The sequence below is a fragment of the Pongo abelii genome, chromosome 5 (genome assembly GCF_028885655.2).
Source record: "Pongo abelii isolate AG06213 chromosome 5, NHGRI_mPonAbe1-v2.0_pri, whole genome shotgun sequence".
In the NCBI taxonomy this organism is placed as follows: Eukaryota; Metazoa; Chordata; class Mammalia; order Primates; family Hominidae; genus Pongo; species Pongo abelii.
This window is the reverse complement of record NC_071990.2, coordinates 28426857-28498945: the sequence shown is the minus strand read 5'-3', so window position 1 is coordinate 28498945 and position 72089 is coordinate 28426857. Positions and strand designations below refer to the sequence as shown.

The following is a 72089-nucleotide window of genomic DNA, read 5'->3' as shown; positions in this document are numbered from 1 at the left end:
AAGGAAACAGAGAATGGAGAAGGGAACCAGGCAGCAATTCAACAAATATTCCTTGGGCATCTCTGCGCTACCAGAGGTATGGAGGAGCCCAGTGACTGCTTGAAGGGAATGTTCTGGTTACTCCACTCCAGTTATTCGCTAAGGCGCTGATCAGCCGTCCAGATTTTGTTAGATTTCTGGGACCAGTTTCCCACAGTTGTTTAGTCACGGCTCTCTGCTCCGTGACTAAACAACTGAGGCTCATTCTCGGTGGTCTTGATTTTCTAATCCGTAAAATGGAAACAATGGACTAACTCTTACATTTCTTTTTAAGCCTGATTTAGGGTGAAAGGGAAAGGTGAAAGTGGCCCGAAATTAACGAGGAAAGGTGGGGGAGGAGCCTACAGATTCGCTGACGTTGTAGTCCTTAGGGATGCTCCTCTCTGTTTTGTTTCAGATCGCTGCGGTGAGCACCACGGGTCTGAGTGCCAGCGGTGGTTTATCATGGTGACAGGAAAACACAGACTAGCAGCCTCTACTCCAGCACTACTCACACTGTGAAACTCTTTTCACCGGGATGCCAGATAACTAGGTAATTCCGGAGTTAATTCTCCGTAGTTTCCAGAGTACTTGCCTCCCCAGAATTACTGGTACCGTAGGTGTTTGCACAACCAGTGAGAAGACTGCACCACCTGGAATCCTAGAGCGGACCGGAAGTGAGCGTGGCTCACCGGGCCCGGCCGGAACCTACGGGCACAGCTGCGGGTGTGTCTGCGGAACCTTCACCTGAGCTGTAGAGTGTTTCCCTCGACCCACTAGTCTGGGTTCGACAGGGTCTGAGCTCCTCAGAGGTGGGAGCTGCAGCCGAGGGAAGGGTGCATGTGCGCGGCGACAATCGGGCCTCTTCCCCAGGCAGCTTGTGAGCCCCTCTCACTCTCCGCCCTCGCCCAGGCTGCTCCGATCTTCGTTTCCTTGCCTGGGCTCATACACCCAGGCTTTATTTAGGGCCAAAGTATCCTTCATAACCTCAGTTTTCTGTCTCGCAAGTATCTTGCCGCTCAATTTGTGACCCTGAAGCTTTAGTGAGTCGCTCTGTGCTCACTATTTCTGGTCTTTTCAGAGGATGACTTCACTTTCAATGGAATTGCCCGAGTAACTGCCCTGTGTTGTCACGTAAACAAGTCCTTTTAAACTGAGTCTGTAGTTGTCCTGTGTTGAGTGTTTTCTTACATCAAAAACTGTCCTAACCAAGAACAAAAAAGGAGTTCAAGTAAAATCACCCATTTGCCTAGAGCCCAACTGGAGAGAGCCTTTCCCTGAGCTGTCTAAGCTCGGGATGGAAGCAGTCTCTAGGGTCTTCCCAGCCTTGGCTGGCCAGGCTCCAGAAGAACAAGGGGAGATTATCAAAGTAAAGGTTAAAGAAGAAGACCATACTTGGGATCAGGAATCAGCCCTACCTAGGAATTTGTCTTATACCAGGGAACTCTCTCGTCAGCACTTCAGGCAGTTCTGCTATCAGGAGACACCTGGACCCAGGGAGGCTCTAAGTCAACTGCGGGAACTTTGCCGTCAGTGGCTGAACCCAGAGATACATACCAAGGAGCAGATCCTGGAATTGTTGGTGCTGGAGCAGTTCCTGACCATCCTGCCTGAGGAGCTCCAGTCTTGGGTGCGGGAGCATAATCCTGAGAGTGGAGAAGAGGTGGTGACTTTGCTGGAAGATTTGGAGAGGGAGCTTGATGAACCTAGACAGCAGGTGAGAAATTGGAGGTGCCATCTTCTGTGGAGAATTTGGGTGCATGGATCCAGAATGGAGTAATGGGAGTAATTTCGCGCTGGTGGTTGCAAACCCTGGTTTGGGGCATTATTTATTATTTGATCACTGGTGTAGATGAATAGATGCGTGCATATGAGATAACAGTTTTTGTGTATGATACAAATAATTAAATGATTTAACCAAATGGAAAAGCGTGATCTATTTTTTACCAGTAGAAAATATATTTTATGTAGTGACTATGAGATTAAAGAAATATACAATAGTAAATTTTTTTTAAAAAATTACTGTCTTTTGAAGCTATCTAGGCTCTGTCACTAATTAGCTGTGTAACCTTGGGCATATCACACCTTCTCTGGGACATTAATGTCTTCATCTGTACAATGAAAATACTAATTGCATGATTTCCTTGGTTCTTTTCAGTATCTAGAGTTGGTATGTAAAATGTTTTGAGCTCAAAATTATTTTTAGAAGAATTTTAAAAGCTTTTTGCCATTACAGTGGAGTTGTTTCTAAAGGGGTTTATTTGCCTTCTTTGACAGTAATTTTAGAACATTATGGATATTGCCAGACATTCTTATATTTTTTAGTGATACTATTCATACATTTATCTGAACTCTTTCAGAATATGAACCCTTTATGTATACAGTCTGATCTGTTAAAAACGCATGTTTCTGGAATGCAAAATCTTTTAAAATGAGGTCAGTATGCTGGAAGTGAGTCAGTATAATGCTGAAATTGTGTAGGCTCATGTATGAGTTTTTCCAGCAAGTTGATGTTTGGGGCCACCAGGTGGGAGTAGCTGAATTCAGAGTATCTGATTTAGCTGAGCACAGCAAGTCCTGAATACATACAATACTGTACATAATTCCCATTTGCCCCCACATCCTTCCTCTGGCTGTCTTGGAAGCGCTTATTTACATTGTTCCTCCCATCTTTGTGTATTTTTTGCTAAACTTTTTTGTATTCCAGAAAAGGAGCAAGCAGAGGGTTTTGCAAGTGCCATAGAAGTGTGCTTGTGGTAAAATTTCTGCTAGTGAGTATAAAAGAAAAAAAGCTTTAACAATTGAAGACAAGTTTGAAACTATACAGTGTTTTGAAAGAAAAGAAACTGTGAGATTGGTCATGCAACTGGCATAAAGGAGTAAATGTATGTACAATTAGAGACAATGATGGGAAAAATAAAAGAAAATTATCTAGCTGGAACAACTGCCAGTGTTATGAAATCTATTGGAACAAGGAATAAGGAAATGCAGGAAATGGAGCATTTGTTAAGTGTGTGGATTTAATACCAAACAAGGAAGCAATCCAATGCAGTCTTTCTCAGTTAAAGAAAATACCTTCACAATGTATGGAGACATTAAGAAAAAAAAGATGAAAGTCCCGCAGAAGTGCCTTCATTTAGTGGAAGTAGTGGCTGGTTTAGTGGCTTCAAGAACTACTGTACTTTCCACAGTGTTAAACTGTCTGTGCAGACGAGGCTGTAAGTGCAGATGAAGAAGCTGCAAAGACATTTTCCCCTCATTAAGAAATTAGATTGGTAAGGAAGGCCATCCTCTAGCTCAGATTTTTAGTTTTTATGAAACCAGTCTCTATTGGAAGCAGATGCCCTCAAGGGGATATGTGAAGAATTTGGGTGCATGGATCCCGAATGGAGTAAGCAGGACTGGAAGTACTCTAGAAACACACTGTGGGGTTTAAGGCTACAAAGGATCAACTGATGGTGATGCTGGGTGCAAATGCCAGTGGAATTTTAAAGCTAAAGCCTGTGATTATCATTCTGCTAATCTATAAGCTTTAAAATGAATTGTAAAGACTAGCCTTGGTGCCTACTATAGGTCTAGCAAGAGAGACTGGATGACAGGGCAGACATTTTCTGATCTTTTGGGTGATTTTTTTTTTGTAGATTAAAAAAAAAAAAGCATTGCAAGATAAAAAAAATTGTCTTTTAAAATTCTTGTAATTCTCAGCGATACACCAAGCCACCCTCCAGTAGTCACTGAGCTTTCCTCAAATATCACAGCTCTCATTTTACCTCCCAATACAACTTCTTTACTGCAGCCCCTTGATCATGGTGTGATTGCAATCTTTAAAGCTTATTATTTAAAGCAAACATTCAAGATATTGATTGCCTATACAGGGGGTGACAGTGCCCTAACATTTTTTGAATTCTGTAAATGATTCAACATTAAACTTATTATTGATATTATTGTAGAGGCCTGGAATGATTTCACAAAAGCCTGTTTGCATGGGGTGTGATATACAATTCTCCCTGATTTAATTTATGATTCCAAAGCCTTTGAGCCTTCAGAAGAGCTCCGCAAAACCAACCCAAGTTGTATTGCTCTTGCAAAGGGGTTGGATTTGAAGAAGTTGCTAGTGAGGATAATGCGGAGCTGCTGCAATCTGACACACAGGATCTTTCTACAGAAGAGCTGCAAGTTAGTTGCTAAGGCACAAATGGAAGGTGTGGAGGAAGAAGAACATGCAGTTCCGCAAGCTACAAGCTGCCTCCCAAGAGCTTTTCACTTCTCAGTTATCTTCTGCTTCAAGTATGATAGAGAAGCAGTTGGCGTAGATAAAAGATAATGACTACAATGCAGAACGCAGCATGATTTCACTTCATGACATAAAGTCCCAATTGGACTCATATAAACAGCTTCTTTATGAAAGAAGGAAAGTGTTAAAACAGCAAACACTGGGTATCTTTTTATAAGCCAGTGTCAAATAAATAAAAACAAAATGACGAACCGGAACCCACATCATGTTTCTTGTAGTATCACTGTATCCAAGGGTGGAAGGATATAACATCAAATGTTCAAGCCTCTTCACTTGGACTTTTGATGATTATGTCTTTCCACCTTTGAATTTTTGTTGTTGTTTGTTTGTTTGTTTTGAGACAGAGTCTCGCTCTGTCCCCTGGGCTGCAGTGCAGTGGCACGATCTCGGCTCACTGCAAGCTCTGCCTCCGGGGTTCAGCCATTCTCCTGCCTCAGCCTCCCGAGTAGCTGGGACTACAGGCGCCCGCCACCACGCCCGGCTAATTTTTAGTAGAGACGAGGTTTCACCGTTAGCCAGGATGGTCTCAATCTCCTGACCTCGTGATCCGCCCACCTCAGCCTCCCAAAGTGTTGGGATTACAGGCGTGAGCCACCGTGCCCGGCCCACCTTTGAATTTTTGATGATTATATCCTTCCACCCTTGCCTCGCCCTTTCCTCACACTTGTTTCTAACAAGATAACATCACCTTTCTAAGGTAAAATCCTATACTTAAAGTAAGATTTATTAATGTCTTATATTTTTACTAGAGTTGTTATAGTGTTTATTTTATTTTATTTTTATTTTTATTTTTTGAGATGGAGTCTCACTCTGTCCCCAGGCAGGAGTGCAGTGGCGGGATCTTGGCTCACTGCAACCTCTGCCTCCCTGGTTCAAGCGATTCTCCTGCCTCAGCCTCCTAAGTAGCTGGGATTTACAGGCACGCGCCACCACGCCCAGCTAATTTTTGTATTTTTAGTAGAGACGTGGCTTCACCATGTTGGCCAGGATGGTCTCGATCTCTTGACCTCATGATCCGCCTGCCTCAGCCTCCCAAAGTGCTGGGAGTACAGGCGTGAGCCACCGCTCTGGCTGGGAGTTGTTATAGTTTTAATAGTGCTCTGGTGACAAAGTTGTGTAGGTGTTAAAATAGTCCACCCTTTAACAGTATTTTCCCCATAAATCCTGTCACTTTTCTGCAGTTTTGCAGAAAGCATGTTTTTTTAATACATTCATATGTTATGTTGCAGCACAAATGCCTATATAAGCAGTTTCTCATGTCTAGTCAGCACACCCTTTTCCCTTTGCTTTAAATAACAAATACTGTGGGGGTTTTTCCCCCCCTTAAGATATGCCTGTTACTTTAGAATAGGGGTATCCAATCTTTTGGCTTCCCTGGGCCACATTGGAAGAATAATTGTCTTGGGCCACACTAAAATACACTAACACTAACGATTGCTGATGAGCTTAAAAAAAAATCACAAAACAATCTTACAATGCTTTAAGAAAGTTTACAAGATTGTGTTGGGCCACATTCAGAACTGTCCTGGGCTGCATGTGGCCTGCAGGCTGCAGGGTGGACAAGCTTGCTTTAAAATTTCCCCTTCTAGCTTTGTTGAAAAATGTAGCTTCTGGTAGGACTTGGTGTTTGGTCAGCTCCTTGAGTATTGTTCAGGTTATACGCTGATCATGTTTGATAGTTTTTTTAATGTGGTCAGAGTTATAAATATCTCTTAATCTTGTTGAATATCAAGTTTGTATAAATGTTTCTCATTTTTCTTGTTTTTGTGTGATTTCCCCCACAGGGGAAATACCACTGGCAGACACTTTTAGCTGCCAACCCAGTGTCTATTCTACCCTTCTTTCTTCCCGACAAAGTGTTGGTTTTGTTCATACTGGCAGTATATCTAGTTAAATTCTTTCCCAGGCTTCCTTGTTCTAGAGTTAACTATGCAACAGAATTCTGGCCAGGGAGAAATAAGCATATTTCGGGAAGGAGGTTCCTGGGGAAGCTTTTATTTTCCTGATGGGATAGGGGAGATTAGTTTAGTTTCACCTTTTCTCACTTCCAGTCTTGAACACTAATATGATATCTGGCTATCTTGTGACCATTAAGTGATGGTAAGCATGAGGCCAAATGCTAGTGTTAAAAGTGATAGAGCAGAAATATGAAGACAGCTAGGGTCCCTGACAAAACTGTTAGATAAATGAGTTGGTGCCAGCAACTACCTTCTTCTAGACTTCTTGTTATGTAACAAAAATAAACCCCTATTTGTTTGTGCCACTCTAAGTTAGGTGTTCTAATTTATTGGAAATATGTGCATTTCTAATGAACACAGCAATATTTACTCTACCATATTACAACCAAAAGTTTCTTTCCAGCATTTTCATTTATTTATTTATTTGAGATGGAATCTCACTCTGTCACCCAGGCTGGAGTGCAGTGGCACGATCTTGGCTCACTGCAACCTCCACCTCCCAGGCTCAAGCAATCCTCCCTCCTCAGCCTCTTGAGTAGCTGGGACCACAGATATGTGCTACCATCCCTGGCTAATTTTTTGTATTTTGTGCAGTGATGAGGTTTCACTATGTTGCCCAGGCTGGTCTCGAACTCCTGAGCTCAAGCAATCCTCCCACCTCAGCCTCCCAAAGTGCTGAGATTACAGATGTCAGCTACTGCACTCAACCTCTTTCCAGCATTAAAAAAAAATCAAACCCAGGAATTGAATACTGAAAGACTAATGATTGTCATGACCAGTTTGAAGTAACTTCAGTTTTGTAATTTATTACCACCCCCCAAGGTACTCTTCAAACTTCTGTGGTAGAGGCAGAAGTGGAGTTCCTCCCAGTTCTAAGACCAGGCCCACCCATTTTGGTCTAGTCCGGCTGGTGGAAAAGTAGAGGAATCAAGAGGCTAGATTTGTGTTTGTACTTAGGGGGTGTGGGGGGGTGGGGGAGAGTCAGTGAATAATTCAGCACAATGAACCATATCCATATTTTGTTTCTTAGTTGCTCCAAAAGCTGGGATTGTGTATACTAACATTACAGAATTGATACATTGTTTAATTATAAACAGCAGGTGGCTCTCTTTCACAGATTCTGTTTCTGGCAGTTATGCAAAGATTTAGACAAATTGAAATGCATGCTATTATATTATACAAAGCAATTTACATAAGATACCTTATTAAGCTCAGAGAAGGGAAAAACATACCAAAGGGAACTGGCTTAACCATTTTGTGAATTTTGAGAAAATGATTTTTTGAAATGTGCTTTGCACAGTTTAAGAATTTTTTTTTTTTTTTTGAGACAGAGTCTCATTCTGTCATGCAGTGGCACAATCTCGACTCACTGCAACCTCTGCCTCCTGAGTTCAAGTGATCCTCCTGCCTCAGCCTCCTGAGTAGCTGGGACTACAGGCGTGCACCACCACACCCGGCTAATTTTTGTGTTTTTAGTAGAGATGGGGTTTCACCATGTTGGCTAAGCTGGTCCCAAACTCCTGACCTCAGGTGATCCATCCACCTCGGCCTCCTTTTATTAGTCCCAAAATGCTGGGATTGCAGGCATGAGCCACCATGACCAGCAAGAATAAATTTATAATGTGGTATCCAAGTTGGAGGAAAGGAGCATGACACAGAATCTTAAATCCCAACGTGATATTCTAATAATATGTAGGCTTTCATCTCCTCCTATGTCGTTGGATATTCCCTTTTAGAATATTCTGGTTTATGTGCAATTTTGGGATTCACTATCCATGGACATTTTCCAACTTGATGTAGCAGCGTAAGTGTAACCATTAATAACTCTGTAATCCTTTAACAATTTGAACATTTTCTTAGGCCTGGTGAATCTGCATTATTAATAGTAGAGACAGGGTTTTGCCATGTTGGCCAGGCTGGTCTCAAATTCCTGACCTCAGGTGATCCACCTGCCTCGGCCTCCCAAAGTGCTGGGATTACAGGCATGAGCCACTGTGCCCGGCCCAATATTTACTTTTAATTAACTACACTGAAACTCATTTACAATTTTTTTCAGTCATCACAGTTTAGGAGATATTTCTTTAACGTGCTTTCATTGTTATTCCCAGAAACAGAAACCAAAGGGATGCATTTTAACTCCTGTCCTATAGAGACATCAGTTTCTGTTGTATGGCTCTGGCTTTATTAGTCCCAGCATTTTTCATTTCTCTTCATGTTTTATCTTGTACTTAAGAATTCAGTAAAGACTGATTTTTTTCTTCTCACATTCTATTTTAGTGGAAGAATACAAGTTTAGCTATGACAAACTACAATTATTTATATTGTTTACCAAATGCACCTATTTGTCCACAGGCCTCACAGGGCACATATGGGCAGGAAGTTTCTATGGAAGAAAGGACCCCTCTGGATTCCGCAAAGGAGTCTTTAGGCACCCAGCTTCAGTCTATGGAAGATAGAATGGAATGTGAATCTCCAGAGCCACACCCACTTCAAGATAATGGTGAGAATAATTTAGTTCTAAGAAAGAAGGTGAGAATAATTTAGTTCTAAGAAAGAAGGTGAGACTTGGGAGAGTGAAGGGTCTAGTATTGAAAGTTATCAAACCTCATTCCATTTCAGCTTCTACTGAATGTATTAATAGTTGAAGGAAAAGTCAATCAGTATAGTGTAATGTTATTAAGGGAGTTGAATTAAAACAGTCAGGTAATAATGTCAAAAATACTTGAACACAAGATTTTTCACGGATACTTTGTAATGAAGTTAGTAAGTACCTGTGGATAAATCAGATACCTCTGTATGTAAATACTGAGCACTTGTCAGTGTAGTCATGGGTCCCATTGCTGTAGCCTCTGACCACAATTTTTGTCACATAATGACTGTGTATACATTGGAAATACTATTTGGAAATTCTACCTTAGAATATGGAATTTCTGGAGTCTATGTTTATTAGTGTTCTAAGGTCTGTTATTGGTATAATGTGTAGTAGAGGCAGAGTCTGGCCTGGTTCTGGAACAGCTATCTTTTCCATTTAAAAAGGATTAGGTAAAATGGATACAATGTTTTTCTCCTCTTATAGCCCTAACAATTTTCTTAGACATTAATATTGATTCTATAAACTTCTGGGGCTCATATTTTCCTGGTTCTCTTGACATTGCCCTGTATTTCTTCTTTTAATTCATTCTTGTTTATTTTCCTTCTCTGCTTCTAGTTCTATAGCATGGCACAAAATGAATCAGCATGGAAAGAAATGCTATCCATACGATGGTCTTTTTCAGTCACATTTTGAGATAGCACTTACCATTATTGTTATTTTATTATAAAGTTAATTAACAATTTTCTATTGAACACTATATGTAGTAACATGTTAGATAATGTGAAAGATACTAGAGAAATAAGTGATCTCTGTTTCTTTAGAAACTTACAGTCTTGTTGCATCTACCTATAAAACAGTTAAAGAAAAAGGTGCTATAGTGCTAACTTGTGTTATAAATAGATTATGATTTTCAGGAAAGGAAAACTCACTGTGAGTTTAAATTTCATGATCAAAGAAGCCTTACTGGAACAATTGAGAGTTAAATGAGGCCACACCATACAGTAACATATTATTAATTTTAACCTAGTTTTAGAAAATATAAACATTTTAGATGATTTAAATTTAGTAGTTCATTACTGCTACAGAACCAAACTGGGGTTTACTTGCCTGGCACAGGAAAGCCAAACATCCACATCAGCAGGAGAAAGGAGGGCATTTATTTGCAGAGTGTCAAGCAAGGAGAATTGGGCCCCTCAAAATTAAGACCCAGTTTCCCCGATGGTTTGCAAGTAAAGTTTTTTTAAAAGAAGGGAGTCAGAGGTTACAAGCAAAGTCATAAATCAATACGTGGACACTGTACATTAGTTTGACCTAAAAAGGTAGGATGGACATCTCAAAGAAGGGGCTTACAGGTCATAGGTAGATTGAAAGATTTCTGATTTGCAATTGGTTAAGGAGGCAAAGCTTTGTCTAAAAATTTGGGATCAGCAGAAAAGAAGGTTAGCTCTGGCTTGTGGGTGTGACTTCTTCCAGGCCCCACAGGAAGAACTTTAGAACAAAGCAGCGGTTGGAGTTCAGTCCTCAGTTCCCCATTATCTGAGGTCTTCAGACCAGTGGATCCATTTGGTGTAGGTATGGGTTTCTGAAAAACAACTTAGGGAGATATGTTAAGATGCTATCTTTAGTTAATACAGGGAACATCTCATGACTAACTTTTTTGGATGTTGTTTTAAGGTATTACCTTCTTGTTTATCAAGTTGCTCATTTACTTCTTAGAGGTAGTTAGATGCCTGGAATTTCCCTTGAAGGAACTCAAGATTTTCTGTTATTACCATGCTTGGGGTTAGGGGTGTCTGACAGGCCCCTAAGAGGGGTCCCTGCTCTGTCTCACTGTTTGGTATGCAAATTGATAGTATAAATGATGTTGACTTGAGTGAAAATATTTTTCCAAGCAACTATAAAACTATCTAGAGATGTTATGCTAATTCCAGGTTATTCTTTTTTATTCTTTCCAAAATAGTTTTTTTTCCTTAACACTTAGCCAAATTTGAAGTATTCTTAGTGTTTCTGTTATTATGAGTATTCTAGAAATTTCTTTTAATAAACTTTATTAAATCAGAAATTTTTCACAGATTTTGACTCATCCACTACTCTTATTAAAATTAGTAATGAAGCTATTTGTATTGAGTTTGTAGTTAATAGCCCTGAAAGGGAGCTGATATGACTATATTAGGTTGGAACTTACTCCTCAAATGTTGATGTAATAGCTAACCTGACTGAATAAAAGAGAAAATGTGTAGTGTGGAGATTTTTTTAAAAAATCTATTATTGTCTTGCTGAGGTTCCTCCAAAAAAAAAAAGTCTGGGACTGGGTGCAGTGGCTCACGCCTGCAATCCCAGCACTTTAGGAGGCCAAGGCGGGTAGATCACGAGGTCAGGAGATCGAGACCATCCTGGCTAACACAGTGAAACCCCGTCTCTACTAAAAATACAAAAAAAAAAAAAAAAAGTCTTTGCATAGTAAACAAACAAGTAAATGTTAATTTGCATCCTATTTTACATAAAACAGTGCTTCAATCCTGAAAACTGCTCTGGAAAGTCATGTCCTGGCTTTCTGCTCTTTATTGTGTGAAACTTTTTGTTACTGGCTGGAGTTTCATTTACGCTCTTCATTCCACCAAGGTTGGATTCCTTAATCAAAATGGTATCCCCCTGGCCTGGTGCAGTAACTCACGCCTGTAATCCTAGCACTTTGGGAGGCTGAGGCTGGCAGGCAGATTGCTTGAGACCAGGAGTTCAAGACCAGTCTGGCCAACATGGTGAAACCCCATCTCTACTAAAAATAAAAACATTAGTCAAGTGTCATGGTGCGCACCTGTAGTCCCAGCTACTCGGGAGGCTGAGGTAGGAGAATTGTTTGAATCTAGGAGGCAGAAGTTGCAGTGAGTGGAGATTGTGCCACTGCACTCTAGCCTGGGCAACAGAGTGAGACTCTGTCTCAAAAAAGAAAGAAAATGGAATCCCCTTTTGTGTGTCCATATTCCCTACTTCTACCTCAAGCACTACTGGCTCCTTTGGCAATATATGTATTTTAAATTATATTCTTGAATATTCTAATTGATTTTTTTCCTTTGTTTTTAGGGTCATTTTTGTGGTTTTCCATGATGTCTCAAAGCATGGGTGATGATAACCTCAGTAGCTTAGATACTAATGAAGCAGAAATTGAACCAGAAAACATGAGAGAAAAGTTCTTCAGAAGCTTAGCAATGTTACTGGAAAACAAAAGTAATAATACTAAGATATTTTCTAAAGCAAAGTACTGTCAGTTGATAAAGGAAGTGAAAGAAGCTAAAGCTAAGGCGAAAAAGGAATCAGTTGACTACCGTCGCTTGGCTAGATTTGATGTTATCCTTGTACAAGGAAATGAGAAGCTAATTGAGGCTGTAAATGGGGAAACAGATAAAATACGGTATTACTTACACAGTGAGGACTTATTTGACATTCTGCATAATACACATCTCAGCATTGGACATGGTGGACGTACTCGCATGGAGAAAGAGTTACAAGCGAAATACAAGAACATCACAAAAGAAGTTATAATGCTGTATCTGACCCTCTGTAAACCATGCCAACAGAAAAATTCAAAACTCAAGAAGGTTCTAACATCAAAACCAATTAAGGAAGTTAGTTCAAGATGCCAAGTAGATCTTATAGACATGCAGTTGAATCCTGATGGGGAGTACAAATTTATTTTGCATTATCAAGATCTCCGTACAAAGTTAAGTTTTTTGCGGTCATTAAAGTCTAAAAGGCCTACAGAAGTTGCACATGCTCTTTTAGATATATTTACAGTTATTGGAGCACCCAGTGTCCTACAATCTGACAATGGGAGGGAATTTTCAAGCCAGGTTGTCAGTGAACTCAGTAATATTTGGCCAGAATTGAAAATTGTCCATGGGAAGTCTCAGACCTGCCAAAGCCAGAGTTCTGCAGAACAAACTGAGGATATCCGAAAGAGGATTTTCTCCTGGATGCAAACTAACAACTCATCACACTGGGCTGAATTTTTGTGGTTCATTCAGATGTCCCAAAATCAGCCCTATCACAGAAGCATGCAACAGACTCCATGTGAAAGTGCATTTAGCTCTGAAGCTAAACTGGGCTTGTCCCATTCTCAGCTAACTGAAGAACTTGTTGCCAGCTTGCATACAGAAAATGAATTAGATCAGGCTGACAAAGAGTTAGAAAATACTTTAAGAGCCCAGTATGAAGAAAACATTGAGACTGGAACAGACAGTAGTGATATTGAAGAAAATCTTTCTGTCACTCCTAAGGTGGCTGAAAAAAGCCCTCCTGAAAGCCGGCTAAGATTTTTATCCTGTGTAGTTTGTGAAAAAGAATGCACAGGTGTTAATAGTTGTATATCATGTGATGGAAATATCCATGCAATTTGTGGAGTGCCCTCTCAACATGGAACTGAGGGCTGTGGTCGGCAAATAACTTGTAGCCTTTGCTATGAAACCAGCACAAAGAAAAGGAAACATGATGAGATTCAAAGAAGTTTGCCTGTTAAACCTTCCAAAATGCTAAAGCCATCAGGGACACCATTTTCACCAGACAAAGTAGGAGATTGGGTAAGATTGAATATCTGCCATAGATGAAAGCAGGGGAAGAATCTCATTACAGTTTACTGTGAATAAGTGTTGTGTGACAAGGTATATGAAAGCACATTTTTATTACCTTGGATATATTTCCCCCAAAGAAGGCCTAATTACTTTTAATGCTTCTTCTCTTTTTTTCCAAGTTGGAAGTTGTAAAGTTGTAACCTTGAATGCTGCCTTTTTTATTATTCTGGGGGTGATGAACAGTATCTCTTTTACTCCTTTTTGATGTCACACATTTATTGGGGGAATGAGAAAGCTAAGATGGAGGGAATAAGTAGTGTGTATGCTGGTATGTTTCTACAGAGAATGAGTTTGGTAACAGATGAATTTAGTGTTTCTCTGTTTCAATCATGTGAGTTTGGGTTCGGCGTAAGCTAAGAAAGGACACTTCAAATCAAGTGAAGAAGTATTTGTAGGGGTAGGGGATGATAAATTTGCTTGGAAGATATGGGTTTGTGTTGGGAAAGACTTCAGTTTGGGAATTTAAATGGAGAGCATGAAATAGAACCAAAAAAATTTAAAATCAGTAGGCTTTATGAGGTAGGGTTAATGTTTTGAAATATGGAGTTTACTCATTACCTAAACTAGTGGTACACAACATGTGATCAGTAGACCAGTACTGGTATAAAAACGCGAGTCCATAAGGAAATAAGTATAAAAATTAAGCGTAAGTATTTAGAAACCTTTATAACAATTGACATTACTGCAACATCCAAGCACATGATTAATGGACTCATCTTACTGAATAGGATATAGACCAATTTAGGTATAGTTAAACTCTCAAGGTGAGTCACATGTGGTGGCAGTTACACACTAGTCAAACACAATAGGTCCCCATTACAACCTGTGATACTTTATGTTTTGTTTATCAGCCATAGCCCAAAGATGTATAAAACTCTGAGAAAATATAGGCATTTATTTATTTTTATAACTTAACTTTAAAATAATTTTTCGTTTTAATCAAGTCTAGTTTTTAACTTGTGATATAACATTGTTAGCTAAAGGAGGAAAGTAAAATTCATATTATTTACTTTTATTCCTAATTTCAGATGGCGAAACAAGCTTCACTGGACTTTTTTGTCAAGAAAAGACATGCCTTTTCTGAACACAGTAGTAGTAATAAAAGAAATGTTAACAATAGAAGTTATCCTGAAGAAGGGAAAACCAAAAGAGTTCATGCTAGTTTCACTCGGAAATATGATCCTTCATATATTGAGTTTGGTTTTGTAGCTGTAATTGATGGTGAAGTACTAAAACCACAGTGTATTATTTGTGGAGATGTACTGGCTAATGAAGCAATGAAACCATCAAAGCTTAAGCGACATTTATATTCAAAACATAAAGAAATAAGTTCACAACCTAAAGAATTCTTTGAAAGAAAGAGTAGTGAATTGAAAAGCCAACCAAAGCAGGTGTTCAATGTTTCTCATATAAATATTAGTGCTTTGCGGGCTTCGTATAAAGTAGCACTTCCGGTTGCTAAGTCTAAAACACCATACACAATTGCTGAGACACTAGTGAAAGACTGCATCAAAGAAGTTTGCTTAGAAATGTTGGGTGAATCTGCAGCAAAGAAGGTAGCTCAGGTGCCACTTTCCAATGACACCATAGCTCGACGTATTCAAGAACTGGCTAATGATATGGAAGATCAACTCATAGAACAAATAAAACTAGCAAAGTATTTTTCATTGCAATTTGATGAATGCAGAGATATTGCTAACATGATAATTCTTTTAGTCTATGTGAGGTTTGAACATGATGATGATATAAAGGAAGAGTTCTTTTTTTCAGCCTCTTTGCCTACAAACACAACTAGCTCAGAACTATATGAAGCTGTAAAGAATTATATTGTTAACAAATGTGGTTTGGAATTTAAATTTTGTGTAGGAGTATGTTCTGATGGTGCAGCTTCAATGACAGGAAAACATTCTGAAGTGGTAACCCAGATTAAGGAACTTGCGCCAGAATGTAAAACAACACATTGCTTCATTCATCGAGAAAGTCTTGCTATGAAAAAAATATCAGCTGAACTAAATAGTGTACTTAATGATACGGTAAAAATTGTGAATTATATAAAATCTAATGCATTGAATTCAAGATTATTCTCTTTATTATGTGATAATATGGAAGCTGATCATAAGCAACTGTTACTGCATGCTGAGATACGGTGGTTATCACGGGGAAAAGTTCTGTCAAGAATGTTTGAAATACGAAATGAACTCTTAGTGTTTCTGCAAGGCAAGAAACCCATTTGGTCCCAACTTTTTAAAGATGTGAATTGGACAGCCAGACTTGCTTATTTGTCTGATATCTTCAGTATTTTTAATGATCTTAATGCTTCTATGCAAGGGAAGAATGCAACTTATTTTTCAATGGCAGATAAAGTTGAAGGACAAAAACAGAAGTTAGAAGCTTGGAAAAACAGAATTTCTACAGATTGTTACGACATGTTTCATAATTTAACAACAATTATCAATGAAGTAGGTAATGATCTTGATATTGCACATCTGCAAAAAGTTATCAGTGAACATCTTACAAATTTGTTAGAATGTTTTGAATTTTATTTTCCATCAAAAGAAGATCCACGCATAGGAAATTTGTGGATCCAAAATCCATTTCTTTCATCAAAAGATAACTTAAATTTAACTGTAACTCTACAGGATAAGTTGTTGAAGTTGGCTACCGATGAAGGATTGAAAATCAGTTTTGAAAATACAGCATCACTTCCTTCATTTTGGATAAAAGCTAAAAATGACTATCCTGAGCTTGCTGAGATTGCTTTAAAATCACTGCTTCTATTCCCCTCAACATACCTCTGTGAGACCGGATTCTCTACTTTAAGTGTTATTAAAACAAAACATAGAAACAGTTTAAATATACATTATCCCCTGAGGGTAGCATTGTCATCAATCCAACCTAGATTAGACAAATTAACAAGCAAGAAGCAAGCTCACTTATCACATTAAAAGCTTTAAATATTGATATGTAAGGTATTGGTTCAAAGTATGCATATAAGCATTGAGTGTGAGGAATTTGCTATTTCACTTTAAACTTTCTGTCTAGTTACAGTTAATGGAAGTATGAAAAGTTATGAGTGAAACAGCAATTTTCCATATAAGTTGCCTATATGTATATTTTCAATTAAGAATGTGTACAGTTTTTATAATTCTTTTATTTTTCCTCTTATATTTGTCATATTTATTAAAATATAATTTTAAATCTGTTGATTCTAATATTAAAACATTTGATCTTATATTTTGTGTCTTCTTATTGTATTTCATTAGCATGTTAAGATTGTAGGACAACTTCAGGATGGGAGATGGTTTCTTTGAAATAGACAAGGTCAGTGAAGGGAAGTGAATTCAAAGGGGTAGGCTTAGAATTCAAATGCAGGGGACAGGTCAGTAGGATATGAAGTTTGTTAAACTGATCCAGAGTGGTTAGGTTGGAAGTTGGTGTTAAGTTTGTTTTGTAGGTGCATGTTTAGACAAAGTGTGTGAGTGGGATGGAAGGGCACACTTATTTTGTAATGGTGTTATGGCCTTGGATACATATTGATAAATTTATTTATTTATTTATTTATTTATTCGAGGCAGGGTCTTGCTCTGTTGCCCAGGCTGGAGTGCATTGGTGCAATCTCTGCTTACTGCAACCTCCACCTCCTGGGTTCAAGTGATTCTTTTGCCTCGGTCTTCTGAGTAGCTGGGATTACAGGCACCCACCACCATGGCTGGCTAATTTTTGTATTTATAGTAGAGATGGGGTTTCACCATGTTGGCCAGGCTGGTCTTGAACTCCTGACGTCAGATGACCCTCCCACCTCGGCCTCCCAAAGTGCTGGGATTACAGGCGTGACCCGCTGCGCCCGACCAATAAATTCTGATTTCATAAGGATGGGTGATTGGACCATACTGACAAGTTTATGTTAGGAGGTTTCTAGATTTTGCTACAGCTGATTGCCTTTAAGGTGCTCTGGGACAAAGAAATTATTGGCACCTCAATTAGATTTAACAACCTCTATTTTGTTTGGAGATGATTCAGAAAAATGCCACAAATATCTGCTCTTGTGTCTGTGAACTCATTTAGAATTATCGAAAGCAAATTAGTCAGATAAAACAGGTTCTTTAGCATCAAAACATGACAGAATCCATGAAGAAAATATCTTTTCCTAGATAGGGTAGCAATTTACAGTAAGTGCTTCATTTCAAATAAATGTGATATTCAAAGTTAAGGAAAGGAAGGCTATTTAGTGATTCAGAATGTTACTAATAATTTAACCTTTTGGTAATGAAAGTTTCAAGGATCCTCCAAACCTTTGAAAGTAGAGGAAAGGTTCATATTTAGTCCTGTAACCTTAATTGGATTATGTTTTATTGTGTGTTTGTTTTAATCTTACAGCTTTTCAAAAACAAAAAAACCTTATAATGGTGGATAGATTTAGAAGACAGTGGTTTAATTTCTCCCACCGACAAATTATATGCCCTCTTTCCTATCTGACCATATTTTGGAACTAAGGGATTTTAAAATGTTTTACTATTTGTTTTATTGATTGAATAAAGTATTGTGTTTCCTATTTTTAATTTCAAAAAGCAATGTGTTGATTTTATATTTATTTCTATAAAAACTTAAAGTAGTCTGGAAGAAATTAACAGGGAATTAAGAGTACATATTAAAAAAGAACTAAATTCCCTTACTTTCTCTCTAAGAAATATAAAGTATTGGATGTCTGAGATTGGTACAAAGTCTTCTCATATACTTGAACAACTATTTTTATTTTTTTCTGTGAATGATTCAGTGCCAGGAGGCTAACTTTCTTTACCTTTTTTTTAAGACATAGGAATATTTGTCTTTCCTCCCTTACCTCCCTGTTTTATTGTCTCACTGTAAATTTTTTTAGGACAACAGCTTTATTGAGATTTTTATTGAGATCATGAAATCTTACTGCCTATTCTTAACGTGAATTTGATGACTAGTGATTCTGTAGATAACCTGATTTTCTCTTCCTATTTTCTGCTTGTTTTGCAGCAAGTTCACATGTCTGTAAACATGTGGTATATGAATACACTGCAAAGGTATCTTTATTTGTGTATACTTATGACTACTGTATGCAGTACTCTTTATTTCCATCTATCATGTATATATGTGCTGGTTTTAAAAAATTGTATTTATGTATAACAGGAGGTTGTGTTGGGCTTTTCCTATTACTCAAAGAACAGCAACTAGGGAGGAGTCAAAGATGGGTCAAGGGGACGCTAAGTACTTCACTTTTTCAAGAAATCTGACAATGACTAGAATCAGAAAACCCCACCACCCACTGCCTCCATGCACACACCCAGACCTAACTTGAAGGATGATTAAGAAGTGGTAGAACTAGCTCCCAAAATCGTGCTTTCCGCCAAGGGAATCACTGGTAGTGATTGAAGATGCCTTCAGGAAGGAGAGACTTGTATTTTATTTCCAGATTGGGTGTTAATTTAGGCGGCAAACTTGTTCATCTGCTTTCTGCCTACTTGATCAGGAAAATAAAAGGGAAGGTGGGGTGGGGAGAGGAGGCGATTAGACTTGCAGTAGTTCAGTCTGTAGTCTCACAATTTGGGGTGGCAAAAATATGCAAGTTTCCTGTGGGTCAGGTGACACCAAGGAATGTAATTAATTCTGACCTCTCGGCTAGTGTCACATTCAGGAAAACTGTCTTTCAGCCTGGAGAACTCTCCAACAAAGCCTGTGGGCATGTGTAGCTATTGACAGATGAAGGAGGTAAAAGCCATTAAGTTATCTATCTATTTATATATTTGTGGGTAAGGCCCCCACAAATATCTTGGAGAATTCTCACATGGTCCCCATGAAAGAATGAGAAGGCTTGAATTCTGGGGCTTAGAGGGCAAATTACAAATTTACGCTTGGTGCCCGTGTGTGTGCGCGCGTGCACATATTTTGAAGTCTTTGGTCTAGCCCTGGTTTGAGGAAGCAGGATACAAGAGGGAATTGCAGCTAAGGGGCCTGATGGCCTTTGCAACTTTATACCCAGATTCCTCTCTATTGCCCCAGCCACCTGGGTGAAAGACCACTTGTCCTTCAGCTCCGCTGGTGAGAAACTTGAGAAAGAACCAAAGTGAGGGGAAACCCAGGGTGGGGCTTTTATGGCAGAGAAAGGAGGGTAGAGATTACTTGAGTGATCTCAGTGGTGCAGTCAAACTCTGGGCTTTTGGAGTTTGGCTGTTCTTGTTTGGCTGGCTGCTTAGCTATTTCAAAGACAAAAGACTCTTGAGTCAGGTTCTAAAAGGATCCCTGTTAGAAAGTGTCCCTTCTCTGATATATGGCTGTGTACTTTCTGCAGTGAATCTCTCCTGAATAACTCCCAGAATGTCTTTGCCAGTGTTCACCAAGATAGAAACATTGTGCAAGTTTCAAACATTATACAATTAGAAATTATTATGATAAAGAATAAGACATTTATTTACTGGTTCAAAGAACATACTATGTGCTTTGTATTCTGACATATGTGTGTTAAATTGAACTTACGATCAATTTGTTATGATTGAGAGAGTTATAGGAGTTATAGTTTTTTTTAATAATCAAACCTTCGGCTCATTAAAATCATATAAAGGTGAAAAGCCTGAGGTTGTTATGGATTGCATGACTCTTTTTTCTTTCTTTTTTTTTTTTTTTGAGATGGAATCTCACTCTGTTACCCAGGCTGGAGTGCAATGGCATGATCTCGGCTCACTGCAACCTCCATCTCCCGGGTTCAAGCGATTCTCTTGCCTCAGCCTCTGGAGTAGCTGGGACTACAGGCATGTGCCACCACACAGGCTAATTTTTGTATTTTTAGTAGAGACAGGGCTTCACCATATTGGCCAGGTTGGTCTCGAACTCCTGACCTGGTGATCTGCCCGCCTCAGCATCCCAAAGTGTTGGGGTCACAGGCATGAGCCACCGTGCCTGGCTGGATTGCATGACTTTTAAGAGTTTATGCTGAAAGAATGATGTGCTTTATTTTAGGATTTAAATGCAAATGAATTTGTGGCTGAAATCTCTTTTGCATTTGGGAGAGCAAATTTTTCAAATTGCCATTTTCTTCTTCCACTTGAAAGCAGAAAAACCTTCTTTCAGTTGATTTGAGGAACCAAAACTGAACTCAGAGTGACAGGAGCACAGAGAAATGCAAGATGATGTAAGCTGGAAAAAGATGGCCAGACCAGAAGCTGGTTCATAAAGATGAACCAAGTTGAGGAGTTTAGCCATAATCCTGGGGGCACTGGGAAGTCAATAAAAGATTGATAAGTAGAAGATGACTTGAGTTACATTTTAGCAAAGCTTTCCTGGGTACAATGTAAAAAATAGATTGGAATGCTGAAGGACAGCAGGACACTAGGAAGAATTTTGTAATGGAATAGATTTATGATAATGGTGTGAACTGAATAAATGGGAGTAGGGATTCAAGAAAGTGGATATAAGGGAGGAGACCACCCCTCATATTGTCCTACGCCCAATTTCTGCCTCCAAAGAAAGAAGAAGTAAAAACTGAAAGGCAGAAATGAAATCCACAAGCAGACAGGCCAGTGCCATGCCCTGGGCCTAGTAGTTAAAGATGGACCCCTGACCTAATCGGTTATGTTATCTATAGATTACAGACATTGTATAGAAAAGTACTGTGAAAATCCCTGTCCTGTTCTGTTCTGTTCTGTTCTAATTACCGGTGCAGGCAGCCCCCAGTCACATACCCTCTGCTTGCTCAATCGATCATGACCCTCTCACATGCACCCCCTTAGAGTTGTAAGCCCTTGAAAGGGACAGGAATTCCTCACTCGGGGAGCTTGGTGGTTGGAGATGTGAGTCTTGCTGAAGCTCCCGGCTGAATAAAGCCCTGCCTTCTACAACTCAGTGTCTCAGGGGTTTTGTCTGCAGCTTGTCCTGCTACAGATATATCTGAAAGGCTCCATATTATAAAGGTGCCAGTTAGCAATTGTATTGAAAATACCAGTAGAGGGCAAGTGAAGTAGCTCACACCTGTAATCCCAGCACTTTGAGAGGCTGAGGCAGGAGGATCACTTGAGCCCAGGAATTTGAGACTGGAGTGAGATATGATTGTGTCACTGTACTCCAGCTTGGGCTATAGAGCAAGATCCTGTCTATCCCTCAAATTTTTTAAATTAAAAATATTTTAAAGATAAAATAAATATGTAGTAGGATGGGTCGCAGACAAACCTCTCAGACACCGGATTTAGGAAGTAAGAGGCTTTATTCGGCCGGAAGCATCAGCAGACTTGCGTCTCAAGAAACGAACTCCCTGAAGAAAAAGTTCCTGGCCTTTTTAAGGGCTTACAAATCTAAGGGGTCCACGTGAAAGGGTCATGATAGATTATGCAAACGTGGGCTACCTGACTGAGGGCTACATGCATCAGTGGTGGGGGCTAGCAGAACAGAACAGAAAGTTTCACAATGCTTCTCCATACAATGTCTGGAACCGACCAGAGCTTACCCGCACATGCGGTAAGGGTGGGGGTTAATCTTTTACATTCAGGCCTGGTCAGTGACATCAGTCAGTCTGGCCACTGACCCTACTTCTGTTATCTTTCAGCTTTTACTTCCTCCTTTGCAACTCTACCACAGGAGGCAGAGGGAAAATCCAAGGAAAATGCTCTCTTTCCTCAAATACACCAATAGAGGTTTCATACTGTGCTGCAACTGTGTCTAAAATAAGAGCAAAGGCGAATACTTGCTTAGAGACATTTAAAAACAAAAACAGGAGAAAATTTGCATTATCAGATAACAAAACTTATTATAAAGCTATAGTGCTTAAGACATGATGTTAAGACAGCAATTGATAAACCATTAGAACAGAATAGGGAATCCAGAAACAATCTTGTGGATATAAGGAAACTTGGTATATAACAGAACTTTCCTCCTCAGTGAGGAAGAGAAAAAATTGATGGTCCATTTAGAAGAAAATGAAATTGGATCCCTGCATTCTAAATATTTTAGACTTAAATGTGAAAGTCAAAGCTATAAAACTTTTTGAAGAGAAAGTGGGAGAATGCGTTTTTGAACCTGAAGAAGGAAATAGTTTCTTATGATGCAAAAACAAACTATAAAAAAGAAATCTAGCTGTATTAAAATGATTAACTTCTGCCTACCATAAGACACCATCAAATGTGAAACCATTAATCAAAACTGGAGTGTATATCTGCAACACATATGCTTGACAAAGGATTATTATTGAGAATATAAAGAATTACTATAAATCAATGAGAAAAAACAAGCAACTAAATAGAAAAATTAGCAAAATAGGCACTTCAAAAACGAAAAAGTCTGTATGCCCAACAGACATATAAAAATATATTTGAAACCAGGTTGGGTGTGGCGGCTCATGCCTGTAATCCCAGCACTTTGGGAAGCCGAGGAGGGTGGATCACCTGACGTCAGGAGTTTGAGACCAGCGTGGCCAACATGGCGAAACCCCATCTCTACTAAAAATACAAAAATTAGCTGTGCGTGGTGGCACACGCCTGTAGTCCCAGCTGAGGCTGAGGCAAGAGAATCACTTGAACCCAGGAGGTGGAGGTTGCAGTGATCCTGAGCAACAGAGTAAGACTCCATCTCAAAAAATAAAAAGATATTCAGAATAATTTGTAATCATAGAAATACATATTTAAATTACAATTACACTCACCAGACTGGCCCAAATTAAAGTATCAAGTGTTGGCAAGAATGTGAATCAAACTCAAGCTTTTATACTCTGAATTTCATGTACATGTTGGTACAAGCATTTTAGGAAACAATATGACATTATCTAGTAAAGCTGAAGATGTGCATGCCCTACAATCTTTCAAATCCACTCTTATTTACATGCATCATGAGGAGCCATGTCTTTGAGTGTTTATAACATCAATATAAAACCCATATTGGGAACAACCCAAATGTTTATTCACAGGACAGTTGTAATATATTTATTCAACAACTAAAATTTGTACTATATTCAACAACTAGAATACAGTAGCAAAAATGAATGCTTACTGAGAATTTTGGGGGGTAATGAAATGGACTATATCTTAAGTAGTGGGTATATATATATGTAAATGCATATATGTCAAAAATCATCAAAGTATATAAAATGGGTACATTTATTCTATGTAAATTATACCTCAATAAAGTCAACTTTAAAAATAAATGACCTATATTTACATGCATCAACGTGGATTAAATTTAACAATACAATATTGAGAAAGAAAACCAAGTTGCAGAAGAATACACAAATATTTTACCATTTATATTAAAAAAACTTTATAAAAATTTTATATATGTGAAGAAACTAAACAGCATAAATTAGAGATGCTATGTGGTAAAACTATAAAGCAAGAGAAAGCCCACAAAATACAAAGAGAGAATTTTGGATAGGGATTATCTCTCCTGGGTGACAGAAGAAGGGAGGGATTGTGATTTTGGCAGAGCCACTGAGGTCATATTGTTTCTTAACATGGGTGGGGGGAACAAGGATGTTCAGCTTATTATTTTTTGTAAATGGCTTATAAATATGTTATAAATATTATTTTATATGTTTTTGAAGTTTAAAATATAAAGGAATTAGTTAAATGTAAATCTGACAAAATTATGCTGAAAGCAGAATAGAAAGAATAAAAAATAATGAAAGAAGTGAAGTTATCAAGGAGAAACCAAAGTGTTCCAATATCTGCTCCTAAGGAGAGAACAGGGAGAAGTAATTGTCAAGATAAAGGATAAGAATATTCTAGAATTGATCGAAGTAGTTTAAACCATGAACACATATTTTATGTCACAAGATAAAGTGGTCTGAACATTATTTCAATGGCCCAGAAATGTATGTCAGCAGGGACAGAATGTTTTTGTCCTGTTTTCTCTTCCTTCCTCCATCTGTTGGCCTTTGCCCTCAGGTTCATCACTGGAGGTCACAAGTGGGCTTTGTCACCCTCAGTGTTAGCTACTCACAAAAAAGTAAAAGCAAAAGAGCTTTTTCTTGGAACTCTCTTCCATCAATAAGGAAAAGTCTTTTTTAAAAATCTCTAGCAGATTCCCCCTTCAACTAAGTAGCCATAATTGTCTCACCTAATTTACCCTACACATCTTTACTTAAGGGGAATAAGATTGCCATAAAAAATACCTTAGAAAAATCATGATTCACCCCCTATGCCAGGGTACTTTACCATGCAGTAGGAATCCTGTTTCCAAGAAGAGTAGAAAATAGCTCTCGGTTTGGCAACCCTCAGTGTCTGTCAACATTGATAAATATGAGGGCAAACATTTTCTGGATACTTGCTGGAAAGAGTAAATTTTTACAGCCTTTCAGGAGGATGATTTAGAAATAAGTATAGAAAAGTTTAAAAACAGTTGACCAACTATAATTGTTAGAATTATATAATGTATATACAAATCTAATTATGAGATTAAAACATTAGGATAGTTTATATTAGTCTAAGACAGAGAAGGAAACCATCTACACAGGCCAACTTTAGAGGAACTGCTTACCCAAGTAGTGTTTCTTTCATATATTTAAATAATAAGCAATCCTAACAATAAAGATTTAGATGCATTTTCTTCCATGAGAAGCTGGTCAAAATATTGTGTTGACTGGGAAAAGGAGATTATAAAACAGTTTACATAGTAAAATATTAATTTGGAAATTGTATTCTATGTGTATTAAGAATATCTGAAAAGTTATTTCCCAAAAATGACAACAGTGCAAATCAAGACTGAGAAGTAGAGTTTGCAAAATCATTAAGTGATGGATGGGTCTAATGAATATACATTTATAGGCTTAAAATACTCTAATTCAGCCAGGTGCTGTGGCTCACACCTGTAATCCCAGAACTTTGGGAGGCTGAGGCGGGCAGATCACGAGGTCAGGAAATCGAGACCATCCTGGTGAAACCTCGTCTCTACTAAAAATACAAAATTTAGCTGGGTGTGGTGTTGTATGCCTGTAGTCCCAGCTACTCAGGAGGCTGAGGCAGGAGAATTGCTTGAACCTGGGAGGCAGAGGCTGCTGTGAGTCCAGATCACACCACTGCACTCCAGCCTGGGCAACAGAGCGAGATTCCGTCTCAAAAAAAAAAAAAAAAAAAAAAAAACTGTAATTCAACTTTGATTAAAATAAAATTTACTTTTAAAACTATAATTACAATGAGTTTAAAAATCTTGAAAGTGAAAGATGATTGTTGACTCAAGTGCTTTTGAAAAAACAGTCATTTATAAAAACACTCTTTGTTATAAAGAAAGGGGAGAAGTTTAGGAAATATTTATATCCTAATTGTCACAAAAGTATAGTGCATTTACCAGGTGAGGTTAAAGTCATACTTAAGTTTTATATATATAGTCCTCATGAAATTTAATTTCTGGCTAACTTATTTGCTGAGATGAACAAGAAGTTTTTATGTAAAATTTAAAGATTTTAATATTAATTGCCTTTAGTATTTGTTAGTAAAATGTTTTATCACAGGAAACTGTGTTTGTTAAGGATACATGTTAAAGAATTTTGAAATTTTTCCTTAAAGTTATAAATTATGCTTTTTTCATGAATTTCCATTCTAATCCTGGTTAACTAACCCTCTACGAACTTACTGATAGTAGTATAATTAATTTTACTATATACAAAGCCAAAAATTATCTTGTGGGTTAGGAAAAGTATACTGTTTAAACCCTTGACATAAATACATATCTTTCATTTTTTAAAGGAGAAGAAAATCTTCTTTGTGTTGAAAGAGAATAAGCTGAAACAAGTGTCACAGAGATGAAAATATACTTCACAAAGAAAATATCTGTAATTATATGTATAAGTGGTCTCTTTTAAAAAGCTTCAAACTATCTGCTTTTTTAACATGGGTACTTCCATCATACCAGCATAAGAATTTTGCCTTTTCCTTATGATGGCCTATATTTTACCTCAGTGCAGTTATAGTTGCTATTTCACTGATTTGGGATCAGAGAACAAGGGAGGAATTGATAGACAAAAGAAAGTAATCTTGGCCAGGAGCAGTGGCTCATGCCTGTAATCCCAGCACCTTGGGAGGCTGAGGCAGGTGGATCACGAGGTCAGGAGTTCAAGACCAGCCTGGCCAAGGTGGTGAAACCCTGTCTCTACTAAAAATACAGAAATTAGCTGGGGGTGTTTGGTGGGCGCCTATAATCCTAGCTACTCAGGAGGTTGAGGCAGAGGACTGGAATTGCTTGAACCCGGGAGGCGGAGGTTGCAGTGATCTGAGGTCACACCATTACACTACAGCCTGCGTGACAGAGCAAGAGAGCAAGACTCCATCTCAAAAAAAAAAAAAAAAAAAAAAGAAAGAAAAAGAAGAAGAAGGTAATCTTTTTCTGACTTGATGAGTTGGGAGCATTTGCTGGGAAATTCAGGTCTCCAACCAGAGTCTACATCATGAGTTTGGAGCTAGGGTGAAAATTTTTGGTTAGCATGAAACTGAATAAAATAATCTAAGAGAGAATGTATGAAGTGATAGAAGAAATATTCTAGGACCAAACACTTGGTAACACCACATATAAGGTTCAGACAGAAAAAGAGGACTAAAAAAAAAAAAAAAAAAGATACGGAGAAGAAAATGGTAAGAAGTCAGAAGACAGCTGGGAAGTAATAATTTAATGGTAGCCATGAAATGAGAGCCATGCATGTGAGTAATTGTCAACCATATAAAATCCTTGATAAGATAAAGTCTTGGTAAGATGGGTCTAAAGTGAACTTGGACAGCCTCTTCAGCAATTCTCTTGCCCTTCTCCTGGGAACCCTTATTTTCTTCTACGTACCCCACCCACATCCTCTTGGATACTTTGGCAGGTACCTTGATCTTACACAAATCCACCGACCTGACCAGAATTGATTGTTTCATGTTGCACAGCTGATATAAGCTAGGCTTGTGATGGACTTTCAAGGATTTTGGATGTGAGAGCAAATAAAAGGATCAGCATACATTCTGTCTCTTGGCTTAAGTCAAGATGTAAAGCTTGAGAGTTTCTTTTTCATGTTAAGACAGCAATTCTGTAGAGAGTACGGAATAGAGATAATTCAAGAGACAGAGTAAAGCCACTTGCAGAAGGAAGTAGATATAATAGAAAGCCCTTGACATCACTAGAATTCCAGGTTTCAATTGTCACCACGAATCAGCTATATTCTTGTTCTTTCCAAAGTTCAATTATTTGAATTTTCCTTGGATTCTATCAATAGGACCTAGTAAATTCTCCTTTTTGCTTAAGCTAGTTTAGGATTTGTGCCATTTGACACCATAAGTTTTAATTAATACAGTTTATTAATTTCGTAAAAACAGAGGTCATTGATTACTCTGTTCAATTCAAAGTGGTTTCAGTGGAGTAGTAGAAATGAAAACATTACAGTGAGTGGAATTATTAAGAAGTAAGAAAGAGGTAACAGCTAGTGTAGACAGATTTTAGCTTTGTTCATTTCCTTAATAAATATTTATTGAGGGCTTACTATATGACTTTACCAGGGATAAAGATGAATCAAAAGATGAGTATGATATAGTCCTCTATTCAAGAAACTCTCAGCCTTTTGAAGGAAGCTGATAAGAAAGTATTTTCAATGCAGTGTATAAGAGTATGGCTCAGAGAGGAAGGGGAGAGAGAGAGAATGACAGGAAGAGACTGAAGACAGAAATAGGGATTACTGATGGATTTAGACTTCAAGGAGGCAAGTAAAAATAGAGTTAAAATCACAAGTGGACAGATTTACCTAGATGATAAAAAAGGACCTTCTTTTGAAAAAGGAAGTCTGAGTCTAAGATGGCATTTAAAAAAAAAAAAAGGAAAAAAGAAAAAGGAGGGAAGCAAGGGTACTTGGAATCCACTGAGGATCACTTTAGAGACCATATTCTCTGCAAAAGTTGCAGTGGTAATTAATCCTACTTTTATGTCTTATGAAATGGCTATTCCTCTTCCTAAATAGACTGTCCTCATTCCTGTCAGCACTTCTACCCAGGTAGCTTGCCTCCTTATGTGCAAAGGGAAGGAGAGAGCAGAAAACAAATACTTCCTAATATTCCAATACTGAAAACCAGGAATAACTTTTTCATATTCACATGACAGTATATTGTCAGTAAGAGCAGTATCTCATACTTTCCTCTACACCATCTATCACATTAGTAGCAATACCATTCAGTAAGCACTCAACAAAAATTTAATCTAGTGATATCCTGTGGATTAAAAAAATTTAAGTAATACTGGTGAAATGAATGCCCCTTCTCAGAAATCCTTGTCTTTGCTGCCAACTTCCTACCCAGATGTTAGAGCTCAATTATCTGTGTGGAAATGGGTAGAGACCAGGGAATGGGGTGACGAGGGTCACAAATACACTGTTTCAATAGGATCATGATTCTCAAAGGGTGATCCCAGATCAGTAGCACTTGGAAATTTGTTACAGATACAAGTTCTTGGGCCCCACCCCAGGACCTAATGAATCAGAAACTGCAACGTTTGTTTTTAAAAGCCCTCCAGGTAATTCTGCAGCATACTGCCTTGTCTGTTCTGGCTGGTATAGCAAAATATCTTGGGGTAATTTATGAACAACAGGAATTTATTGCTCATATTCTGGGGGCTGGGAAGTCCAAGATCAAGAGGCCAGCAGATTTGGTGTGTGGTGAGAGCCTGTTCCTCATAGATCACACTTCCTATGTGTCCTCACATGATGGAATAAGCAAACAGGCTCCCTCAGGCCTCTTTTATAAGGGCACAAATCCCATTCATGAAAGTGGAGCGATCATGACCTAATCACTTCCCAAAAGTCCCATCTCATAATACCGCCACACTGGGCATTAGATTTCAATATATGAATTTTGTGGGAATGCCAACATTCGAACCATAGCACACATCAAAATTTGAGAACCACTGTTTTTGGGCAGTGATTCTTAACGGTAATGGGTGTATGAATCACCTGGGAGTTGTTGAAATGCACATTCTGATTCTTTTGGTCTGGATGGAATTCAGGATTTTTCATTTCTAACAAGTTCTCAAATGGTGTCGATGTTTATTTTCCGCAAACCATGCATTGAGTAGCAAGACATGAGGACCCCGAAGTGGGGAGGGCAGTTCAAAGCCAGGAGTAGTGACAAGGTTGCTGCTCAGCAACAACTGAAGTACCTGTTGGCTTTATGCAAAGTTGTCAAGCAAGATCTCAGATGGGGATGCAGCTGGGTGTACAGGGGACAGCTGCCAAAACAACCTTGTTTTTATTCCTCTTAGTTAACTGCAATTCCATTTATCATCCTTTCTTCTACTCCTCATCCAAGACACATATCAACAATAGATTTTGTTGACTGAATTTCCACAGTGCCTGCACTAGCCCAGTTTATCAATTTACAAAACTGATACTCATATTTTCCAAACTACAAGCTTAAAAGCCCCAAAATTGAGTATTTTTAAACACAGGGAGATGAAAAAAGGTAAAAAGAGGCTGGGCACAGTGGCTCATGCCTGTAACCAAGGCTCCACTCATTAACTAAAATGCCATGATTTCTTTTCAAACATTTTTCCCCTGGAGTATGTTGGTAAGAATTAATTATTTTGAGAACTGCCAGTGGAGAAATTTCCTAGAACTCAATTTTGATAAATGTCAGGTTGCTATTCTAGGACTTGTTTTTTTCAATGACAAATTGTAGTGTTGGAAAAGAGCCCCAAATCCTCTGTTTCAAAAATGGATTTAGATTTATTTGAGCATCTCTGAGCTCACTGTGTTTGCATGGCTTTGCCCAGCTGCTGTACTTCTTGGGCCAGCTACGGTTTAGTAGTATTTTTTATTTATTTTATCTCATTTCTTTTTTTTTTTTTTTTCTGAGACGGAGTCTCGCTCTGTCGCCCAGGCTGGAGTGCAGTGGCGTGATCTCGGCTCACTGCAAGCTCCGCCTCCTGGGTTCACGCCATTCTCCTGCTTCAGCCTCCCAAGTAGCTGGGACTACAAACGCCCGCCACCAAGCCCAGCTAATCTTTTTTTTTTTTTTTTTTTTTTTTTTTTTTTTTTTTTTGGTAGAGACGGGGTTTCACTGTGTTAGCCAGGATGGTCTCGATCTCCTGACCTCAGGTGATCCGCCTGCCTCGGCCTCCTAAAGTGCTGGGATTACAGGCGTGAGCCACCGCGCCTAGACTTCATTTCATTTTTGAGATGGAGTCTCTCACTGTCGCCCTGGCTGGAGTGCAGTGGCGCGATCTCGGATCACTGCAACCTCCTCTTCCAGGATTAAAGTGATTCTCCTGCCTCAGCCTCCTGAGTAGCTGGGATTACAGGTGGGTGCCACCACGCCTGGCTAATTTTTTGTATATTTTAGTAAGGATGGGGTTTCACTAGGCTGGCCAGGCTGGTCTCGAACTCCTGACCTCGTGGTCCGCCCGCTTCAGCCTCCCAAAGTGCTGGGATTACAGATATGAGCCATCACCCCTAGCCAGTAGTATTTTTAAAATTGTCTTCTAAGATAGGCCATTGATAATATTCAGTCATATCCTGTACCTCATTTGGGTATCCAGGTGGCTGTTGTCCAACTAGATTTTAGCATTTTCCCCCAAATCTTCCATGTCATGCTCTAATCAATTAATAAAAATAGGAACCACAATGCCACTCCCATTTGTATTGGCATCTGTGATTCTAGAGTATTATAAAAAGATGTGAGTCAAGAAGAGTCTTTGTAAAGAAAATCCTAACATCCTGTAGGATCTGGGCCCCTTCCTTTATTTCTCTGATTTCATCTTCTATCCTACCCTCTTTTACTCCACCCCAACCTCATTGTCCCTTTGGGGTTCCTTGGACACTGCAGGCTCATTCTTGCTTCAGAGCATCCTCACTTTTCTTCCCTCTGCGTAGAATGCTCTTTTCTTAGATATCTTCATGGCTGGCTCCTCTATTTTTTTCAGTCTTTATTCAAAAAATCATCTAAATGAGGCTTTTCATCATTTAGATAAAATTTCCTCATTTAGATAAAACCACACTAGATAAAATTTCAAACCTCTCAACATATCTTGTCCCTCTTTTCTGCCTTTTCTAGTTAGAATTTATTATTATTTAACATAATATATTTCATTTTTATCTGATTTATTTATTGTGTCTTCTCCACTAGAATATCAGCTCCATGAAGGCAGGAAATATATCATTCACTTCACCCTACTATTGTATCTTTAATGTCTAGAAAAATGTCCAGCACATAGTTGGTGCTCAATAACATTTACTATTGAATGAATATATTAAATGAAAAAGTAAGGTACAGAGAAGTGTAAATAGCACTCTATCATTTGTGTAAATGTGGGGAAAATAATATACACATGTTTGAATTTATATGCCAAAAATTGCTCTATAAGGAGACACCTGAACCTGATACTAGTCATCTGAAGTCTTAAGAACCCAGGACTGGCAAGGGCACTGGGGTGGGGGTGAGAGGAAGACATGTTACTGAATATTGTTTTACATTAAAAAAATTGTAAACTATGTCATATTATCTATTCAAAACATTAAAGTTAAAAACAATAAGAAAGAAAATAATTTCCCTGGCCAGGTGCGGTGGCTCATGCCTGTAATTCCAGCACTTTGGGAGGCTGAAGCAGGAAGATCACTTGAGCCCAGGAGTTCAAGAGCAGCCTAGGCAATACAGTGAGACTCTGTCTCAACAAAAAATTTAAAAATTAGCCCAGCGTGTGTAATCCCAGCACTTTGTGAGGCTGAGGCAGGTGGATTGCTTGAGGTCAGGAGTTTTCAAGACCAGCCTGACCAACATGGTGAAACCTCATCTCTACTAAAAATGCAAAAATAAGCCCAGCGCAGTGGCGGGTGCCTGTAATCCCAGCTACTCCGGAGGCTGAGGCAGGAGAATCGCTTGAACCCGGGAGACGGAGATTGCAGTGAGCTGATATCGTGCCACTACACTCTAGCCTGGATGACAGAGCGAGACTGCATCTCAAAAAAAAAGAAAAGAGAAAAAAATTAGCCCAGCATGATGGTAAGTGCCTGTGGTTCCACCTACTTAGGAGGCTGTGGTGGAAGGATTGCCACTGAACTCCTGTCTGGAGACAGAGTGAGACTCTGTCTCAAAAAAAAAAAAGAAAAAAAAGAAAGAAAATAATTTCCCTTTGGACTCAATATAGTACCCTTTGATATGTAAGAGAGGAAGAGATTGTAATAGATTATTTCCCTTTGAATTTTTAAAATGTATACATAATAGTTGCACCTGTTTTCAGGATACATGTGATAATTTCATGCCATTCATACAATTGGTAAAGATCAAATCAGTGTATCAATTAATTATTTTAGAAAATATGTTCCAGGAAACTTTTTAGTAATCTCATAGCAATAAGAGTGCCAGGAGCAGCACAAATGAGAAGATAAATCTAAGCAACCACATCACCTCACTTTCTATGTCTCAGGTAAGCCTCGGTTCCTGAGACATTGGCTGAAGGCTGTGGTGAGGACCTCTTTGACAGTCCTGTTTATTTACTCCCAGAGTGTGGGAGAACTAGAGTCATGCTTGCTAAGGAGGAAAAAAGAACAACACATTATCCTCATAGGGCAGGCCAGCTGATTCAGAGGTCGTTTTTGCCAGCTCCTGTGTGTTTCATCTGAAAAGGGGGTGGCAGGCATATCAGCAAGACAACTCTCTTTCATAAGCTACTTTCTTTCATTTCACTCTAAAATTACTGATCACCTATTACGCACAAGAAGAGGACTTCATCTCCATGGGCATCAAATAAAAGAGAAAATGATCCTATCCTTTGTAAAGTTAAGGAGCTGAACTAAGAACTCAGATTCACACACCGTGGCTGTATTCTCAGAAGGAGGCTGAAAGACTCCTTCTACGGACTTGATTCTGATCCGAAGTCAGAACATTTTCCATCAAGCTGTATGGACCCATACTAATCACTTCAACTTTCTACTCTATTTCTTCTGCCCTCCCTTTCATTTTTCCTTCTCTCCCAGCTTCCTTCCCTGTTACCCACTACTTAATTTAATCAGTTAAGATCTAGTGAGAAGGCAGAAACCGCATGGCAATTTGAACAAGAAATGTTCAACTTAAAGAATTATTAACTAGTAGCAGGACACTGTCTAGTAAGAGTAGCAGCCACTGCCTCTAGGCCTGAGGCAGAGCATCCAAGACAGGAACAAAGCGGAAAAAGCACTTCCCACTGCCATTGGCTGAAAAGTTCTCTGTGCCATAGGCTGGAGTTGGCATGCAGGCAATCACCCATTATTAGAGTGTGGAATGAGCTCTCTGGGGAGCCGCCTCCTAGGGCTTGTGTAAGGTTGGTTGGAAAGTCGTCAGCCGGGAGTTTCACAAACTCGCTGGGGATGATCATCCTGGGTGTCCCACAGCCCCTCCGCACACAGCAGTGTTATTGACCTGGCTTGTTCTGCCCACGCACAGAAAATCAATCACTGTGATAAGCAGTCTGTGCAAAAGAGAAAATATTTATTCACAGGGCTGCCCAGGGAGAAGGCAGAAGAGCAGCTCTCAGATCCGTTTCCCAGAAGAGAAGGCTTAGGGATAATTACGGGTTAGGGAAGTGGGGTGGTCTAAGGTGTGGGGAAAAGTGATTGGCAGCTAGGGAAAATGAAGTAACAGGTTCGTTCTGCGCAAAAGTTCATGGTATTGCGTTGGACATAATGTACAGAAAATGGCGTCGTTAGTATGATCTGAGGGTGGAGTTTTTGGCCACCTCTTGGGCACTTGCGTAGATCCAGTTGAAAGGTCGGTGGTCTCAACCGGTTTAAACTGGACAGGAGGTGCCCCAGGTTCCTGAAAAACAACTGAAGCGACCGTTACCATGGTGACTTATAGACGTTATCTACAAGGTCGCCGGTAAGGGTTAAGTTCTAATGTTCAGCGGAGCGGCCCTCAGCTTCACGGGGGAAAAAAAATCACAAAAAGACAGCGGCCAAAAGCAAGCAGGGCAGGCTAAGTTTGGCATACCCGCTCAGATTAACACCTTGGTTTCAGCAGGAACAAGCAGAAAAATTATGGGGTCCAGAGGCCCCTTCCTCTTGCAGTGTACTCCCCTAGCACAGCTTAAACATTACCATTTGGGCAAATAGAAATGTTTTCAGGGTCCACCTCCAGTATCATAGAGCAGGGCAAGGAAGGGGCGATTTGGAGCTGGCAGCCAATACATTGATAACTGGGCACACTGTCTTTCCCTTTGTTCCTCTTTCCTCCCCTTTGTTTCTGTCTCATCCCTCTCGCCCTCACTTTGTTCTCTCTCTAGTTTCCCTCCTTCTCTCTCTAGCTCCCCGCCTTCTCCTCCTTCTCTCCCTTGCACTGTGGCTCCAGTCATCGCTCTCACTATCCCTCTGTGTCCTTTTCTTTCACTATCTCACCCTCTTTTCCTTTATCTCCCTCTCTCTTCGTTTTCCACTGATATCAAAACTTTGCGTTTCACCTTGACTCTCCTCCTCTTTTTTCTATATGAGCTTACTGAATTAAACGATAATCTATTGCGCTTCACCTATTCAACCCTCCTCCCCTCCCCACAAACTCCTGGCAATCAAGAATCATTTAACTATCTCTGTAGTTTTGCCTTTTCAGAAGGTCAGTGTCATATAATTGGAATCATAGCCCGTAACCTGTTCAGGCTGACTTTTTTTCACTTAGCAATATGCCCTTAAGGTTTATCCATGCCTTTTCATGGTTTTATGGCACATTTTAAATTTCTGTATAAAATTCCAATGTATGAATGTACTACAGCTTGTAAATATATTTGCCCATTGAAGGACATCTTAGATGTTTCCAGTTTTTGAAGAATACTATGAATGTTATGAATAAAGCTACTATAAACATTCATGTACAGGCACTTTGTGTGGACAAGAGTTTTCAAATCAGATGGGCAAATGCCTTTCTAGGACTGTCCTTTTTTCCATTGAATTATATTTGCTCCTTTGTCAATGATCACGTGGCTATATTTGTGTGGGTCTATTTCTGGAGTCTCTATTGTATTGTTCTACGTGTCTATTCTTTTACCAATACCACACTGTCTTGATTACTGTAGTTTTACAGTAATTCTTGAAGTCTGGTAATGTGAGTCTTCTTACTTTTTTATTCTTCAATATTGTGCAGAATCTTTAAGAGCTAAAGAGAATGATTTACCAAACAAATCTTTGTTTCATTTATTTTCAATTTTACTTTTGAACATTGGAGTTTCTGTAAAGCTCCCAAAGATGAGACAGGAATCCACATAGGTGACTTCCTGGTGTTTACCCAACTCAGCAATAGGAGGTGTGGACAGCAGCGATGGGGAATTCAGCTCCATGGGATAGGGCAGGGTCAGAGTGAGAAGGACAAGGGAAGCTGTCTCACTATTGTCCTATTCAAGTGGTACCTATGCATCAGGAAAAACATCTAGGACACCTTGTGCCTTAGAACTGCAACTGTTCTTCCTCTTCCTTCTCTTTGTCTTATCTCCTTGTGTCAGAAATTTTTTCTTTCTGCCCACTACCATTTCCTCAAACTGTGACAGCTTAACAAATATGACAAAGCTAGTCTATACAAGAGAAATTAATGTTCCTATACCAAAGTTCTTTAAAACATTTCAATTTGAAACCTCATCTCTTTTCTCATAAACCGAGATTCATCTTTATAACTTTGTTTGCCTATAATCAATATATTTATTGCTAGAGCTGGAAGGTGACATATAAATCAGTTATTTTAATATCATCATTGCATAATTGATAAAACAGAGATAATGTTAACTGCTCAATGGTATCATCTCCTGTCATATTAAATGGAATGTATCACTCAAAAGAATATGTGTTTGTGTGTGTGTTCGTGTATTACATAAGTAACACTTGCTTCTTCTTCCCTAAATCCACAGCATGTCTCTCTAGGGCCACTCTTTTAGAGGCAACCATATTCAGCAGTTCCTTGGTTTTCCTTTCTGAGATTTTTAATTTATATATTAAAAAGTATCTGGGTATATATAAGCTCCTAAAAGATTCTGCTTATTGCTTAAGAAGATAAAAGTAGAAGGGCTCACACTACCTGACTTCAAAACTTATCATAAAGCTACAGGTAGAAAGTTAGGTCACTGATTTGACATCTTTCTTCTTTTTTGATACAGGCATTTACAGCTATAAATTTTCTTCCAAGCACTGCTTTATCTGCATCTTATAAGTTTTTGTATGTTGTGTCTTCATTTTTATTCAGCTCAAAGTATTTTCTGGTTTCCTTTGGTATTTCTTATTTGACCCACTGGTTATACAAGGGTGTTGCTTAATTTCCACATATTTTTGTGTTTTGCACATTTTTTCCCTGGCATTGATTTATAATTCCATTACATTATAGTAAGAGAAAATACACCGCATCATTTTTACCCTTTTAATTTTTTGAGGTTTGTTTTATGGCCTGGAATGTGGTCCTCATGGCGAATGTTTCATGTGTACTTGAGAGGAATATATCTTCTGTTCTAGGCAACTCAACAGGAGAATGTCTGTACCTGCCAAAACCAGTCTATAAGACTGGAAGAAGTTTTTCTTCCTTCAAATGCACAGACACCAATGCAACACCACACAGATAGTGAAGAATTAGTCAAACATGATTTCACTGAAGAAAACTATTAATGCTTCAGTAACTGAACTGTAAGAAATAAAGATCTACACATTACCTGATAAAGAATTCAAAATAATCATCTGAAATAAGCTCAATAAGCTATAAAAGAATGTATATAGACAATTAAATAAAAATAAGGAAAACAATGCATGAACAAAAGGAGAAGTTTAATAACTAGAAACCATGAAGAGGAACCTAACAGAAATACTGCAGCTGAAGAATACAATGACAGAACAGAAAAATTAAATCAAGGACTTCAATAGCAAACTCAATCATGCAGAAGAAAGAATCAGTGAACTCGAAGACAGATTATTTGAAATTTGCCAACTAGAGGAATGTCTTGATCCATTTTGTGTTGCTGTAACAGAATATCGCAGATTGAGTATTTTATAAAGAAAAGAAATTTTTTTCTTACAATTCTGGCAACTGGTAAATCCGAGATTGAGGGTGCCACATCTGGCATGGGCCATTGTGCTGCATTATCTCATGGCAGAAGGCAGAAGGGCAAAAGAGTATGCACATGAATGACAGAGAGTCAAACTCACTTTTGTAACAAATTTACTCTCACCATAATGAGCCCACTCTTGCAATAATGAGTCTACTCCTGTGATAATGACACTTATTCATTCACAAGGGCAGAGCCCTCAAGACCTAATCGCCTTTTAAAGGTTCCATCTCTCAACAGTATTGCACTGGGAACTTAAGTTCCCAACATGTGAACTTTAGGGGACACATTCAAACCATAGCATTCTACCCCTGAATTTAAAAATTTATGTCCTTCTCACATGCAAAACACATTCACTCTATCCCAATAGCTCTAAGATCTTAACTCCTTCCAGCACCAACACAAAACTCCAAAGTATCATCTAAATAAGATATGGTGAGACTCAAGGCATGTTTCATCTTGAGGCAAATTTCCTACAGCTGTGGGCCTATGAAATCAAAACAAGTAATCTGTTTCCAAAATACAGTGGTGGTCCGGGTGTAAGATAGATGTTCCCATTCCAAAACGGAGAAATAGGCAAAAATAAAAGAATAACTAGTGCCAAGTAAGTCTAAAACCCAACAGGAAGAGCACATTAAGTATTAAAGCTCCAGAATTCTCTTCCTTGACTCCATGTCCCTCCATCTGGGCACAATGGGGTGGTGGTTAGGTCCCAAGGCCTTGGGCTGCCCCACCCCTGTGGTTTTGTTGGGTGCAGGACATGTCACAGCTCTCACATGTTGGAGTCTCATGCTTGAAGCTCTCCCAGGCTGGAGTTACATGCTGGTTGCTCTACACTCTAGGGTCTTGGAGGCAGTCCTGATCCCACAGCTCCACTAGGCTTTGATCTAGTGAGAACTCTCTTTGGTGGCTCTAACCCTACAACAAGTTTCTGTCTGGGCCCCCAGGCTGTCCATTTGAAATCTAGGTGGAGGCCCCACATCTCTTGTACTATGCATGTCTGCAGAATCAGCAACATGTAGACATCACCAAGGCTTACCATTGTGCCCTCCAGAGCCATGGCTGGAGCATCCAAGGAGCTCTGTGCCAGAGTGTGGCAAGCAGAGTCCTGAAGCAGCCCTGGGCAGCAAATGCTGAAGTCTCCAGAGCACCTCTCTGGAAATGTTGCCCTCAAGGCCCTGCTCTGGGCCTATAATGGGAGGACAGACTCTTCCACATGTTGGGAAGATAGCACATCCCAATTTCATGGGAAGGAAAGCTCTTGTGCTCCGGACCCTTTCAGATCACACCCTGTTTATCTCTTTATCTGGCTGTTCATTTGCATCTTTTATTATATCCTTAATAATCAACCTGTGAACATAAGTGTTTCCTTGAGTTCTGTGAGCTGCTCTAGCAAATTAATCAAACTCAAAGAGGAGGTCATGGGAGCCCTAACTTGAAGCTGGTTGGTCAGAAGTTCTGGAGGCCCAGACTTGTGGCTTGTGTCTGAAGTGGGGGCAGTTTTGTGAAACTGAGCTCTCAGCCTGTGGGATCTGAAACTATTTCCAGGTGGATAATGTCAGAATTGAACTGGGTTGGAGGATGCTGAGTTGGTTTCTGCTACAAAACTGATTGCTTGTTTGGTGTGTGGGGAACACCCCCCTACACACAAACATTTGGTCACAGAAGACATTGGTTGGTGTTGAGGCTGCTGGGTGAGAGAATAGAAAAAAAAACCACTTTGAGTGTGTTTTTTCTTTTTCCACTGACAAATACAAAGGATTGTAATATACTACTATCAATAATTATATGCCAACAAATTGGATAACTTAGAAGAAATGGATAATTCTTAGAAACATACAATCTACCAAGACTGAATCATGAAAAAATAGAAAATTTGAACAGACCAATAACAAGTAAAGAGGTTGAAGCAGCAATCAAAACCTCCCAACACAGAAAATCCCAAGACCTTATGGCGGCACTGCTGAATCCTACCAAACATTTAGAGAACTGGTACCAATCCTTCTCAAACTCTTCCAAAAACTCAAAGAGGGGGAAATACTTCCAAACTGTTTCCATGAGGTCAGCATTGCCCTGATACCAAAGCCAGACAAGGACATTACAAGATAATTGTAGGCCAATATCCTTGATGAAAATAGATGCCAAAATCCTCAATAAAATAGTAGCAAACTGAATCCAACAGTACATTAAAAGGATCATGCGCCATGATCAGGTGGACTTTATCCCTGGAGTGCAAAGATAGTTCAACATATACAAATCAATAAATGCGATATATCACATTAATGGAATAAAGGATAAAATAATATGATAATTTCAATAAATGTAGAAAAACTATTTCACAAGATTCAACAACTTGCATGATAAAAACTCTCAGTAAATTAGGTATAGAAGGAATGTACCTCACCATAACAAAGGCTATATATGATAAGCCCAGAGCTAACAAACTCAATAGTGAAAACCTGATTTTCCTCTAATATCAGGAACAAGCTGAGGAGGCCCACTCTCACCATTTCTATTCAATATAGTACTGGAAGTCCTAGCCAAAACAACTGGGCAAGAAAAAAGAAATAAGATATCCAAATCTGAAAGGAAGAAGTTAAATTGTATCTGCAGATGACATGATCTTAGTATTTTTTTTTTTAGTTCAATAGGTTTTTGGGGAACAGATGGTCTTTGGTTACATGGATAAGTTCTTTAGTGATGATTTCTGAGATTTTGGTGCATCCATCACCCAAGCAGTGTACACTGTACCCAATGTGTAGACTTTTATCCCTTACCCTCCCCCCACACCTCCTGAGTCCCCAAAGTCCATTATATCATTCTTATGCTTTTGCGTCTTCACTTAGCTCCCACTTATAAGTGACAACACATGATGTTTGGTTTTCCATTCCTGAGTTACTTCACTTAGAATAATGGTCTGCAACTTAATCCAGGTTGCTGCAAATGTCATTATTTCATTCCTTTTTATGGCGGAGTAGTATTTCATGGTGTATATTTAATACATAACACATTTTCTTTATCCACTTGTTGATTGATGGGCATTTGGGCTGGTTCCATATTTTTGCAATTGCAAATTGGGCGGCTATAAACGTGTGTATGCAAGTGTCTTATTCATATAATGACTTACTTTCCTCTGGGTGGATACCCAGTAGTGGGATTACTGGATCAAATGATAGATCTACTTTTAGTTCTTTAAAGAATTTGCATACTGTTTTCCATATTGGCTGTACTAGTTTACATTCCCACCAGCAGTGTAAAAGTATTCCCTTTTCACCACATCCACGCCAACATATATTATTTTTTAATTTTTTTATTATGGCCGTTCTTGTAGCAGTAAGGTTGTATCACATTGTGGTTTTGATTTGCATTTCCCTGATTACTAGTGATGCTGAGCATTTTTCATGTTTGTTGGCCATTTGTATATCTTCTTTTGAAAATTGTCTATTCATGTCCTTAGCCCACTTTTTGATGGGGTTATTTGTTTTTTTCTTGCTGATTTGTTTGAGTTCCTCGTAGATTCTGGATATTAGTCCTTTGTCGGATATATAGTTTGCAAAGATTTTCTCCCACTCTATGGGTTGTTGGTTTACTCTGCTGATTACTTCTCTTGCTGTGCAGAAGCTTTTTAGTTTATTTATCTTTGTTTTTGTTGCATTTACTTTTGGGTTCTTGGTGATGAACTCTTTGCCTAAGCCAATGTCTAGAAGGGTTTCTCCGATGCTGTCTTGTAGCATTTTAATGGTTTCCGGTCTTAGATTTAAGCTTTTGATTCATCTTGAGTTGATTTTTGTATACATGATCTTATATATAGAAAACCCTAAATACCCCACCAAAAAACTGTTAGAACTAATAAATGAATGCAGTAAAGTTGCAGAGTACAAAATCAACATGCAAAAATCAGTTGCATTTCTATACGCCAACAATGAACACTACCAAAAAGGAAATTAAGAATCCCATTTACTATAGCATCAAAAAGAATAAATGCTTAGGAACAAATTTAACCAACTATTGACATTGATGAAATTAATTGGTGAAGACACAAATACATGAAAAAATATTTCATGTTCATGGATTGGAAGAATTAATAATGTTAAAATGTCCACACTACCAAAAGTGATCCATAGATTAAATACGCTTTCTTATAGGCTGACCTAAACGTGAGGCAGATAGATCAAAGAGAATAATGGGTTTTGAATGCTGTCAGCAAACATTAAAAATCGATTTATTCTCTTTATTTTAATACCCAGTAAAACTTGTGCACATATATGCCAAAAAAAAAAAAAGAAAGTCCAAGAGTTTTCCTACAGGTACGGTTTATAATATCCCCAAACTGGAAACAACAAACATCCATCACCAGCAGAATGGGTAAACAAACATAAAAAATTGGTATATTCATATTGCAGAATATATACACAGCAGTGAGAAAGAACAATTGTTAAATGCAACAACATGGATGAATTTCACATGTTCCTGCATAAAAGAAGCCAGGCATAAGGGAGTATTTATTATATAATCCTATTTATATGGAGTATGAAAATATGCAAAATTCAAAGATGATATTAGATGTCAAGAAAGTGGTTATCCTTATGGAGAACGTGATTAAGAGGGGGCATGAGGGTGGCTTCTGGAGGGACTGATAATTTTCTATCTCTTGACACAGCTCAAGTGACAAAACTTAGTTCTAGGATCTTATTTGATGGAAACAGTGGCAATACATTGAAACAGAAGATCTGGGTGGGAGTTCAAAGATATTTTCTCTTCATATACATTCAATGATCTATATATACTTGTATTTGGGCACTTTTCTGTATGCTTCTTATACTGCAATTAAAAATTTTCTTAAAAAATATGAAGTCACATTAAGAAAGACAGCATTACCATTATTTTAGAAACTCCATTTACCCCACTCTATAGTATACCTCTCTCGTTCTTATGCTGAGATAACCACTATAATAATGTTTGAAATAATCATTCTCTTGCTCTTATTTGTTAGCTTTACTAATTATATTTGTATCCATAAACAATAGATATTTTAGGATGCTTAGTTTGTAGTTTCTATAAACGAAATTATGCCATATTTTTGTGTTTTTTTGTTATTGAAATATCAAAATATCTGATTTCCTGTGACTTCTAGGTTTTTCTGCATTGCATGTCATTGCTTTCGTAAATTGTTACAGCTATCAAGGGAAAATGTGTTAAGACTTAATAATTATAATAATTTAATTTTAAATTTGTTAATTTTGTACACAAACAATCTGTTAGAGAAAAAACAGAAAGAAAAGATAGTTCTGTTTCTTCCTTTCTAAGAATTATAACTTTTTTACTTTCCTTTTGTCTGGGAAGGAATGGAAGTCGCAATTTCTGGTATACCATTTGTAGTCCCAATCTCAAGTAAAGTGTTTTAAACTTTTTACCTTTAAGAATTGTTTTTTGTAGATTATTTTTATCTTTTAAAAATTAAGTAAAAGAAATTTCCTTCTATTTCTAGATTGTTAACAGTTGCATTGTGAGCAGACAGTGAAATTTATCCAATGTTGTTCTGCCTCTTTTGAGGTGAACATTTTTTTTTCCTTTAATTTCTTAATGTACTGAATCATAACACTTCTTCTCACGTTAAATTGACGTCCTGCTTTTGGTATAAATCTGGATTTGTTATGAGTTTTAAACATTGGTGGATTCAGCTTTTTTTTTTTTTGATTTCTGATTTTATGTTCATTAATGAGATTGACCTATGATTTTTCTTTCTCTCATTGTCTTTTTCTGGTTTGGTATTACGATGAAGGTGAAAATGAGGTGAAAAGTCTTCCCTCTGTCACTATGTTTGGAAAACTTTGTATCCAATTGAAATTATTCTCCCTGGATTGTTTTGAAGAACTTTCAGGTGAAAATATCTGGGTTTAGGACTTTCTCTATAGGACAATTTTTGACTATTCAATTTATGTAACAGTTACTTGCTATTTCCTCTTGAATCGAATTTCATAATTGATAACTTTTGTAGAATTTACTGTTTTAATTTTCAAATTAATTGGGCAAAATTTTTTATACCATTGCATATACTGATCCATCTGCTGGATCACCTATTTGGCTTTTTTTTTTTTTAAGAGAGAAGAGAGAGAGAAGTTTCGCTATGTTGCCCAGGATGGTCTCAAACTCCTGGCCTTAGGCAATCGCCCCCGCCCCCCGCCAACTCCCCCCTCCAACTTCCCCCTCCAACTCTCCCCTCCACTCCCCCACCCCCCTACCGCGTCTTGGCCTCCCAAAGTGTTGGGATTACGGGCGTGAGCCACAACGTGCAGCCTCTTTCTGCACTTTTTTCTTTTAAAACTAATTCTTTCTCATTTTTTAGGTCTCAAGAGTAAGTTTGGTTCCTAGGTGTTCACTGAACCCCTTCAGGCTGGGTTAAGAACAGATCCCTGCAAGCTGACACTTTGACCAGGTGGGTGAGAGAATGCGGGTGGTGCTTTCGTGGAGGGCAAGAGAAAGAGAGCGCAGCCTCCTCAGGATGCAGTTGCTGATAGAAGAGCTTTTCAGTAAATAAATGTTTCTCCAGCCCTTCTGGAATATGAAAAATCTGTGTAACAGACTTTGAGAGAGCCAGAAGCCAGGATGAAGAGGCAGGTCCCATAGAGCCTCAAATCAGGCTCTCAAAGAGTTCCCAGTAATGGGGAATGAGACTACCATATGCACCCCGTTGCTTTTACCACGCCTCCGGCACTCACAGGAGGGGGTCCACGCAGGCGTCGTTCGTTCCGGGGGCAGGCCTCGCGCGCGCCTTTCCTTCCTGTGTGTTTCCCACCGGCACATCACTAGTGGGAGGTCAGAATCCTGCGAGTCAAGGATGGCTGGGTGAAATGAAGAACTGAAATGAAAATACACAACCACTACGAAGTGGTTCGAACAGCAACTTTCCGGGCCTAAAGCCCGGCTCCTGCCCCCTCTACCACACAGCGCCACCACCGAGTGGTTGCACAAGATGATAGGCATTTTCTACATTATTCTCTAAGTGCCCGCTATACTCTTGGGCTTTTAACAAACGTCTCACTAGAAAGTATTCAGCAGGGCCTAGTTTTGGTTACCTAGCGGAGCCAGGCCTAGGCCTCTATTTAATGTTAATTGCAGCTGTTGCAGCTGAATTGGACGCCAAGCTGAGAAGGTCGCCAGAGGGGGTCTTTCTCGTTCACCTGGTGATTTTCATTTATTTCCAGAGGGTCTCAATGCTGAATGCAAACTGATCATATGTAGTAGTGATTATAGGGAGACATTCAATGCTTTTCTTTTTCCCTTTCTTTACAACTTTTTGTCACCAGCTGAGAGAAGCAACGTGGTGCATGTGCAAAATTTGGTGTAACATTTGCTGTCAAGTTAAGGGTAGGAGTTTGGAGAAAATCGAAATACTCACTTTGCATTACCTTGTTATTGTGTGACACTGGCAAGTTATTTAGCTTTTGTATAATTTACACTATCTTTGAAATTAGGTTAACAACAGAAATCATGTCATATAAATAGAACCATACGATATATATAAAATCCAGGTTAATAGCCAATTTTACAACATTTCTTAAATTTTTTGCAGTTGCTAAACCATAGGACCACGTGGCCTAATGGATAAGGCGTCTGACTTCGGATCAGAAGATTGAGGGTTCGAATCCCTTCGTGGTTGATTCTCCCTTTTTCACTCTCAAGCAACACTGCACAACCTCCCACACCACAAAATTATAGAATCCAAGTAATTTCGGAAAGTGAACGTGAATTCTCTGCAGTCCTTTCCCGTGGAAATGGGAAGTTGCATCACACACCTCTTTGGAGTTGCGAGTGATTCAGGTGGGGCCAGCACACCATCTTTCAGCTGTTTGTACTTTGGAGGAAGCGCTTGGCTAGGCTGGCACACAGGTGCCTGGAGTCCGGGGTGGGATGGGGAAAGCGTGCGCCCTGGTCTGGGAGTATCCTCTTCCCGCCTGTTGAATGGGCTCAGTGAACTCAGTTGAGTGCATCTTAAGGAGCTTTATTCACCTGGTCCCGCAGGGGGCGACCATCACGTTTCCACTGGTCCCCAGTAGGCGCTCGGTTACAAGTTTGACTCGCAGACACACAAAAGAGTGTAACTTGAGAGCCTTGTCTTTTTGAGGTCAGTTTAAATATCGCCCCCTTTCTAATATTTAGAGGAGCTGAAGAAACACACGCCTTAAAACCTGCTCATGATTCAGATGGACGTGGTCGTTGACCGGAAGCTTCTTTCTCTGCCGGGGCCCGCGCCTGGGTTCTCCCTCACGTCGCGGGGCGAATTAGACTGTCGGCAATATCTGAGGAACCAAGGTGTTAACAGAGACCTGAAAACAGGAGAAGAGGCGAGCCAGGAAAAGATCTTGAAGAAGAGGAAGCAGCTTCTCCAAAAGGCGAAAGAGAGCCTTTGTAATGCCCTTTATAATAAACCAGTGAAAGTCAAAACAATTGTCTGGTCAGGAAGATATGAAAAATAGAACAACACAAAAATTAAACCAGTAAACGTTAAAGCAAAACAAAAGGGGAAAGAATCTGGCCAAATACATTTGAATACTTTTATGAAATGGAGAAATTATTAGGACGACATGCCTTATTAAGTACGATTCAACAAGGAATAACAATAATGAACAGTCAAACTACGAAATAAATTGAAAAAGCTGTCAAACATCTTCCTACTGAGAAAACCCCATGTCCCATCACTTACCCAGGGTTTACGAGGTCAGGAGACCGAGACCATCCTGGCCAATATGGTGAAACCCTGTCTCTACTAAAAATAGAAAAAATTAGCTAGCTGGACGTGGTGGCAGGCGCCTGTAATCTCAGCTACTGGGAAGGCTGAGGCAGGAGAATCGCTTGAACCCGGGAGGCGGAGGTTGCAGTGAGCCGAGATCGCACCACTGCACTCCAGCCTGGCGATAGAGTGAGACTCCGTCTCAAAACAAAAACAAACAAACAAACAAAAAATCCAACAAGGCACGATCTCCTCCATAGTATAGAAAAAAGAAAAAAGAGGGAAAAGACCCACAACTATACTTGCAGAATGGCATCATGATATTGTTCCAGACAATGTACTCTAAACAGTTTTATTGAGGCATAATTCCCATGCAATAAACTGCACAAGTTTAAACTATGTGTAAGTTTTACACATATATGCAATCATATATGTGTAACGTGTAATCATGTATAATCATGAAACGACCAGTACAATAAAGATAATGAACATAGACATCACCCCCAAAAGCTTCCTCCTGCCCTCTTGTAAGCCCTGTTCCCCTCTTACAACCAGATATGCTTTCCATCATTATATGTTCATAGTTTTCAGAATTTCATGTGAGTGGGATCATATAGTATGGACTCTTAAAAAAATTCTTTCTTTCATTATCATTATTTTGAGGTTCAAGCAATTCTCTTGCCTCAGCCTCCCGAATAGCTGGGACTACAGGCACCCACCACTGTGCCCAGATAAGTTTGTATTTTTAGTAGAGACAGGGTTTCACCACGCTGGCCAGGCTCGCCTTGAACTCCTGACCTCGTGATCCACCCGCCTCAGCCTCCCAAAGTGCTGAGATTACAGGCGTGAGCCACTATGGCCAGCACTTTGCCAGATACTTTTAAATGGTTGATTTGAAAAAAATAATTTTCACCAGTTTCACTTGGGAGCTGGTCTGCAGGGCTCTTTTCACTTCATGTTGAAAGTCAATCTCTGGAGGTACCTCTCATACATTACTCATCCCTGCATATATATTTCCCCTCCCTCATCCTTCCTACTTAATTTCATCATAATTCTAAATTCAGGGTTTATTGGTTATAAAAAATTATTCACAGCTGTGCCATGTAGTACTATGATTATATTTCTTATGTGCCTTTTAGTTTTCTGCAAAGTTATTAACTGTCTTTTACTTTTTCTTTATCTTTTATGATCATGTAACCAATTCATTCTCAATTGATTTTCCTTGAATTTAAGCAACTCTCAATATGGTGAAATACCTCAAAGAACCTATCAATTTTAATATTTTCCTTAGTGGTCTCTTCTTTGCAGCCTTCGTCCCCCTGCTTCAATCTGGACTGGTTGTTCTCTAGGCATGTTACACAGGTGTCTTCTTGGGGCTTTTCTTCCACCGACCTGGGATATACTTTGCCTTCTTCCTGTTTTGGACCCCTATGTTTTCCTTTTTTTAGTGTTATATCATTTTGATGGAGAATAACCTCTAGGAATTTTCTGAGAGGGTGACTCTGTCTATAAATGGCTTTATAACATACTCAGTTTTGATTGATAGTTTGACTAATAAATTAGACAGGAAATTCTTTCTGTCATAATTTATGACATTGTTCAATTGTGATTTTCAACTCTTTCTTCTATCAAAGGAAACATTTCTAAATAAAATACACAGATGCTGCTTTCTGTTCAGATTTAGTTTAAAATCCAAAGCAAAAAAAAAAAAATTTTTTTTTGCCTGATTCTGATATCTTGCCTGGTGGGAAGGTACTCAGGAATTGCTGGAAAAAGAACTGTATACTCTGCTCTAGCCACCATGATGACAAGTATGTGACACATAAGAATTGTCTGTTATGGAATTTTCTTGAAAAAAATATTAGGCAAACTGGAAACAAGCTACCAAGTATGACTGTCTGGCATCTCTAAACTACTACAATTATTTAAAAATAAATATTCAAATGTGTCTGAATATGGATATCAAACCCTTTTCTCCTTGTCATGGGTGACAAGGCAAATCAGCACACCTACCAAAAGGACAGCCAGCACTAGGAAAATGCAGCTAGAAAGGACTGTGGACTCTGCAGTTTAGTTGACAAAATCAGGCGAGGACTGTAGGACACCTCTATCCATTCATACCTCAACTCACTCTAGAGATCTGGAAGCTCTGGGTCTTTCAGAGCAGGAACTCTGAGCTTGGTGCAAGGACACAAGGAGTCAGAGGCTTACTCCAAGGATCAATTTGAACAGCCCAGGATTCCAAACGATTCTGGAGTTTCCGTGCTGTGGCAAGAGGAGAGAAGACCCACTTCTTGGGGCAATGAGAAGATCCCCAAAAGTCATAAACTCCTAACTTACCCTAGGCTCTTACTTTGTTTTCAGAACTGTGCTTAGTGCTTATATCCATCATTTATATCTGTGTAACAAACCTTACTCAAATTTAGTGGCTTAAAACAACAATTGTTTCTTCTGTTTACAATTCTTCAGGTCAATGATTTGAGCTGTGTTTAGCTGGGCAATTCTTTTGTTGATTTTGTCTTGGGTCGCTCATGTGATTGTGGTCATCTGGCAGCTTGACTGAGATTGGATGGTCCAAGATGGTCCCACTAACATGTGTGGGGTGTCAGCTGGACTGCCTGGGATGGCTGAGATAGCTGAGACTCTTTCTCCATGTGGTCTTCCACCTAAGATGCTTGATGAGGTTTCCAGCATCTTGTACCAAGTTGGTATCAAGGTTCTAAGAGGTGAGTGACAAGGTTTCTTGAGGCCTAATTTTAGAACTCCTACACCACCATTTCTACATCATTTCACAGAATTCTATTGGTCAAAGCAAATCACAAAGTCAACTCACATACAACAGGGAGGGAAACAGACTTGGCTTCTTGATGAAAGCTGCTGCAAAATCACATTACAGACCTGGTGTGGTGGCTCACACCTGTAATTGCAGCACTTTAGGAGGTTGAGGCAGGTGGACCACTTGAGCTCAGGAGTTCGAGACCAGCCTGGGCAATATGGCAAAACCCTGACTCTACTACTATAAAAATACAAACATTAGCCATGCATGGTGGCACATGCTTGTAATGCCAGCTACTTGAGCAGCTGAGGCACAAGAATCTCTTGAACCTCAGGAGGTGGAGGTTGCAATGAGCCAACATTGCACCACTGCACTCCAGCCTGGGGGACAGAGTGAAACCCTGTCTCAAAAAAACAAAACAAAACATAACATACATACATACACACACACATTACAGAGGGATATGCATACAGGGATGGGAGGAACTTGCGGCCGTTAATCAATTGTTAATTTATTATCAAACAACACGGTGAATAGCCCTATTGATATGTTCATTGTACATCTTGTTTAAGTAAATTATCCACTATCACTTTTTTTTTTTAACCAAGTGTTAATTCAAGTTGGTCTGTAGGTCTTGTTTTGAACCCACTTTTACCTGGTGGGCAGCTCAGGATGGGACCAGGGAGAATGTAAACATTTCAAAATGCAGCAGCAGCTAGAAAAGAACGGGTAGTGCTGAGCATTTGCACACGGGCAGTCATAAATCTGTGAAGAGGGAGAGCTGTATTGTGTCTCCAGGATGTCACAGATAGTTTAAGATCCAGAGGGTGAGATTAGTGGCCCACATGTAGGCTTCCTGCTCAGCTCGGAGGCTGTAATGGGTCGGTTTATTTTTTGAGACTCAATACCTCTGTCTCTGTCATAACTACAGACATCATAGGCTCATTAAGAATCCCAGAGGAATGAAGAAACTGAGGTAGGGAAAGCAGATTCAGAGACAAGAAAATTCCCACGAATACAGTGATTTTTAAGAACCTAAGATTGTCCTTGTTTCACAGAGTTGAAAAGTCACACAGAAGTACTAGTCATGAATTTTTATATATGCCTGATCTATCTGGGCCTGAGACTGGAAGGTCAGGTTTCTTTGTTTGAGACAGGGTCTCACTGTCACCCAGGAGCCACAGGCACGCACCACCACGCCTGACTAAATTGTATTGTTTGTAAATACGGGGTTTCATCATGTTGCCCATGCCTGGTCTTGACCTCCTGGGCTCAAGAGATCAGCTCTCCTCAGCCTCTCAAAGTGCTGTGATTATAGGCGTGAGCCACCACGCCCGGTCAGTTTCTTATTGAAATGAATACTGTGAAGAGCTGTTTTAGCGACTGTCATACACTCGTTGCCGAGGTATTGGACAAAAGCAAGCATCAAAAAGGACCATGTGATGACATTTATCACCCATGACCTCAACCAGGGAATTTTAAGTCAAATCACGCGACGGTTCTGAGTACAGTCTAAATCACAACGCTGCATACATCGCTGAAAGGAATTGCAACGCAATAAGCTCTCCCCATTTTCGAATTTCTACAGGTCGGAGAATAGTAAAACTGCTCCAGGTGAGGCTTGAACTCACAACCTCGGCATTGCTCACACGTGCACTGTCTTATAAGTACCGCGCGCTAACCGATTGCGCCACTGGAGCCACAGAAGTAGCAGGCATTTGGAAAGGTATAAGAGAAGACGCTCTTACACATTGAAGATGAACTCTTTAAACATTGTTTTTTAAGGTATTAAATAATATGAACTTTAGGCACCTTCTAATACGGGACTTCCACGAATGGGATTAAAAGCAACAATCAAGGGAACCCCGGAATTAGCTGATCCGGAGCCCTTTTCCTTTCAACTCAGAGATGCCCTGGGGACTCAGGGTTGACGTCACCGGTACCTTGAATTTCTGCTCAGATTTTCCCATGGCTTCTCTAAAGTCAGACAATAATTTAAAAACGTTTGAATGAAAGTCACATCGGTTCACCAAAAGCAGGAAGCTAAGATGGCTGCATGTAAAATAGACGTGTCAATCACTACATTCCGAGCGAAGTTTCCACCAAGAAGTGCGTATTCCGCCTGCACAAAACCAGCGAGCTCATTTTCCATTGTTTCGGAATCCCGCGGGCTTTCTATTTTCGCCATTCTACTTCCTGTCTCTCCACTCTGCGTTCGGCTACACTATTTGATGCTTTAAATGAAATGCCAACCTCCCACTCCCATCCAGACACTCGCTGATTTTAAATCTAATAATGTTAAAATACTCTGCTACTCGGAAACACTCAGAGAGCGAATATTTCCTTTACAAAAATCACTGTTTTCGACGTATAGATGCAACGCAGGCTAAGTAAATGCAGAAAAACAGTAATATAATTATTTAAAATTTGCCAAAGTCTCATATCTTGAGAAATCCATAGTTTACATTTGTTCTATTTCATGTCAGGCTTTTTCTATAAAGGTTTAACAGAGAAAGATTAAATATTTTTAAAATTTTTGTTAAAGTAATTGAACAACATAACAAAATGGCCCCTCTCACCAGCACATTCCTTTTTTGTTTTTTTCAAACTGAATGTCCTTTGGCCTTCCTGTGATATACAGTTATCTAGTGGGGTTCCCAGCACTGCATATAGTCTGTATTCAGGGAGAGCGCTCCCATATCAGTGAAGTCTCCTTATCTAACTTTAGGTTGCACTCCCCTTCTTCAGGAACTCTGAGAACCTAGTTCGACATGAGGCAGATTCTCAGTGGGAGCAGAGGCACATAATATTTGGCCAGACAGAGTCATCTGCATTGTTTTCAAGCAAGAAGGATATGCTAACCCTCAATAAGAAGGGATGGGCCACTTCTAAAAGTTTTGGGGGTCCTGGAAAATTTGGGGATTTGGATATTCTAATACATCAAACCGGATGTCTCCATGTAGAGATCTCAGCTCACTGCAGCAGCCTTGACTTCTGGGCCCAAGTGGTCCTCTTACCTCAGCCTCCCTAGCAGCTGGGATCATGGGTGTGTGTGCCGCTATGCCTGGTTCTGTTTTTTATTTTGCAGAGATGGGCTTTCCCTATGTTACCCAGGCTGATTTTGAACTCCTGGACCCAAGAGATCCTCCCGCCTCTGCCTCCGAAAGTGCTGGGATTACAGACGTGAACCACTGTGACTAGCTGGAAGCTAACTTCTTTTGGAGTTTTACATACTATTCCTATGATTGAGTCTTGAGCCTGAACTTTAGGTTTTGGTGCTCTTAAGTTGCAGATAGGAGAGGTCCTTTATACATCCCATGGAGAAACACTTTCACAGTTAGCCTTAATTTAATAATATATCAACCTCAGTCTTTAATTATCTCTCTCCAAAACATCAATTTCCTCTGGCAACGACCATCCAATTCTATTACATTATAATTACCATTCCCCTCATGTTTCTCAAGCACCTAAAACTTCATGTCTGCTAGTGCGTATTCTTCCACCAGTTTACCATACCAGTTCAGGTTTGGCGAAAGTTTTGACAACCGCACTGCTACTTGTGCCAGTAGTTGTTTGTGCTCCACCCATCTTCTCATCATCAACCAGATGGTGAATAATTCAGCTTCAAACATCTCCTCTTAGTATCTTCTTTCTCAGATCATATTTGGTACCAATAATTACTGGTTGGATTCCCTAGACAGTAGACTCTAAGATGGATATTTGCATTCAGAAAGTTTACTAGGGCATTAACTGAGAATCAGCGTGGAGGGTTGGGGGGGGTGTGGGTGGTAAAGAAGAGAAGCAGAATTTGTCAGAGAGAAAAATCGGGTTACAGTGCAAGCACAAAATGCCACCAGCCTACCCCTTGTGCATGTCTGGAGCTAGTATGGCCCTTCAAAGTTGTGCTAAGTTGAGCAGTCAGGGTTTGGCCTCTATGCCTCTCAGGGACGAGTAACCGGATACAGGCTGCCCTGGAAAGGGGACAAACTTAGGTTGAGGCAATTCCTGAAGAGGAATGACAACTGAGAGGCATCAGGTGACAACCTTCCAAACATAAATCTTTCTGTCTGGGGGGCTCAGGTCATGTAGGCAATACATCATTTGTGACAGAGTAAGAAGGAGGAGGGAGATAAAATGAGTTCAAGCACCAGACAGAATTTTAAAATCACCATAGAGATTGTCGATGCTGCAGAAAACATTTTATTGGAGACAGTGGCAGGGCTTGTTCTGAAGCTGAGGAATCCAGGGTTGAGATGGGAAATCCCATCGTTCACAAGATAAAGGGCATTCCTGTCCAGGTGCCATAACCTGAATGCACTAAAGATCAGACAATAAGGAAAACTTTTGTAGGGCCAGAGACAGGTTCTGGGTCCCACCAGCACGGAGATGCCCTCTCTTCTTTTGAAGCAATGTTCTTGCTCCCACAGGAGAATGGCTGGTGGGGGGAGGTGTCATGGATGAAAACTGAGCCAAAACAGTTGGAAACTGATGATACATGTTTGTCCTAGGAGACAAAAAATGTTATGAAGTGGAAACTAAATTGTGTGACTATGACCCCATTGCTATTTCTACACCTCCAGGGTGGAGAGAGATGGAAAAGTCAGAATGTCTAGGAATGTTCTTCTTCAGGATGTGATGGCTGACTGAACCATTGTCGTGGAAGGATGATTTCCCTCTGGTGGATAAGAATGATTCAACCTGTAACAGAGGTCTGGGGATTTTAGGTTTCCATTTTTTTCAGTCTTCACCCACATACTCTTGAGAGGCAAAAGAGCAGTAGCCTTCCAAATATAAATCTAGTTTGTGGAGAGTGGGAATTCTGGCAGTATGTGGAGGTGATTTACTCAGGAGGAGCCCATGCAGGAAGAGAATGTGGTGAGAAGATGGATATTCCTTTTTTGGGGGGAGGGGGGGAGCAAGTCATTAGGTGAGAAGTAGGATTGCTCCTGCCCTTAACTCCACCTTCCTATTTGGTTTTGAATTGCTTCAAGTACGCCAGGATGTCTGTCTTGACTGAGCTGACCGTAGCCCGGTGGGACCAGCGCATGACAGGGATTCCATCGGGCCCCACCAGGAACTTTTCAAAGTTCCAACGGATGTCATGGACCTTTACAGGGTCCCAGGATATAGATTTGAAGGTGCCCAAAATCTCAGAGGGATGAGGACAGGAGTGCTAAAGCAGAGAGATGGAAAAGAGAAACAATGTTATTTCTGCTCCTGGAGGATCCAGGCTATTTTTACCCACAGGTAATCCACCCCCTCCTATACCTAGATATTTTAACTTCCTGATATTCCTAAAAAACTCCATAGATTCTTGAATCACCACTATGCCAACTACCAAGAATATTATAGATATTATAGCAAAATCTGCTCTCTTTCGGTTTCTCCCCATAGCCCCATCACAAAATTTTGCTGCCATGGATGAGACATGTTACTTTTATGCTTTTGGTTTCCTTTTCTTCAAAGTAAATAGCTTGGATTGGAATGTGGTTTTCCAGGTCTTAGGGTTCCATGGGCCACTAATATTTCAATAATTGTCTTTTGGGACCAACACTGAATTACTAATATTTTGTCAAATAACAAAAATTTTTAAAACACCATCATTTTGTCACTTAATTTAAAAAGACCATTGGAAGAATAAACTGCATGTGGGTCATAATTTGTGAATAAAGGGAAGCCCTATAAGTTAGACGAGTTGAGTTTATAAAAAACTTCCTACATTGTTCTTTTTCTGTTTTTGTTTTTGAGACGGAGTCTCGCTCTGTCGCCCAGGCTGGGGTGCAGAGGCACGATACACTGTTCTATTGTCTTCAATTTATTGAAGATATATAAAGTCTTAACATGGACTAGTCTTGGTTCACAGTCCAGCATTTAGGAACAATTCACTTTGGTAATCTTTAGGGTTCTTTCAGCTCTGGCATTCTCTATGTCTAAAAATCAGTGTTTCATAAAAGGTACTTACTACACTGTGACATACCTGTTGGTTTGTTACTTTTTTTGTTTTTGTTTTTTTGAGACAGTGTCTTGCGTGGTTGCCTAGTGTGGAACGCAGTGGCACAATCATAGCTTACTTCAGCCTCCAGCTCCTGAGCTCAAGCAATCCTCTGGCCTCAGCCTCCTGAGTAGTTGAGACTACAGGTACGTGCCACCACACCCAGCTAATTTTTTGATTTGTTTTGTAGAGACAGGGTCTCACTATGTTGCTCAGGCTGGTCTTGAACTCCTGGCCTCAAGCAATTCTCCTGTCCTGCCTGTCTTCCAAAGTGCTGGGATTATAGGCATGAACCACCACCCCAGCTATATAGCTAATGGTTTCTAACTCTCTCCATTATAAACTCATCAAGGGTAGAGACTATGCCTTATTCATCTTTATATCCTTATTATTTAGATTGCTTTATAAATAGTGGGCATTCATCAAGTGTACCTGGAATGAATTAATGAATGAAATGTCAATGAGCAAAAGAGGGTGGTCCTAGTAAAAGTTGCCATTCCACACAACTCTCTTCACCACACAAAGTTAGAGCCCCATAGATACTCACAGATTAATCTCCAGATCAGCATGTGCAATGCGGAATGCTGATCTGGAGATTTTTCTCCACAAAGACCAATCCCACCTCCGGGCATGAGCCCTTGGATCCATTTCTGCCACACCAACTCTATGCTAGGAATATTAGAAAAGAGGAGGAGGCTTATGCCAGGAATTTACTCACCTTCAAGAAGCCGAAGACTTTCTGTTCTTTTTCACCATTCACATCCCCTTTCTCAAAAAGCTGGAAATTAGGTACAAATCCTCCCCCTGGACGGACATACCTGCAACAAGCCATAATGTTCCCAGGAAGCTCCAGGATATGCAAGTAAAGATTATAATGGGACACTAGGATTTGAAGTAATGAGAAAGGGGAGAAAGAGGGAAGTATTGTTATGGGTGGGGAGGAATATGGCCATGTTTTGACTTTGGGCTCTCTGACTCACTTTATTTCTCTCTATCCCATGACTTGTCTCTTTTCCTCCATCCCTTCTGTCCTCCATAGTCCATCCAAGTCTCAGCCAGGGATGGAGAGAGAGTCTCTGGAAACTGCCAGACGCTCATCAGGGTAGGCCAAAGTTGAACTCTGCTTGTAATGCCCCTGAGCCTATTAATCCATACCTCCCCAGGAAGTTCCTGAGCTGGAAGGGCCTCTGGAGACTAAGGAAAGGTACACAGGCGCCTTCTATTGGATTTCAAGAAGACACTTACTTGAGCCCAGGAAGAATCTCTTTGTTATCTCCTGGTTCTTGCTTTCCAAATTGGTTGCAGGGAAAGCCCAACACAACTAGACCATAGGGCTTCAGCTCCTCCTGGAGTGCATTTAATTCTGCAGTTAGAGGAGGAACAATTTTGGTCTGGGTAGAGATTCTGCCTTGTGCAAGGATCTTTCCCTGGGGTTACCCATTTTACAGAGAAGGAAACAGAGGCCCAGGGAGGGAAACAGCTCTGCATCAGAAGGGCTGTTAGTGGCATAGCTGAAATTAGAGGCCTGATCTTCAGACGTGAACTCAAAAGCCCTTTCTCATGGTGCAGTGTTTTCCATACCTGCAGCACATCAGAACCAGCTGAAGGCCCTTTCCTAAAAATAGGGATGCCCAGGTCCCATTTCAGAGTTCTCTGTTCCTCTGAAATGGGGCTTAGTCATCTTTATTATTCAAAAGCTCAACAGGTGATTTTTCTTTTCTTTTCTTTTCTTTTTTTTTTTTTTTGAGACAGAGTGTCACTCTGTCTCCCAGGCTGGCGCGATCTCGGCTCACTGCAACCTCCCTCTCCCGGGTTCAAGCGATTCTCCTGCCTTAGACTCCCGAGTAGCTGGGACTACAAACACGTGCCACCATGCCCAGCTAATTTTTTTGTATTTTTAGTAGAGACGGGGTTTCACCGTGTTAGCCAGGATGGTCTCAATCTCCTGACCTCGTGATCCACCCGCCTCGGCCTCCCAAAGTGCTGGGATTACAGGCGTGAGCCACCGCGCCCGGCTTGAATCTTTCTTTTTTAAAGGAACAGACACAGACAATGAGGACCGAGCTTCTCTCCTCTGTGCAGCCTGACTCACCCTGAGTGGAGTGGAAGTAAAACCGACAAAGGCAAAGACAAACACAGAAATTTGAAATCAACCATCCTAACATTTTTCAGCAGTCCTTAAGATGCTGAAGATGCATTCTTCCTAAAAATCCTCAGTGATATGCTGAAAAAGAAGCTTCAGCTGCCTTCGTCCACTACCAAGAAGTTTTCCAACTTGTCTGCTCAGACTTTTATAATCATCTTCTTTGTTAACCCTTTCTGAGCCAGATGCCTTTAGTCCCTTGACAAACACTAACCAGTCCCACTCAGATTCAGCTCAGCCAACTGGTACCTCCTCTAGTCCTTTTTAAAAAAACAGAGATTGCCTTCCTGTTTTCACAGGGTTCCTCAGTACCCCTCCCTATGTCCTTCTGTTATCTGTTATTTGCAGGGTGGAAACTGAATAAATCGATTCTTAAAGTCCCTATAAACTGGGAAAATAAATTATGGTCCAATAAATATTATTCAGTCTTAAGAAAGAATGAGGAAATGATCTGAACTGAAATGTATTTTATTAATTAAAAAATCAAGGCAGCAAATAGTATTTATTGTGTGTTATCAGCTGGGGAGGGGGGAGCAGAAAAAAGAATATCTATGTATTCTGTAAACAAGATAATATTGGTCTACTGAAGGGAGGCGAAGAAGGTGGAAACCTTTGGTTCTAAAGTTTTTTCCTTTTGAAGTTTGAGGCTTGTGAATATAATGCTTATTCAAAACATAATTAAAAACAAAAAATGAAGGTCTTATTACTTCAAATATAAGAAGTACATTTGTCTCTGGTATAATCCATCCTGATTGTTATTCACTGATTTTTAAACCACATGCCCTAAAATATGAGAAAATTCTTCCCTGTATAATATACAAAAAGGGAGGAAAAACTACATCCTAAAAAGGGGTTGAGGTTGGAGAGGGAGTATTTGCTTCTATTACAGCCTCATCCGCCAGCCCTCACTCTAATCAAATGCAGTTCCAGGTATAAAACTCCTTTTTCTTGTCATTGTAAGTTACCTGTAAAACCTTGCAAAAGTCTCAAAAACATGGGTCTTCTGCCCTGTATTTATCAAGAAGACTTCTGGAATCTTCTGAGAGGCTCCTAGTTCTCAAGTATATATTGATTCTCCTGAAAATCTCAGGGAAAAGCAGAGGCAGGGCATGGGGAAGGGGTTAGCACATTTTTTCTGTAAAGGGCCAGATAGGAAATATTTCAGACTTTGTGGGCCATATGGTTTCCATCATCACTACTCCTACAACTACTAACCTCTATTTTACAGCATGAAAGCAGCCATAGGTGATGTGTAAATGAACGGGGATGGCTGCATTCCAATAAAACTTTGTTAACAAAGCCAGGCTGACCAAATTTGGCCTGTCCACCCGAGCTTGCTGACTTCTGATATGGGGGATGAAGTCACTTGATTATGAGTATTTATTTTGGTACATAATTATAATTAAAATATAATTCCAAGTATAATTTAGAATATGATCAGCTGGAAAATTTAGTCCCAAAGAGAAGTAGCTATGAATTCTCTTACCAGGATATTGCGCTGTCAGACCACAGTAGGTGGCCACGTTGACGAAGAGGATGTGCTTGCCCACATACTGCTTGAAGGAAACGTATTCGTTCTTATTAAGTGCGATGGCCTCATAGTCATAGATGGTGCCTTTCTCATCTTTGTGGCAATCCATCTGGAAGATTTTTTTTAAGTGATAATATTGGTAACAATAATTCCTGGCATCTGTGTAATCTTTCAAAGAAGTCAAAGAATAGTTATGTTCTAACCAAGATCTAGAAAACAAATAAGAGTTGTCTAAAGTGTCAATGACAAGACTGAAACTTGGTTCTTGTAACTTGGAAATAAAAAAAAATCAAGTCTCATAAGCCAGGCAGAGAAAGACAAGCAGTGCATGTTCTCACTTATTTGTGGGATCTAAAAATCAAAACAATTGAACTCATGGAGATAGAGAGTAGAAGGATGGTTACCAGAGGCTGGGAAAGATACTAGGAGGTGGAAGGGAGGTTGGGATGATTAATGGCACAAAAAAAAGATAGTTAGAAAGAATAAATAAGACCTAGTATTTGATAGCACATCAGGGTGACTATAGTCAATAATAACTTAATTGTACATTTTAAAATAACTAAAAGCATATAATTGGATTGTTTGTAGCACAAAGGAGAAATGCTTGAGGGGATGGATACCCCATTTTCCATAATGTGATTATAACACACTGCATGTCTGTATCAAAACATCTCTTGTACCATATATATATATATATATATATACACTATGTACCCTCCCCCCTCCACACACACACATAAGAACCAAGTTTCCTATTATTTTGAAAGATGTGAGATACCAGGAAATACACGGATAATGGAAAAGCGTATTGATTCATAAGCTGGGATGGTAGGAGCTGGAAGTAAGTGGGGCCGAAGAGAAAAGCACACTTGCCTTACATGCTTCTGTAAAAAACAGGCTACTCCTTGGCTCTGGATTGAAGGCCTCGTGTCTGGACTCTCTGAGAAGGTAGGGTTTTAAATTGCTGAACTATTTTTAGGATAGCTTAGTTGCTTATCTTTCCCCAGGTCTTCTGACCTCTTACTCCACTCATCAGCAGGTAGAATAGAAAGAACACTGCCCTGGGAATCAGAAGCCAGCTCCATTGTTAAATTCCTTTGTGAACCTGGGCAATTCCCATCCCTGGCCTTCAGTTTCCCCATGAGTAAAATGAAGATATTTATCTAGATTCTTACTAGAACTCCAAGTGGGCTTCCATGTTTAACATTCTAGAATCTAATATTATCCCTACCTTGAATAACTTTCTCCTGTCACTCTCTTACTAACATGGTGGTCGTGTAAGCCAATACTGTGAAATCCCAGCTTTTGGTAGCTCTCAAGAAAGGAGATGGAGAACCCTAAAGTCCATCTGCAAGTGAGTCCCTGAAATCTGTCGGGCAGCATCACCCAGCTCATCAGCCCGTTGTGCTCTAGGTGTCTAATATCCACTTTCATCCTCCATTCCACCTATCCCATTCCTTCTCAAATCTCATGAATATATTAATATTTGAGCAGACTTCCACGCAACATTTGTTAAGTTCCACCTAACATAAATTAGTCCTGCCTGAAATTCTCATTGCATGTTCTTTTATTAAATTCCTCTACAAGGCAGGTCTCATCTTACTCCTCCTCTGTCTCTACCCTTACAGTGTTCATGCAGTACCCCAAGTGTACTGATGCCACAGTGCTCACCAGCACATGCTGATCCCTTTTCTTATACTGGGGAAGCTGCCACAAATTGCTCATGGAATACAGAACATATATGACAGGAATATGAAAAGGAAGCTATATGTCCAAACCATCCAGTGAGAAAAATGTGGAAAGGAACTGGCTGGAGAAAAGAGAGAAGGGCATTATCTGATAAGGAATGTCCAGACAAACTAGGATTAAACTAGACTTCCTGGAAATGCAGTAGTCTAGTAAGGATTTTGGTTGAACATCATCTGCCCCCATTCAGAGAAGGAGTAATGCAAAACAAAACAAAACACAACTTTTTTCTAGTCCTGTAATCCCGCTGATTTTAGCACCAGCATACTAGGTTGTAGCTACTCACTTCTTACTCTTGAGGAAAAAGATATTTTTCTATGCAGGTTTTTACACCTTTCCCTAAATTTATACACATATACATGCATCAGCAAAATTGAGGGATCTATAAAAAGAATATTGTGTAAAAGTATCTGTTTCTATCTCCGTGTTACCTAGTTTCAAGTTAAACATTTGCAAGAATTTGCCTTTTTTTTTTCTTTTGCTACTGCAATGACAATCACTCACAGTCATGTTGGGTACCAGTACGCAAAAGCTTAGAGAGACTCTCAATTCAAAGACTTCCTTTAGTCCAGTTTACTTCTGATATTGACTGCTGTTTCACATTTATTGAAGTCCATATAACATGTCTCAATTATCTCTAGACGCAGCTTTTATTAAGCAAATTCTGCAGCCCAGAGTCTCCACACTCAATTAAGCACCACAGGTAACATAAAAACCATATCAATTCTCAAAATAGAAGTTCACCCAGGATGTTACCTAGTTAATTTTAGAGGCGAGGGATGGGGAGATCTTATTAGAACTGCATTTTGTGGAATGTATTATATGCATAATAATTGTTATTCACCCACCCATAAGGTAGTTACTGTTACCCATAAATTTACAATGAGAAAACAGAGGTTAATTTGTCCAAAGTCAAAAGTGGTAACCCATTATGTAAATGAAAGTTTGCCTTTACCTAACTTCATGATTATTTTCTGCCTTCAAGTTATCGCATTCATTATTATCCTTTCCTGAACTGCCCCTTCTGCTGCCAGACACACGTGTCTTATCAATAAGGTAACGAGCCATGAATTGGGCACAGAACTGAGGCCAGAATCCAAGATGCCTGACTCCAAATCCAGTTGTTTTAGGGCTCTGATTTGTTTTTTTCATGTTTTATGTTTCTCTGATAACTCTCTGACTTTATCCATCCTTAAAACTTCCACATTCGTTTTTTCCTCCTTTTCAAGGGGTTGTTGCTGAGCTGTGTCTGAGACAAGTCCACTCAGCTTCTCCTCCAAACCCCAGTCCCCACCTACTCTAAAGCCCATCGCTGTCCCAGCCTCAGACCCAGCTCTGAAGCAGAGACTGATGTGGCCAGAGACGTCTCCAGGGGGCCTCCTCCTGAAGAAGGAGAGAAAGGACTATAGTATGGAGACCCTTTCTTCCCTAGTCATATTCAACGCAAGGAATACCCATCCATAGGAATGAAGAAGATTCAAGGAGAAAAAAAGCAAGGTTTAGGGGAACTGGCAAAGAAGAAGAAAGCAGGAGTTGGAGTCTTACAAGAAGGACTGGAGGGCAGGGTCTAGAAGTAGGGCAGAAGAGTAACTACCATGCCCTCTCTGGAGCTCACTCACCTTCATCTTCTCCTGCTTGGGACTTGTTTGCACAAAGCAGGCTAGGAGAAGGGGAAGCAGATGGACGACCCTTAACTGTGTAGTCATGACTAGTGTTTGTAGATTGCTAGTCTGGGGGCCTGAGGTCTTTGCCCACCTCCGCAGTCTTTTGGTATCTTGGCAGGGACTTAGCCCAAGCCCCCACAGGCCAATCACAGGGCTGCAAGGATTCCCAACGCATGAGGTCGAGGTGAGGATCACAGAACTCAAACCACATCCTGTCCCACACACACCCCCTTGAGCACTCAGCGCTCACCACTGCAATGAGGACCTGGGACTCATAAGTTCTGGGAAAATTATAAATGGGTGATAGCAAGCCCTCTGAGGTCCTTAAACACGGCTGTCTGTCTTTCCTCAATGTATGGAAGTGTCTAGATGCTGATGCAACCTCCCAGTAAAGTCACTGCAAAAGGGTTGGTCTAGACATTTCAAATATTATTTCTAATATTATTTGAGCTTAAAAATAAATCAAAGAATGGGCCGGCCATCTAGGATCTCTCAAAAAGTGTTAGGAGGAAACTGGCCCGAGGAGGGGAAATGGTCACAATGTATGCGAAGGACAGCAAATTAATACAAATCCTTAGAAATGGTTTCAAGTGCTTATATATCAGTAAGAAAAAACTACCTGACAAACAGAAAAAAATGGGCATGAAGCAGAAAATCAAATGGCATCTGTGGTAGGATACAATGTTCTCTCTCACCAATAATCAAAGAAGTATAAATATGAAAAGACACATTCCACACTTATCAGATTGGCAAAAGTTAAAAGGAATGGTGATTCCCAGCCTGGGCTCTGTCTGGTATAGGAGGCTCTTACACGACGGGTGGGGGAATGGTGAATACTAATGTTGCCAACTTTCTGGACAATAATCTGACATTCCGAATGCAGTGCTTTAAAAAAGTAAATAACTTTAAAAAAAAATTATATATTTACAAAAATTGCAAGCATTCCTCTTTTTTTCTATTTTTTTAACTTTTAAGTTCAGGGGTACATGTGCAGATTTGTTATATAGGTAAACTTGTGTCATAGGGGTTTGTTCTACAAATTATTTCATCACCCAGGTATTAAGCCTAGTGCCCAGTAGTTATTTTTCCTGATCCTCTCCCTCCTCCCACCCTCCACCCTCTAATAGGCCCCAGTGTGTGTTGTTCCTCTCTATGTGTCCATGTGGTCTCATCATTTATCTTCCACTTATAAGTGAGAACATGTGGTATTTGGTTTTCTGTTCCTTCATTAGTTTGCTAAGGATAATACCCTCTAGCTCCATCCATGTCCCTGCAAAGGACATGATCTTGTTTTTTTTTATGACTGCATAGTATTCCATGGTGCATATGTACCATATTTTATCTAGTCTATTATTGGTGGGCGTTTAGGTTGATTCCATGTCTTTGCTATTGTGAATAGTGGCAAGTACTCCTCTTAATAGCCTGGAAGCCCAGAACCCAAGAAGAATCATGGAAATGAGACACAAGTCCCTCTAAAAATAAAGTTGCTTTGCCTTTCAACTGGTATACAAGCCCCATTCATTCAGCAACAGTTTCCAGTGACCTCTCAGTAGTCTTGGCTAAAATTTTAGACTATATGAATTGATGAATGCAGGCCTGGAGCCCCAGGAGTTTCTGGGTTTCTCACATAAATAACATAGTTAATTACTGCTGACTTCATAGGAAATGGACCAACACATTCTTCCCTTTTGTCTACCATACAGTTTTAATTTTTGGACCCCTAGCACTAATATTTAATTAATCATGCTCCTAAGTTCACAATCATTTGTCCTTGCAAGGCCCCTCTCTTGTTTTATTTATTATTTAAATTCCCAAACTCCACTCTCCTTCCCAAACTCCACTCTCCTTCCCCTCACTATCATAAGTATATTTAATATGTTTAATATGCATATTATTTGTATTCTTGAACAATGTATATATTCCTCATTAGATTATTAGTTCTTTAAAGTTTAAAAAAATTAGTTACTCATTTTTTCCCCCCATTTGGACCTGAGTTTCAAAGGGTTGAGTTATACTCTTAAATTTATGACATTTGTCATCATTAGGCTGTGCAGGGATTCTCTCATATTAATTTAAAATTTTTTTTGTCCCCAATCCACTGCCATTTTCCTACCTTTTAAAGAGAAGGAGTGGCAAAGGAACAGATATTACAGACTGGAAAGTGTTGGTGTGTTGGCTGTTTCTAATGCTTTGAAACTACAAGAAAGGAGTGAATTCAGGAACTAAATGGGCTCTAATGAGATAAAGAGATGCTGAAAAATCTGCGGATTAGTGAAGAGGCTTAGGGTTGTTTCCCTTACTGCCCTTCCCACACATCTCCCCTCCTCCCATAGGATTGGCACTGCCAGCCCAGCTTTGTTGAACTTTCATGTTTAGGAAATGATAAATTCTTCCTCTCCAGTTCTAAGTTCGTTTCCAACCAGCCCCCTCCACCAGCCCTGCCTCTTCCAGGTTCACACAAAATCCTGCCTCCACCTCCTTGTAACTGAAGTCTAAGCGAGGTTTAGTTCTTGAAGTCTCACTGGGTTTAATTTTCCACCAGTCTCAAGGAGTCTGGGCATTCAAGAGCTCTCTTGGAAAACAGAAGCTTTTTGTTATCTCGGATTTCTGATCTCTTCTTAGAGCCCTCTAATCTAAGAGCCCTCTAATCTAAGGGGAGGAGCCCATGCAATGCCTCACCCAGCCACAAAACACCCAAAGCCCTTCAGGTTTCCTGCTTTGTGGCACCTCCTGGCCCCAGATGCTGACTCGCTTGCCTGTCTCCCCTCTATCACAGTTCAAAGAACTGTGGAGATCAAAATATCAAACCTTATTCCTTCCCAAGTTACGTGACTTTGGGCAAGCTGCTCTCTGTGCCTCTGGCCCTCATCTGTAAAACTGGTAGAATAATATGAACTTCATAGGGCTAATTTTAGGGGAAAAAAAGAGATTAGTTTAAACTTACCACTGGACCCAGCCCAAGAAAAACACCCAGTGTTAATTCAACAGATGAACAAACAGGTGCTCAAATAGAAAATCCGACTTACCCAAAGCCTGTGTTTAGTGATGGCTGCTCCTCCCTTGCGGTTATAAATTCCTTACTTTCCTCGCCAATTTATCTTTGCTTGTCACAAAATAACTAACTTCTAGAGCAGAAGAGAAACTTTCATCATAAACTATGCCTCAATGGTCAGATCAAATGACCTTCTCAAGCCCCTTGTTCCATTGTTTCAGTTTCCCTGGAGGCAAGATCTCTGTTCAGGGAGCTCATGCTCAGCAGGAGGCCACATGGAGGGACTTCTTGTCATCATCCCCTGACTGTCTCACATAGTAGCTGCCTCCCAGCCAGAGCCACATATCAAATCCCTGTTGCCTCTTTTCTGGAATGCTGAAATCATCTCCTACTTGTCTTCTCTCTTCCAGACTCTTCCTTTCTACACTTTTTCCTTTACCCTATTGCCACTGGAAACTCTAAACACCTATCTGATATCTCTCCCCCTAAAAAGAGCCAGCGATGCTAACCAGTTTATTATAGCATCAAATCCAGAATCTCCAGCAAGGTATTCGAAGCTCTCCAGATGTGCTCTTAACCTCCTTCTAGTCTTCACTCCCAGTAGCTCCTATGTGAATCTCTCAGACAGCTACATTCTTTCCATTCTTCAAAACACACCTCCTTGGATTTAGATTTTTGACCTTGGAGGTCAATTGTGCTGAGAACATTGAGATCCCACCTCCCCTGGTCCAAATTATATACATTATGCAAATTATACATACATATATGTAATTTGACAGGAGAAAGAATTCCCACTGAAAGATAGGAAATACAATTTTATCAAATTTTACCTATCAAGTTTTTTTTTTTTTTTGAGACACAGTTTCGCTTTTGTTACCCAGGCTGAAGTACAATGGCGTGATCTCAGCTCACTGCAACCTCTGCCTCCCAGGTTCAAGAGATTCTCCTGCCTCAGCCTCCTGAGTAGCTGGAATTATAGGCATCAACCACCATGCCTGGCTAATTTTTTGTATTTTTAGTAGACACAGGGTTTCACCATGTTGGCCAGGCTGGTCTCAAACTCCTGACTTCAGGTGATCCACTCGCCTCGGCCTCCCAGAGTGCTGGGATTATAGGTGTGAGCCACCGCGCCTGGCCTATCAAAATTTTAGGTGCAAATATTTGTAGCCTGAGCCATAGATTAAGGCTGAAAAGCCAATCCAGGCCTAAATTAAGCTATAAGGTCTGTCACTTCCTGACTTTAAAAATCCTATAATTACAAGCAGTTCATGATCTTAAACGTGGTGGGACACCTGGGTGGGAAAAATCAATGTCTCAATTGCTGCCTAGTTTTCCCAACCAGACTCCAATTTTTCCTTGAGGTCGTATTCTTATGAGAATAAGTTTCTTGCCCAAGGTCACGTAGTTAGTGAGTGGCAGTTTACAAATTGAAATGAGGGCTTTCAGACTCCCTGTCCTAGTTTCTGGTAATGACTTAATCCTACCTGAAAGTCAACATCAGGTTTTTTGTTTTTAGTTCCTTTGATTAGAAAGGAAATAGGTTTGATTCTTTCTCAGGGACAGTACACCTCTTTATTCAGATTCAAACCATAGCCTCTGAAACCACCCAAATCTGACTTAGAGAACTCTGTCCACCCTTTGGTTTCACTTGACTATTTTCCATGAATTAGAAAATCTCCCTTGGCATCTGGCAACGCCATTCAGGCCTCCAGGATTTTTCTTACTCTAGTTTTGTAAGCATCAAGCATAGGATCTACTCCAAGTCTGCCATTTTAAGTTACTATTACTTATGTTTATATAGAATTTATAGTTTACGAGCCTCTTTCACATCAATAATTTCATTTGGCCCTCACAATCAGCCAGTTACAGAGGTAGGATGGGCATCTTCAGCTCAAATTTCCAATGGAAACGTAAGTTCGGAAAGGAAAGGCTACTTGGCCAAAGATTCACAATAGTGTAAATGTAGACCGTAAACTTCAGTTTCAATTTCAAATCCACTTGTTGCTTCACCCTCAAGGCTCAATTATTCATAACGTATGTGTTTGGAAATGGAAGCAAATTCTAGAGAGATCACTGAATGTCCTTTGGCATTTAATTTTCATTCTCACGTGTTCTTAACTTTCTGATCTTCTTCCCCAAACATGATGAAGTTTGGGACTCACCTATGGTTGAAGCTGGCTCTGGCCCTAAACCTGAGCCTTCACTGAGGCAGCTGGCCCTGACACACAGACTTCCTGAAGGGCCTCTTGTTTATGCCAAGCTTTCTTCCTCCAACCTGCTCCAGGAAGAACTCTGCTTCTTGGAGGTTGGGGTGGGGAGGTGGTGAGAGAAATAATGTGCACTCCCCTTGATGGTGTTCCTATTACTCCTGCTTTAATGGATCCGGAAGGACGTTGGGGAGAGAGCACTGTGTCCTTGCCCACACACAGGAATTTGAGTGACCCACACCATTCAAAACCAGATGCCCTCGCACCTGGAAATTCTGTAGTCTATGACTCAGATCCTTACTGCTCTCCAGGAAAGAATAAATATGCCTCACATCACCAGCACACACTGCAGACCATCACCAACAACTCAATAGAACTGTGGAACATGGAGAATGCCACTTCTTTACAGGCCTGAATTTATCTATTTGCACAAAGCGGGAGTTGGATCAGAAAAATCACCAAAGTCCCTTTTAAAGCAGACAGTTTATTTTCTCAGCTTTCCAGAGATTCTCATCATTGGCACTTATCTGACCAATTCTTACTCCTAGAAGACTGGGAAACATGAGTAACAGTCAATACATTTTGAGTTCAAACATATGTCTTATAGGTCATGTTTTCCAGGCCACAACAATATACATAAGAAGCAGATGCTCAGTAAAGTTTAGAGATTGTCTCATCCAAGTCACAAGGCCTAGGCAGATAAATCTACAACTGTGTCCCCATAACAGTTGCAATCAGAATCTGATTTAGAACAAATTAAAGGCTGAGACAATTTGGCTTCTCCTTTCCCGCTCTGCAATCCCTCAGCCTGTGGCAACTTGTGAAAGGCATCAAAGCCAGTTATAAAACACCAGGTTTTGATATAGAAACACCCTGTAGACATCCCAGAGATATCCCAGGGACAAATATTGGCTGTCTTCCTGGCTATGATCAGAAGGGGCAGACAATATTTACAGGTGAAGTGATATGTCGTTTGGAATTTAGTTCCAAATAATTCAGTGAGGATGGGTATGTGTGCAAGGGTGGGAGCTGTGGTAACAAGCTTTTTCAGATGTAGGTAAAATGAAATTAGCAGTGAGTTGTACTGATTATAGATGCAGCGGGTAACAGGTATATGAGCTTAATTATACTCCTCTCTACTTTTTATATATGTTTGTAATTTTCCCTAATAAAAAAGTTGAATTAAAATGTAACAAGCTGAGAGCTTCAAGGTTGGGACCTTCTTTAACTGATGGATAGAAAAGGAATAGAGCAGATAAGAATATAAATAAGAGATAAATGGAGCAGGAAAGAAAATGAAAAAACAAAGAAGAAAAAGAAATAATGGGAACTTATATCAGCATTTATTGAGTTGTTACTGTGTGTGCCAGGCATTTCCAGATATAAATTCTTACTTAATCTTTAAAAGTCATACTGTTATGTTCTTTCACACAAAAAAAAACTTGATACACTGAAAAATTAAATAACTTGCCCAAAATTGTGTAGTGAGAAACAACTTAAAGCCAGGATTGTTTAAATCCTGAATCCAAACTCTTTTTCTCGTACACAATGAGGAGAGAGAAAAGGAGAAAGTAATGAGAGGTGGCAAAGGGTAAAAAGTGTAGAAATGAAAAAAAAAAAGAAAGAAAAAAGCGAGATTCAATGAATTCAGAATCAGGGAAGCAGTTAAGAAGCCTTCCAAAACTATCACTGGAATAGGAGGTAACTAGGGCTGGCATTGCTCAAACCTTGACCCTTCTGAGGGATGATTAATCTTTCATTTAAGGCAAATTAGCAGAAAATTCATTACCTGCCTTCTGCTGCACTTGCTGCTGCGAAACAAGAAATCTTATAGTCTTCAAACAGTGGCAACAACCAGGAGGATCCATGATCTCCCAAACATTTGTGCCTCCCCTCTGACGGCCCTGCACTGACTTCTTGTGAGTGTCTGTGTGTGTGTGTGTGTGTGTGTGTGTGTGTGTGTGTGTGTGTGTGTGTGTGTGTGTGTGTGTGTGTGTGTGTGTGTGTGTGTGTGTGTGCGCTCAAGCTAAATTATAACAGAACAGGAATAAGGAAGAGGTAATACAGAATTTGAGTAAAATGATAGAGTGTTACGCCTTGACAATGATAAAAAGCTATGCTATTTAACACATCCTTTGCTTCTTTCTTCTCCAGTAAGAAAAATGCATTTTTTAAATTTAAAAGAAGAAAAAAATGTAGAACAAAGAGGAAATTTAAAGTTAAACCTGAGATATTAATAAAAGTCATCTACTTGTTCGATGTGAATTTGTTGACACAGCACAGACAAGCAGATCTCAAGATAAAATTAAAACCTCACATTGCCTGTATTGGTTCTGCAATCAAAGCTGATATTAAAATATTTAGCAGGGCTGGGTTGGATGGCTCATGCCTGTAATCCCAGCACTTTGGGATGCCTAGGTGGGTGGATCGTTTGAGATCACCACTTAGAGACCATCCCGGGAAACATGGCAAAATCCCATCTCCACCAAAAATACAAAAATTAGCTGGGTTTGGTGGCATGCGACTGTAGTCCCAGCTACTCAGGGGCCTGAGGTGGGAGGATGGCTTGAGCCTTGGAGTCAGAGGTTACAGGTGAGCCGAGATCACACCACTGCACTCCAGCCTGGGTGACAGAGCCAGACCTTGTCCCAAAATGTGTGTGTGTGTATATATATTTAGAAGTATGCCATAGGCACAACCAATCAGAACAAATCCTGGGCTCCAACAACTGCCGTGCGTATTCCTGTGTATACACACTGAGGACCATCCCTGCCTGCAAGCACGAATGCTAGATGTCTTGGTAGACATGCAAATGTTTTGACTTTCCAAAGTAGGGGAAATGAACTTCAGAACCTAAGAAAAAGCTCCACTTGGGGCTTCTACTACTTTTTAAGACATATTTTAGACAAGTGAGTTATGAACATATGTGAGTGCTGATCACTGAATGAGAACATAGCTTAACCAAAAATCAACCACAAGCATCTTGATTAAGAAATAAGGAGTAAGTTAAACTCTAGTCCTGGGCAGAAACTTCTGCACTTGGCTTCTTTCTATCCCATAAACTTTAATGTATTTGGTGGAAGACACAAAAGAACTGATCTAGAGTCAACCCCAGATAGGTGGATCAAATGTGTAGATCATTGATAGACAATAAATATAGCTAGTCTGATAGATGACAGAATTCAGATTTAAAAGATCAATTGCTTGGGTGGATAGACAATAATAGGCACCAGCATTGCAGTGGTAATTCATATAAACTTTGATGTTTATTTGACCTTAAGTTAAAAGTGAACCAATAAAAATTAAAACCTAAAATAAGTGAACCAATAATGTTTCAAAGATACTAGAGAAAATAATGCCATCTTGGACTCTACTGATTAGTATCTAAAGAGTATGCTCTTGATTGATGAAATCAGACCTGAAATAATATTTCTATCTGTGGACAGAATAGGTTTTAAAATGTAAATTAATAAATCAAGCCAAATTCTAAGGAGGAGGGTGAGGATGTGAACTGGCTCCTAATATATATTAAGGCCTGGTCAAGCTCACCAGAACCCTGATTTGTGACTCAAGTCTCAGAAAGTTACCTCAGAAGTCTTGTTTGATAAAGCTATATCCATCATTTTGAGTAAAAATATGTAATTTGTATATCATAAAATCTCTCAGGAATGATCCCAAAGTACTTGCCAAGATTTGATCTAGAGTCAACCCCAGATAGGTGGACTCTGGTGATGAAGACAGTTCTATCTACCAGAATCAGAACATTTCTGGAGGGAAAGTTACATCAGGGAAATCTGGCTGATGTCAAATCAGAAAGGACCTTGAGTGCTTCACGGGAGAATTTCAAACTAAAAGTGTAAGAATTCAGGAGGAATTGGGGCACTTTAACATGAGCGATATCAACAAACCTGACCTTTAGAAAAGTCATAGAGGCAGAGTGTGAAGGAAATAGGGACTGGAGAAGACCCTGGAAGTGAGGAGACAGCTAAGGGATGAAAGCAAAATTCCTGGAAGGAGATAACAGGGAACTAAGGCTGCAAAGGAGGATGGGTGAAGGGCAATTGCAGCCCCATGATAGCTTCAGGTGCACCAGGGACATGAAATGTTCCTTGTTTCCTCCTGTTCAGTGTGTGCTCCTGTACCTTCACTTCTCATTCCTGGAGGCAAGGACCCAAGGTACTCAAAAGTCTATCAAGAATGTGGGAACAACAAAACCTATGAAGTTGGGGTTTTAGGCCATTTGACCTACTGATGAGGTCTATAATGAAATGTCTCCTTACCTCTAAAGGGCTCATTACTACAAGGTGAGCAAATGTAAATTGTCTCAGTAAAGATTTCATCACAATAATTATGATCCAAATGGAACCAGAGCAAGAGCTCTGGAGCAGGACGCAGAAGTTGCCTTCATTTCACTGTTACCCACCTTGTGACTTTTTATATGTTATCTCTCTCTCTGAGCTTCAGTTTTCTTATACATGAAACTGTGTGAATACAGTTCTAGTTGTTTACCATTGTCAGGCCATGTAGTAAGTGCTTTATAGTTATTGTCACATTTAATTGTCACAGCAGCCCTATAAGGTAGATAATATTATTATTCTGATTTCACAGATGAGAAAACTGGGGACAGACACATTAACTTTGATTTCAGATTCAAGGAGCTAGTCAATGGCCCTGACAGGTATTGAATTCAATGGTCTTTATAGCCTCGTAGTCAAAGCTTCAGCCATTTTTTTGAGCTAAAAGCAGGAGAAGGGTAAAGAGCTTGGGAATGTGTGTAGGTCTGTTCCGTAAGAGGAAAGCATCTGACCTGCTGCCCTAAGAAGCTGCATAGCTG

The 72089-nt window shown here is 39.8% G+C and overlaps 2 protein-coding genes and 2 non-coding genes across 5 annotated transcripts; 2 read left to right on the top strand and 2 right to left on the bottom strand.

Annotated features, from left to right (window-relative positions):
- The first annotated feature begins 420 nt into the window (after positions 1–420).
- On the top strand, positions 421–17991 carry SCAND3 (SCAN domain containing 3). Its single transcript, XM_024248744.3, has 4 exons — positions 421–1735; positions 8623–8770; positions 11945–13437; positions 14517–17991. Exons 1-4 carry the CDS (start codon positions 1316–1318, stop codon positions 16431–16433), a joined length of 3978 nt encoding a protein of 1325 aa, XP_024104512.3. The 5' UTR covers positions 421–1315; the 3' UTR covers positions 16434–17991.
- Positions 17992–45060: 27069 nt separating this feature from the next.
- Positions 45061–45133, top strand: TRNAR-UCG (transfer RNA arginine (anticodon UCG)). The gene has a single exon. It is a non-coding gene; the product is annotated as a tRNA-Arg (tRNA).
- A 5453-nt stretch (positions 45134–50586) lies between these two features.
- On the bottom strand, positions 50587–50680 carry TRNAI-UAU (transfer RNA isoleucine (anticodon UAU)). The gene is made up of 2 exons: positions 50643–50680; positions 50587–50622 (listed from the first exon to the last, which is right to left on the bottom strand). It is a non-coding gene; the product is annotated as a tRNA-Ile (tRNA).
- Positions 50681–53157: 2477 nt separating this feature from the next.
- On the bottom strand, positions 53158–62098 carry GPX5 (glutathione peroxidase 5). Of its 2 annotated transcripts, none has more exons than XM_002816595.6 (5): positions 62012–62098; positions 58602–58755; positions 56218–56335; positions 55691–55790; positions 53158–54153 (listed from the first exon to the last, which is right to left on the bottom strand). In XM_002816595.6, the coding sequence occupies exons 1-5, from the start codon at positions 62096–62098 to the stop codon at positions 53947–53949; spliced, it is 666 nt and encodes a 221-aa protein (XP_002816641.1). In that variant the 3' UTR covers positions 53158–53946. The 2 variants fall into 2 exon arrangements, with proteins under 2 accessions (XP_002816641.1, XP_054414587.1); XM_054558612.2 differs by lacking the exon at positions 62012–62098 and adding an exon at positions 59520–59834.
- Positions 62099–72089: the final 9991 nt, after the last annotated feature.

Coding starts and splice junctions, on each gene's coding strand:
- SCAND3 (XM_024248744.3), top strand. CDS start 1,316: ATGGAAGCAGTCTCTAGGGTCTTCCCAGCCTTGGCTGGCCAGGCTCCA. Junction 1,736..8,622: donor TTGATGAACCTAGACAGCAG/GTGAGAAATTGG, acceptor ATTTGTCCACAG/GCCTCACAGGGCACATATGG. Junction 8,771..11,944: donor ACACCCACTTCAAGATAATG/GTGAGAATAATT, acceptor CTTTGTTTTTAG/GGTCATTTTTGTGGTTTTCC.
- GPX5 (XM_002816595.6), bottom strand. CDS start 62,098: ATGACTACACAGTTAAGGGTCGTCCATCTGCTTCCCCTTCTCCTAGCC. Junction 56,336..58,601: donor TCTGACAGCGCAATATCCTG/GTAAGAGAATTC, acceptor CTCTAACTGCAG/AATTAAATGCACTCCAGGAG. Junction 54,154..55,690: donor AAGTCTTCGGCTTCTTGAAG/GTGAGTAAATTC, acceptor TCTCTGCTTTAG/CACTCCTGTCCTCATCCCTC.